Raw genomic sequence first — 60,333 nt, 5'->3', positions numbered from 1 at the left:
AGATTAGAAAATAAAGATCTTGGGAGTTTTTTTCTCCCCTCCCTGACTGGACAAACAGGGATTGCAAATCCCAATACACTTTCTTAGAAGGGCTCTATGTTGAGAACAATGATCTGCACAGTTATAATTTCAAAAATAGCTTGGAATAGGTGACTGAGGCAGCTGGGCACAGTCCTTCCCCCTTTGCTGCCAGTTTGCACTTACCAGGTGGGGCAATACTAAGCAACTCAGACTCTCTGAGACTCTCTGAAGCTCATTAACATTGGTAGCAAATAGCCTCTCCCACCACCAGCGAAATCTGGCTGGGTGCCTGCAGGCCGAACAGTAACTCCGTCAGCCCCTCCCTTCCCTCCTCTACAGGGAGCGCAAAGACCAGACTCAGAGAGACTCAAGCTGGAGCAGTCCAGCTGAGCTTCACATCATTTCAACAAAAAGGAAGTATCCAAGAAGACTGGAGTTTTCTGTCTTCTCACCAATATTGTCTTGGATATTCCCAATAACCCAAATCCGGAAAGGTTACAGCAACAGGAAGAACTGGTGATAATACCTGGAGTGAGCTGGGGAAACTATCAGATCTGCCGCCTATCTCAAAATATTCTGGAATCCAGACGGCTTCTTCGGGATCCATTTTACTCTTCAAGGTCCGTAATGCCTTCTTGAAGACTGTGATTCTGCTTCAACATCCAACCTGATAGCTTGGATTCTGCAGTGCCACTGCAGGTTTGTGCTGTTGCCTCCTATCTTAGAATGGTGCCTACCGAGAAGAAGGTTGGTGGCAGTGCCATCCTTTTCTGCAGCTGTCCTGACTATACAACTTGCCCTACCTGAGCAAGACTTGGGAGCTGGTGAACCTTGCGCAGGCAGTCGGGGTATGGCCTGGTCTGGGGATGAATGGGATGGAGCCACAGCAAAATGGATCTAGCAATCAGAGTGAGCAGGGACCCACCATCTTTCCACACTCACCTCTGGCCACAACTCTCATCCTTGTGGCAGGACTGACTGTGGCTCTTGTGACGTTTACAGGGAATGTGCTGGTTGTATTAGCTGTGTACACTAGCCGTGCCCTTCGGGCCCCACAGAATCTCTTCCTGGTGTCTATGGCTACAGCCGATATCCTGGTAGCCACCCTCATTATCCCATTTTCCTTGGCCAATGAGATCATGGGCTATTGGTGTTTTGGGGGTCTTTGGTGCAGTTTCTACTTGTCGCTGGATGTCCTGTTCTGTACCGCCTCCATAATGCATCTGTGTGCCATCAGCTTAGATCGCTACTGGGCAGTCACCCGAGCTGCCCGCTATAATCTGAAAAGGAGCCCCCAGAGGGTCAAATGTATGATTGGGGTTGTCTGGGCCATTGCTGCCATTGTATCCCTGCCACCACTGTTTAAGTCCAGACAGCAGGACCAGGTCTGCCTCCTGCATGACGACACCTGGTATGTGCTGGCCTCTTGCACTGCCTCCTTCTATGCCCCTTGTCTCATCATGGTTGCAGTCTATTGCCGGATTTATCATGTGGCCAAACACAGGAACTCCATGGTCATTGCAGCACGGCGGGTGTCCTACCCCAACTTCATCCCTGTGGCCAAGTACAATCCCTGCAGACAGAGCACCCAGCCTCCTGGGGAAACGCAGAAGGTGGGAATGGAGTCTGGCCACCTTCCTCATCCCCAGCCTAGCTTGCCACGGCTCTCTCGGCAGTGGAGAGTAGATGACGGTGGCAACAGCAGTGCTCGGCCACCAAGGACCCCAAGGCTTTCTTGGTCACTTCCCTCCAGTCCCCATCAGCGCAGAAGCAGGGACATGTCCCTCTCCACAAATCGGCTGATGCAGGCCCGGGAGCGCAGATTCACCTTTGTCCTTTCTTTTATCATTGGAGCTTTTGTCCTCTGTTGGTTCCCATTCTTCTTTACCTACAGCCTGGAATCTGTGCTTGGAGAAGGCTGCTGCATCTCCGAGCCTCTCTTCAAATTCTTCTTCTGGATTGGGTACTGCAACAGCAGCTTCAACCCCATCATCTATACGGTCTTTAACCGGGACTTCCGCAGAGCTTTCCAGCAACTCCTGTCCCCTGCCCACTCCTTCCTATGCCAAAAATGAGGACTCTGCTAGAGGGTTGTTGGAACCCAAGAGAGGCACGATGGACAGGGCACGATGGCTACAGAACATCCCTCAGGGGTCCCAGAGAAGGTAACTAGTGGAGGCTGGGGAGCTGAGTATTTCCGCAGCTGCCTTTTAATGAAGACTTCCCCACCCCAGACTTGCATGTAGCTTGAAGGGCAGAAGTGCCACAAGAAGCAAGATTTCTGTGACTTACTGGCACGCGGTTGGTTTGCGAGAGTCAGTTTCACACTCCTGCCTGTTTCTCTAGCTTGCTTGGTTGCCTGATCTGTTGTTCAGGTAATCAGGTAATTAAGCTAATTAACTGAGGTAGTGGGAGCAGAGGGGGGCTGAGGTAAAATTATTGATGTACAGTAATGACTACTATAGCAGCTTTGACTCCCGATGCAGACGTGCACCAAATTTTGGTCATTGTTATAATAAACCAGCTAATGTATGTTCTTGGTTATGCTAACCCTAATCCTTGGTTTAAGGGTGCCATTTATATTGAACCACCTCAGTGGTTGGGCTCCATCCTTAATCCTAAAATGGAAAGTCTGCTCCAAAACCAGTTCTAACTCAGAGAAGCTTTGGAAGGAACGTTCATTTATCCCAGCTGCTCTGTGGGAAGGGGAAACAGAAACAGATTCTATTAAAGAGGATTCAGCAGGCTGACTATTTTGGTCCTGGAACTAAAAATGTACAGCTGCGTATTTTTCTGTCTCACGTATATTGTCCCTTGTCCAAACGAGGGTGGGGGCATTTGGAGGAATTGGGGGCCTATTAAAAATCACAAGAAGATCCATCTAGTGGTCTGGGACTCCATCAGAAACACTGGCCAGCTAGGGGGCCTTGAAGGAAAAACTCACAAGCAGAATGCGATATAATCACAATGATATCCTCATGTTTTCTCTCATTGCATAATTGTAGCAAGAAGCATTCTGCTTCTGAACATTATTTCCTTGTTACTTTGGGTCTGAGCAGCTTGAAGTTTGGCTGATGTCCTCCACAGAAAGAACGAACAGGAAAGGAGCAAAATCATGGACGTCCTAAAATAACTTTTCCCAATCCCCAGAGCCCTCTGTATCACAGCTCCCATATGCTCAGCCATTGGTCTCACTGATTGGGGATTTTGAAGGCTGGTGGGGTATCAGGATGGGAGGAAGTTTTCCAAGGACAGTAGATGACTTGACCAAGGAACCGACTTATCCTAGGGATGCCCTGGGATTGCAGAAAGATGGATAGACCAAGAGGGAGAGGGAGAATATTTCCTGCAGAATCAGTGGATGATGGTACATTACTTGGTGGTGTGAAGCTGCCGGTTTCAGAGTCCTCTGGCTAGCCTGCCTGCGAGCTCAGAGGAAGCTGAGCTAAACAAGCGACATACTGCAAAGCTTACTCAACCATCTGGCTTGAGGAAACATTACCCTGATCCTGTTTCTGGGCAGATGCCAGGCATAAATCTTGGCAAAGAGGTTCCTGTCAATCATAGTAAAGGTGTCTTCCATATTGCCTCCAGCAATTAAATTTTTCCTGTTGTTCCAGTTTGTTGAGATTAGTTTCTCAAGCTGAGGCTGGTGCCATAGCCAAGCACCTACCATCTCTTAGGCACTTCTCCCCAACAATCAACTCTTTTTTAAATCTCTCATATGCTTAGCAGGGTAACTCATGCCATTGCCCTGAATTTATAACTGAGGCACAAGTTCAGGTTCTGGGCTCCTGCCTCATATTCCAGCCTTAATTTTAACAGGCATTCAACATAGTATTTTCTTCCTGGTACTGTAAGGAAGTGGGATGGACAGCGAAGCAAGGCAAGTTCTGTTTGCCAGGAACTTAATTAATGTCTTAGAGACTGTTTAAGGACAGAAAAAGAGGCAACAGTTGTAACCCAAGGCCAATTCACAGAGCATACTTTGCAGTCACAGGACTGCTTCTTTAATGCACTTCCCTGTATATAAAATGACTTTCCTACTCATCTGTCACCTGTGACTGGATAATAGTCTGTGGACATGGCTTTAAGCCCCCAATAAGTCTACTGCCTTGTTCTATTGTGATAAATAGTTATCAATGAGGGTGATTTCATGTGAAGTCTCTCTTCCTGTAAGCATTACTGATTATGTTGCTAAGGAGACCAATCCAATAATAAAACTACAAACAAGGCAAGCATTTCTACCAGCTAATAGAGCGACATCTGGCAGCTCATTCTTCCCAGAAAACAGAGCAAACTAAGGATGGCGTAAATTAGGCAGGTATCCACGGAGATAGGCCCGTTTAATTCCATATTACTCATTCCAGTTCCAGACACCTAGAAGGGCAGCTGGTGTCTAACTATTATCTCTCAGAGAGTTTGGGTAAGTTATATTCTCATATACAGATTGACCACTGAGATAAACTGAAAGGAAAAAGAACCTGAAAGAAAGAATGCTTGTTTCTTCTAACATCTCAATGAACCCCGACACTAAGAGTTACCTTTTCATTATAAAGCATGTTACCTGCCATGCTTCAAATGAACTCCAGCATCCAACCTGGAAGTCTACACTGCTTATTCTTTCTACCCAGAAGTGCATTAAAATGTCTCTAGCTCTCACATTTCACTTTCATCTTCCTGGGATGTCTCCTCTGTACCTTTTCCACTAATTCTGCAGGATTAACATTTTGCACTCTTCCATGATGTTTTGTTTAGTCCTAATAAAGGTTTGGTCTAATTTTGTTTTGTTTGGGTTTTTTTTCCCTGTTTTTTTTTTATGGAGCAACTTTGGCATTTGATCAACATGATGGACAGTCCTTTCAAGGCAGCCTGGACAGGTCCAGAAAGCATCTTCTACAGAGTATTGCCCTGAGCTATGCTGGGATCAAGGCAAGGAGGTACAGGACTGAACTTGGAATCATTAAAGGGTGCAGACTTCCATCCAGAACCACTATGTGGTTGGTCAGTTTAGCAAAATTGGGTTTGTTTGTTTTTTACAGAATGGCCTTTGTAACACCAAGGAGGGGGGAAACAGCAGTGCTCCAGATCATCTCCACTGATTATCTTTTGAAACTCTGTGTGTGTTATGTAGTCCTGCTACCACATCTTCTGTGAAACTATGAATTCCTGGATTGTCTATGGTCTATTTTCAATGGGATGGGGGTTGTTCATTTTTTTAATAGGCAAATTAGACCTGCCTACATTCTGTGATTTAAGTATAAATTAAGCGAAAAGGCTGCATTTCATGTGATTTCCATCTGGCCCTTGGGATTGTCCAGGATTTGGACAAATATTAAATACCTGGATCATGCAGGTATAAATAAATTTGTATCCTAGGTAGTAGGATGGAGCTTGTTTGGGTTGCATTAAAACATTTATGGCAATGGCCCTTCCCCATTCTGACATCTCTGAGTTACAGGGAGCCAGCTGGCATCGGAGAGAATAGGGCTGGAAATGAATTTTGATATCTAAAAGGGAGGGAGATGGGACCCTAGGGAGCTGTATTAAAATGATGGTGCAAGGAAGCAAAAAGAGAAGTATGTTCTCAGGATGTTTCCTGATCCAGTTGTTATTTTATATCCCTCCCTATTCTTCAATTTCCCTATGGAAGTATCACCTTGGGACAGAGAGTCCTGAGTTTCATCATTGGGCCAAGATGGTAAATGGGGAATCCAGTTTTTTGCAGTTTTGACTTTGGCTCTTAAGACTAGTCATGCAGTCGTTTTAAAGATGAAATTTGGGTGTCTGTATGTTGGGGGGGAATATTTACTCTTCCTTTTCAAGCTCATTTCCTCTCTTTTCTGTTGATGGGTTATTATCGCTGTAACCATTTTTGTTTTGTTGTTGTTGTTAGTTGCAAAGTCGTGTCCGACCCATTGCAGCCCCATGGACAATGTTCCTCTAGGCGTTCCTGTCCTCTTCCATCCCCCAGAGACCATTTAATCTCATGCCGACTGCTTCAGTGACTCCATCCAGCCACCTCATTCTCTGCTGTCCCTTTCTTCTTTTGCCCTCAATCTTTCCCAGCATTAGGTTCTTCTCCAGTCCTTCCTTCTCATTAGATGGCCAAAGTATTTGAGTTTCATCTTTAGGATCTGGCCTTCTAAAGAACAGTCAGGGTTGATCTCCTCTAGGACTGACCAGTTTGATTGCCTTGCAGTCCAAGGGACTCACAGGAGTCTTCTCCAGCACCCTAGTTCAAAGGTCTCAATTCTTTGGTGCTCAGCCTTTCTTTTTTTAAAAAAATAAATTTTATTAGTTTATCCAGATTAAAATCAACACAAGACAAAGACATTATTTATACCTAAAAACAACAACCATACATTCCCCTCCCTCCCCCACCCATTTATAGCACTAAACATACAAACACATCTATCCCGGCAGATATTGTCCCTGCCCTCATTGGTAAATAATTATGCCCACAACAAAGAGTAGGGTAAGTAATCCCTAGATATTATTTTCATACAATTATCTTTCAATCTAAATAAATATATCTCTCCTGATGATTGCCTAGGCCCTCACTTTGTCTCAATTATTTTATTCAACCACCGGTACCAACTGTCCCAACTTTGAAAAAATTTGGAATCTTCTTTTTCTTTCAACATAAACGTCATTCTGTCCGCCTCAGCGCACTCTAATACTTTATTTATAATTTGGATACTAGCTGGTATCTCTTTTCCTTTCCACTGTTGGATGAACACTATTCTAGCTGCAACTAAAATATGTAGAGCGAGATACCATTTTTTCTTATTCAGCCCCTCTGGGCAAATACCTAGTAAATATATCTCAGGTTTCCATTGGAGGTCCACATTAGTAATTTCCTTAATCCAATTCTTAATCCTTCTCCAATACTTCTTCACCATTATACAAGTCCACCATTGGTGGAAATACGTACCTCTGGTTTTCCCACATTTCCAACATAACTCTGATGCACCCGGAAACATTTTAGCAATTCTTGCTGGTGGGAGATGCCACCTATACAACATTTCATATGCATTTTCCTTAAAAGACGTTGCCGTAGTCATTTTAATATCCCCCCCCCACATTTGTTGCCATTTTTCTAAGGGAATCGAGCCTTTCTTGTGGTCCAACTTTCACAGCCATACATTGCAACTGGGAAAATCATAGCCTTGGCTATAAGCACTTTTGTTGGCAGGATGATGTCTCTGCTTTTTCGTATGCTGTCTAGATTTGCCATAGCTTTCCTCCCCAGGATCAAGCGTCTTTTAATTTCTTGGCTGCAGTCCCCATCTGCCATGATCTTGGAGCCTAGGAAAATAAAATCTGTCATTACCTCCATTTCTTCCCCAACTATTTGCCAGGAGTTTTTGTTTTAATTTCCACCAAATGGAAGATTAAGAAGTTAGATGATGATGCACTGTAGCTACTTTGTGCTGTTTCTATTGGTGCCATTGGGCCGTGTTTGGAGCAAAGTCCGATTCCAGGAAGTTGCTGGTAAGGCAGCTGCTGGAAGGGCAGAAGGTGAGAGATGGTGAGGTGGCACATGGATGGTGAGAGGCAGCCCAGAATTCCTATGAGGGAAGACCTTGCAGCTTTCTGAAAGAGTCCAATGACATGGGACTTCTCACACAACATTTCCACCAGGGCGATGTAGCTGAAGTTGACGAGGCTGTGATGTATGTGTGGAAAGACGGCGATGCAAAGGGGCATGAGAAGATTAAGTGACAGAGCAGGCAAAGTCTCCTCAAGAGGCAGGGTGGAATGCAATTTGGATCGGAAAGGACCAGACTGGCCAGCCCTCTTGGCTCAGACATGCAGAGGCAAGAGTAATTTCCCCAGCTTTGGGGCTGAAAATAGAAAAACTTGAAACACTGACCCTCAACCTATCTAAAAACAGCTGTTGGCGCCAAGGGAGCTGGATTCCACAAGCCAGAGGGCCTAACTGCAAGCTCCAGCCCACCCTTTAGTTTCCAAGCTTTGTGCGGTTGTTTGTCTGAGTCGCTGGTCTTCGGGAGGAGATTGTACTGAACAACCCTCAGAGTGCAAGTTGGGTTGAGGCTCGGCTTGGATGATGGACTCCACTCTCTTTCAGTTATTATCATAGAGAAGCTCAGTAAGCAAACCTTAGTAACATTTCTTTCACTTTAGAATATTCATACATATCCATATCCACAGGCCGCATTCATTCCACACAGTTAACTTGATAACTGAAATAACCAAATTTCCGGATTCATGTGAACCTACCCAAGGTGATCATTAACGAAGCTGAATATGTTTAGCAATGTGAAATGATTTCACCTGGGAAAGCCTATTAATGTGAAGGCAGTTGTAGTGCTTAAGGATGACTGGAAAAAAAAGCAATTGCATTCCTTTTTACCCTCCATGTGACTGAAAAGGGAATGAAAAGAAAAATAGGAATAAAGATATTGCTATAGCAGCTCCTTTTTTTTTTTTTTTTTTTTTGCAGAGTTGTTCTAGGACTCTCCCTGTCTGCCAGCAGCAGGAAGAGAAAGTTGTTAACCCTCTGTTAACCCTTTCTTTCCTATTTCTATCATATGGCTAAGATTGAACAGATTAAACAATCCCAGGGATGTTTTGGAGTAAAATACAGGTGGTCCTCAATTTATGTCCACAATTGAGCCCCAAATTTTTGTTGTTAAGTGAGATTCGTTAAGTGAGTTTTACCCCATTTTACAACTTTTCTCATCACATTTGTTAAGTGAATCACTGTAGTTCTTAAATTAGTAACACAATTGTTAAGTGAATCTGGTTTCCCCATTGACTTTGCTTGTCAGAAGGTCGCCAAAGGAATCACATGACTCCAGGACACTGCAACCATCATAACTGTGAGTCAGTTGTCAAGCTTTTGAATATAAACCACATGACCATGGGGATGCTGCAATGGTCGTAAGTGTGAAAAATGGTCAGAAGTATTTTTTTTCCAGTGCCGTTGTAACTTTGAACGGTCACTAAATGAACTGTTGTAAGTTGAGGACTACCTGTAAATTTCCTCTAAACCAGTGTTTCTCAACCTTGGCAACTTGAAGATGAATGGACTTCAACTCCCAGAATTCTGGGAGTTGAAGTCCACTCATCTTCAAGTTGCCAAGGTTGAGAAACACTGCTCTAAACCCAACACCAAGTGGATTTAACTATTTACAGAATAAACTAGCTCTTACTAGACTCAGTTAAAGTTGTTGCGCAACAGGGTCATGGTATCAGTTCCCATGAAGCATAAACTTTGCTCAGAGTGCTTTTATCAGGGTAACAGTTGGATTCATGGGTTTGTTTTACATAGGGACGATCTGAAAAATCCTTATCTGTTATGGGTTTTTGGTTTTTGATACTATTATACTGTATATACAAAAGTTTGGATCTACATTGTTGGCCCCATATGAAGCAAATATGTGAATCTGAGGCACAAATCATGTAGAAGTTTCATAATCTACATGGTGTTTATAGGTAACCATAACTAAAACAAAGATCACAGCCATCTGCATACAACAACCAAATGCAATTGTAGTTCCAAATGTTTTGGACACAACTCAGAACAAACATAAATATTCACATTATTTTACATGAGATGTCTGTTGAACCAGCAGCAAATCAAAAATTACCTCATGCACCCACACACATTGAGCTACTACAGTTGTAGGTGTGCCACTTTCTGCTACTTCTATAATGTACAATATGGAGCTAAGCTATGGATTTTCTTGATCAAGGAATGCTGACAAATTTGATTTATTATTTGCTTATCATGTCAGGAGAATTCAATGTAAACATTGAATTCATGTCAGGAGAATCCCTGTTTGCTGTCCTGAGTACAACTTTCCAATTTTTCACTTATATTCTTCCCACCAATTATTTAAAAAATGTATATCATGTAATAATAATAATGTAGGAGATGACCAGGCTGAGCCCGAGGAAATGGTCAAACTCATCATTAGTTATGAGTCCCTTCACACCCACAAGAGATTTAAGTCCAGTCCACCTTGAATTTCATTGACTCTTATCTACAATCAGTTTGCTTGGGCTGTTAGTAGTTCAGATTAATGTTGAGAGCTTAAGCTTGCAATAAATCTTTATACCCGTTTGAACTGCCTGGGTCTTATGAATTTCCTGGTGCTTGACAGTACAAATAATTCTCACTTACCACCTGCCTTATTCAGGGATTGTTGGAAGTTATGATAGTACTGAAAATATAACTTTATGACCTTTGCAGCATCCCTCAGTCAAGTGATTGTTATTACAACCAGGGTGCATTATATTGTGTCTGACCTGTTTTGTTCTTCTCCCCGCACCCACTTTACAGAGTGAAGAGATTGGAAAAGAAGGGATTATAAGAGAATAAGCAGCCACACAATGTAGAATAAACAGAGCTGTTTGCACAGTAAACTTGAGGCTCCCAGCCCAGAGCACGCTCGGGCTGACAGAGCCACTACATTGCTTTCAATATGCATTCCCCACTGTGTGCCTACTTACTCTATTGCAATCCCTTCCTCTCCAATGAATGTAAATACAAACAAAAATACTCTCCTTGATCATTATTCCAGAGCTGAGGTGAGCATCCCAAAAGGTATGCTCACCAAAAGTGAGGAAAAGGAAAGCAGTCATATGATTTCCTACTTAGCAATTTCTTCACTTAGTAATGGAAAACACCTGTAGAGATGGCTTGATCTTGAAGATAATCTAATCCAAACGTCTGATTTATACAGTAACTTTTCTAGTTATCTTGCAAGGCATTTGACTGGCAGGTAATAAGATTCTAAGCTTATTGACGGATCACACACAGTGATGATTAATGGATATCATTATACTAAATCCGTTAAGTTCTTTCTAAGACACTAGAGCATAGGATCATTGGGAGTGGAATTTGTCTGTACCCCCAGTTTCCATACTAGATCCGCTTTCTGCAGACAAATACTTGCATACTTGACCCTCTGGTCTTGCTCTAAATATCTCCAAACAAGGAGAGCCTAGTGCATTCATATCTGCCTGTTCAAAAGTCATACAGTAGGAAGTTTCTTCTAGTATTTGGCTAGATTGTTGTCTTGCCCACAGACTATGTCCCTGCACCTCTTTGAACATAGCTTTCTGAGTTTTTGACAAATGTGCTCCCAACTAATCCTTAATAGATAGGCTGCCTCCAGACCAATGGTATTTAGATTTTTTTTCCTTTAAAATAAGCATTCCAAAATTACTTATACATTTGCTAAATTCTTTGTCCAAGCCATAAGGTCTGGCTATGCTGATCCCTAATAACAGTGCTAAGTAATTTACTTACTTTATCAGATTTTTCTGCATTCTCCTATTGCATTTGGTTGGTTTAACTTTTATGACTATAATAAAATGTTCACTCTTTCCTTTTCTTGCCATTTATTTCCATTGTGTCATTTTTTCCTGCTCTCTGGATAGGGAACCAGCCATGTTGTGTGGCAGCTCTCAGTTACTTGAAAACAACTAGCTCATAAACCCTACATGGTCTTTGCCAAACATAAGACTTAGTTTTATGTCATGAGATAAGCAAAAAGCCTGCTTTTGAGGAGTTTCTCATCAGGGCCAGAGAAAATTTGCTCTCCATGCTTCTGGTTTTCCTTACAGAATTAACATGGACATGGGGTGCCCTCTGCTGTTTAGAGACTATGGAGATTAATAACCTCTGTTGAAAAAAATTTTTTTGTCTTCCCTTCCCCCACCTTCTACCCAAAGCATATTTTGCTGAACTTGGTCACTCAAAACACAAAGTAGATTCATAATTTTGATATTCCTGTGTGAAAATGTTCTTCTACTGAGAGTTCAGTGTTCAGTATTCAAGGGCTTCATTTAGCTGAACTCCAGCTTTCGTGGTTCTGTCCATGGGAGGGAAAACCTACCTTTTCAGGGTCTCCTCAAGAATGACACCAAAGAGATGCCTGTTGCTGAGATGTATTTGGCATGGAGAACAAATATGAGGCTTCGGGAGACAGTGCAGGCAGCCACCCTTCTGGCGTTTATAGCCTTCCTAGCAGAGAGGAGGGAGCAGTCGAACTCAAGCCTCCCATTTTTCAGCCTACAACATGGAGTCTGAACATTTGGTGCAGGTTGATTTATTATCCCCAAAAGTAACCCACACAACTGGTATCCTCTGATTCTGTAACGTTCAGCATCTAGCCTAGGGAACTGCACATACAATAAGAGAGAAGAAGATGTTCAAGCCCATGGGGAGAGCTGCCGCATGATCCAGGATTTCAATTTCACTGGCTTTCCACTCTCTGGCTTGCTAATGCATGTTGCTCTGAATCCAGCTGAGGTAGCGAGCGACATTGGTGTAAACCCCAGGTTTGCTTCTTTGGGCACAGCCTGTGCTCCAACTGACAATGCCACGGATGGTGGCCTTGCCTCGCTCTTCACATACCAGGGGCCCGCCAGAATCTCCCTAAAACACAGAAGGGGAGAAAGATAGATCAGCAAAGGGCAGCATCAAATGTATTGCCTCTTCAACTTTTCTTAATGAAATTGGTAGGGGTTGCAAACCCCTCTGCCTTACTCTGCTTCAGTCCCTTTACTTTCTGAGAGTAAACTACCATTTTGTGGCTCCTGGCTGTGGGGATTTTGATTGCCGTAATTTTGTTTCAAAAACAAGACTCCACACACGACTGAATAAGACTGAACCCTGTCCTCTCTCTACGAAGTTGCTGCAGTGCTTGTTCTTAAGCGGGATCTTTTCTTATGTCCCCAGAAAACCTTAAAAGGGTGCCTGATTTCACTGAAGCAAAATCCCAAAACAGCAGGTATGCAATAATTCCGTACCTCTTTATGTCTACAAGATAAATCAAATAGGTTTATTAAAAATGGGAGAAGTAATTGATAAAATGGGATAATATGAAGGAACATTGATGCATAAGCTTCAGCAAATGAAATATTAGGTCCATATTTACCATTCATACTTTTAGAGTTCACACCCATTCTTCCAAGAATATAAGACCATCCTTTCTGCTACAGAGTATTCAAAGCTCTTCATAAACACAGAAGTTACAAATGTGGAAATATAATTTAATAATAAACTTCTTTATTCTTAGCAACTTGGTTAGTAACATTAAGCCAAAAAAGTACTACTACGGGTGAACATAAGCAAAGCATATGCACCATAGGGCTTCACCAGGAACATTGGAAAACCCCCAAACATTCAGAATCATTTTGATTCTTGAAGTCTTTAGGGGCAGGCCATCCTAACTGGTCTAGAGAGGTGTAGCAATCCATCCAAACTATACCATGAAATGATACGACCACACACAGCAATGAATTATGCATATTCTTCCAACCACTGGTTTCCTATACAATCACTCAGAAGCAAAAACTCGCTGGATCGTCTGGCCTGCTCGGTCTCTTAGCTTTCTGATTTACTAAGAATCCTTATCATAGCAGACACGAAGACCTGAACCAGTGAAGTCTAACAAAAAACAACAATCCCAAAGCTGGAAATTCTTAGAGATCATTACGGAAGCCATTGGACAACATGGGTGACATATCAACAGGTTCCCCATTGTGTCTGAACCAGCACAAAATAATACTGAAACCACTGTCAAACAAATCAGTTTACTGGGGGAATTACTCACTAAAGCATTCATGACCCACAGGTCAGTTGTTTAGTGTACTGGGAGAGATACCTGGTTTTAACCAATGGTAAACTCTCAGATCTTCTCATCTGATAAGTAAAGACAATGCTTCCTACCAGCTAATGGCATTTAGAAAGGGAAATTAACACAAAGCTAGAGGGATAAGCCAATAGTTTATCCTACCCTACATTCCTGAAAGTGTGAAAAAATTAGAATGCCACTACCCAGTAAGAAGACATTCAGGATAAGATTCAGCAGTGAGGAGAGAAGATTTTATGCCTCTAGAGCACGGGTGTCAAACTCAAGGCCTGTGAGTCAGATCCGGCCCAAGGGGTGGCTAAATCTGGCCCACAGGGCCAGCTTGGAAATAATAAAAGACCGGCCCACAGTGCCTCTGGCAGCCAAACCGGGGCATGGAGGGAGGCGCATATAAGCCCCCCACACCCCATTTTTTTTTGTCTTGATGGCCTCCTGCAGCACTCTGCTGACCAAAACAGAGCCCCTGCACCCTGTTTTGTCTGGCAAAGTGCTGAAGGAGGCCATCCAGGCCAAAAATGGTTTGCGGGATGTCTACACCCAGCCCACATTGCCCCGTTTTGGCTGGCAGAGTGCTGCAGGAGGTGTCCGTCCTGTCCCGTCTCTCCCATCTCCCCAACCCCAGCCAGCCCACGGAGAACAACTACAATGCTGATCTGGCCCTTGAAGAATTCCAGTTTGTCACTCCTGCTCTAGAGTTTTCTGCCAGTTCAGAGATAGGTGAATAGCACTTCAATTGACTACGGGGAAAGACCCATTTTTCACTTCTCTGTAATATGTAAGTTTTGTCTGAAGCAGCTATTAAGAACCTGAATTGGGATAAGCATTTCTTGATATCACCACAAACTTCTAAAGTATAATTTTGTTGATATGGTGGGATTTAGCTGAGAACTTCAAAAGGAAGAATAACATTGGAGAGAAGTGCAAAGTAGCCTATTGGCCCTAGAGAGTGCTACAGAAAGACTGTCTTTGAAATGTAGGTTACAATATGGAACATTTTCTTCTTCAAATCTATTTTATTCTATTCTCTCCACCTCAAAGCGTGAGATGGGCAGCGTATAAATTTAATAAATAAGTAAAAATAATAAATACATACATTCTGGGTGCAAGCTGAGATTGAGCTGAGATACAAAGATTGAACAAGGGGCTCCAAATGTATGACTCTATGGGAAGTTCACAAAAAAAACACCCTTCCTGGCCCACTTGACAGGTTCTGCCCCAAAACAGGCATGCTATTCAGCAGGTTCTGACAGGTTCTGGAGAACTGGTACCAGAAATTTTGTAATAGTTTGGGGAATTGGCAAATATCACCTCTGGCTGGCCCCAGAGTGGGGTGGGAATGGGGATTTTGCAGTATCCTTCCCCTGGAGTGGGGTGGGAATGGAGATTTTGCAATATCCTTCCCCTGGAGTGGGGTGGGAATGGGGATTTTGCAGTATCCTTCCCCTGGAGGGGGGAGGGAATGGGGATTTTGCAGTATCTTTATTTATTTATTTGTTTGTTTGTTTGTTTGTTTGTTTGTTTGTTTGTTAAATTTTTATACCGCCCTTCTCCCAAAGGATTCAGGGCAGTGTACAGCCAAGATAAAAACCAACAATATAAAAGTTAAAAACAATTTAAAATTATTAAATAGTTTGGCCAATAATCTAAAATAAAATAACCCATTAAAATAATACTTTAGGCCAGCCCTGATTGATGGAATAATAGTGTTTTAAGAGTGCGGCGAAAGGTGCGAAGGTCGGGAATCCGACGAATCTCCGGGGGCAGCTCGTTCCAGAGGGCAGGTGCCCCCACAGAGAAGTCGACACTGTCTAACTGACGGCACCCTGAGGAGACCCTCTCTGTGGGAGCGTACTGGTCGATGGGAGGCTATTGGAGGCAGAAGGCGGTCTCGTAAGTACCCAGGTCCTATGCCATGGAGCGCTTTAAAGGTGGCGACCAACACCTTGAATCGCACCCGGAAGACCACCGGGAGCCAGTGCAGCTCGCACAGGAACGGTATTACATGGGAGCATCAAGTCGCCCCCATAATCACCGTGTGGCCGCATTCTGGACCAGCTGGAGCCTCCGGGTGCTCTTCAAGGGGAGCCCCATGTAGAGAGCATTACAGTAGTCCAGACGGGAAGTGATGAGGGTGTGAGTGACCATGCGCAAGGCGTCCTGGTCCAGAAAGGGATGCAACTGGTGGATCAGGTGAACCTGATAAAAAGCCCCCCTGGCCACAGCCATCTTTCCCCTGGAGTGCGGTGGGAATGGAGATTTTGCAGTATCCTTCCCCTGCCATGCCCACCAAGCCACGCCCATCAAGCCAGGCCCACAGAACCGGTAGTAAAAATTTTTTGAATTCCACCACTGCCCCAAAGGCTAGACTTTCAGAATTCTCCCCTGCAAGCTGGCTTTACTTCGAATCGGTTTACCTGGCATGCATCGATTCTTCCTTCCAGATACCCTGCACATAGCATGTGTTGGGTAATCTGGGACCCATGTACCTCTGGGGAACGGCACTGCTCATGGGGAATGATGGGCACATCTGCCTCCTGCAGATATACAGAGAGTTTGTCAGCTCCTAAAGAGGAAGCCAAAGAAAGAAGCTCATTGACACACACAACACCTTGCTCCAGTTTTTGTCAGGATCTCTCACACATACTGGTAGCCTTTACTCAGTTTTGGTACTGGACCCACATATTTGTGTTCCACAAAGTTGTCCCCCTTGATCAGCCCCTTTTCTTCTTGCTTGGCTGCAATGCAGCTCAAAGGGCAAATCTTCTCTTTTTCTATTTGCAGCACTGTAGGAGTTGGGCTGTTTTGCCGTTCACCAGACATCTTGCCTCACTAGCTCCCGTGGCCTCAGAGCTCTCTGGTAGGTTTCATAAGCAATATTTTAGCAAGTTCAGTCCTAATTCTCTAGTCAGGTTTTTCCTTCACACTTTCTGTAAAAATGACCCAGCCTGACATTCCTTGCTTCTTTAAACAGGATGCACTGAAGTCCTGTCTCACCGTGCCTTGCAGCTTCTGGGCTCAAATGAACGATTGTTCTTTCTGAAACACCCACGTACACATATACAGAGTCTCTTCAGTGAAACCTCTACTCATGGATGAAGCTGCTAAGGAAAACACCTGGGTGCAAATTTGCAGTATGCCATCATCACAGTTTTCAATTTAAATCTATCTAGAAGAGAAGGAAGGAGGGCCAGACTATTTTTTTCTTCACACCCATAGGTCAGGTTTGCAAATTGCTCAGACAGCATGAAAACTGAAACAGGGAGACTGGGAAGAGATAGATGCTATTCTTTTTCCCTTCTACAGAGAACACGGACAAGGGGGGAATTTTTTTACTCCAGGAACTAGAGAGAAGGTGAGGCATTGACTGAAGGATGATTTTTGCTTTTTTTCTATTGGTTAATAAGAAAAGCATTAAGAGTTGTTAACCTAATTTTGTGTAGCTTCTTCTCTGGTAATATTGAACTGCAAACTAGGGCATACAAAACTTTTGCCAGACCAATTCCTGAATACAGCTCTGTCTGGAACCTGCACTGCATATCGGACATTGATACAATTGAATGAGTCCAGAAATATTTCGCAAGAAGAGTCCTCCACTCCTCTGCTCGCAACAAAATACCTTATGCCACCAGACTTGAAATTTTGGGCTTAGACAACTTAGAACTTTGCCGTCTTCAGTCTGACCTAAGCATAGTACATAAAATCATTTGCTACAATGTCCTACTAGCCAATGAATACTTCAGCTTCAACCAAAACAATACAAGAGCACACAATAGATACAAACTCATGGTAAACAGATCCAAAGTAGACTGAAGAAAATACGACTTCAGTAACAGAGTTGTCAACACCTGGAATGCACTACCTGACTCTGTGGTTTCTTCCCCAAATCCCCAAAACTTTAACCTTAGACTGTCTACTATAGACCTCACCCCATTCCTAAGAGGTCTGTAAGAGGCGTGCATAAGCACACCAGCATGCCTACCATCCCTGTCCTAATGTTTTCTTTTATTTGTATCCTTTTCATGTATTTATAATTATGTTTATACTTGTATCTGTCATAAAATACATGCTTGACGAAATAAAAAAGAGAACTGTTTGGCTCTTGGTATTCTCAGCCTGTTCTCGGAATTCTGAAGTCTCCAGGAATGAAAGCAATCAAAACAAAACACGTGAAAACACTCAGAGAAAACTGAAAAATGAAAACGCCACTGCATGGAGGTTCTCCTAGAGAGTGTTGGGTATCAGGATCCATCACTGGGGGGAAAAATGACCCCCTTTAAGTCAGCTCGGCCCTACCAACTTCATTTACTGTACCATATGGCCATTGCAAAAATATATGACTGCTGACAGCCTCAAACCACTGCTCTTTTTTTTTCCATCAAGTTTTTATTGTTTTTTTTAATTTATACATATCATTATGTGGATGGTGTGGTGTTTGAGTATCATACATTTCAATACTCAAACCACTGCTCTTGTAAGGAAGAATTTAGTTTAGTTCTCCAGGAAATGTTTTTACTAACCAGACAGTAAATGAAATGACTGCTGCTTTTTAAAGCACCTTTCTTTGACATCGTGTTCTCTAGATGTGTCAATCTAGTATTCCTACACTTGTTAAACAGCAAAATTGGACTTGTTTTCTAGGGAGTATCAGAGTGGAAAACTGTTTTAAGGACATTGCGTGCTAGACCTGAAAGCAAATATCTCAGCAGAAGACCATCAAGTTTCAATGAGTCATTGTACTGGTATAGTTTAAGATTGGAAAAATCATTCTGTAAATTGCATTCTGTAAGCCCTATCTTGTTCTGCTTCCATAAAAGTAATGGCTACATGCCTTCTCTAATATTAAATCAAAAGCAAGTTGCATCTGGATGCCAATTACTGGAAAACTCGAGCATAAGAAGGCTATGGCCCTTGTGTTCTCCTGTGCCATTTTATCTGGCTCTGCATCTGGGAACATAATATTGGGTTACATAGGCTCATCAAGCAGGTTATAAGGGTCTGGAGACAAAATGAGAAAACATAATTTTCCCCTAACAAAGTTAATGAATGGATGAAGCTTGATATAGAATGATGGTCAGCCAATCAGGCCACCCTCAAGTCTAGCTTATCTGTTATTTGTTTAGCATTGCCTCCTTACCTTCATACATATGTCCCCATCCTGCAATTTGGCAGTGTCCATTGCTGTCAGCTGTCTCCAAGGAACCAGGCAGACATATAGGTGAAATGGAGTTTGAAAATCCAATACAATGTCCTGGGGACTTTTCCTTCAGTTGCACCAAAGCTGGGGATAACAGGCCAAAACTGAATTAGGGCTAAAATATGAAGATTTTAGGAAGCAGGCAGACTGAATGAAAGAGTAAAAAGGCTAGTCTTGCTCCTAATGGAGTATGGCTGAAGGCATGGAGACTTAGACCAAAATAAGATTCTTTCATCAAGAAGCATACGACGAGTTCTGCAAAACCCAGCATTATTTTTACTATAGCATGCTAGAGCTACAGTGCATGGATTAGAGTCCAACAATAAAACTGTGCCATTCTAGATAATGATTATCACTCTGATCATACCCAGCTACCATAGTCAAAATAATTCCATCGATTCATCATCCATCCACTAGGTTTGAATTGCTTCTGAAAGCTGCTTGCCCTTGACGGAAACTGAGATATGCAATGAACACTCTGTGGACAATCTAAGATGAACTTGTAACTTGTACTTCATCTGACAATCTAAGATGAACTTGTACTGAATCTGGGAGACACTGGAAGCTAAGACATGTTCATTTCCAAAGCTGGAGAGTGTGGATGAAATAGATATTTGTAACCCTTGAGGGCTGGATTTAAAAGAAGAGGTCCTCACCAATGTCATGCTCCTTAGTTATTTGTGAATAATTCTCATGCAGTTGATACTTCTGTACCTGGAACTTCACAGTGCCTTCAGTGCTGGTGTTGTAGAAGATCTGGCCAAGCACCACTGAAATTCTAGACACATCTGGCCTACAGCACAAAATGTATGATCAGCAGAAATTTTTGAGGTGAGAACTAGATTCTCTAAAGGAGCCTTTAACAATGTATGATGTGTTAATTAGAAACCCCATGATTCCAACATCTTGAGAGCAGCATGTTATGGAAAACTTCTCTGGAGCAGAATTAGACAGTCTTTTGAGGGAGGGGGAAATCAGCAGGGCCAAAGCTAAAAGTGGGGGCAGATATTCCCTTTAATCTTTCCACCCAATGTATCAAGAAAGGAAAAGATCGGTAATGCCAGAGATCTCAAATGAATGCTTCAAGGCCTTTTGAATTAGGCTAATGGCCTCATCTACTTAGGCCAAGGGGCAGGGACACTCAGCTACTTTTGTTTACACAACAGTAATCCAAAGCTTAGATAACTATCATATGTTAAATGCCAGGGTTGTCCTTCCAGTTGATCAGGAACTTGCAGCTGAGGTAGAATGTGATAGCTAGGTTGTAAATAGGACATCTAGCTGTGCAGAGCTGTGCAGGAGTTACACTAAAACTAAAATAAGTTCATGGCCGCCTGTTAGCTATTGAATCAGGTAGATCCTAAACAACTTAGAATTAGGACAACTTGTGGCAGTCTATCTTTGCTATTATACTGCAGGTTTGGTTAGTCACCAAGATCATAAATAAGATCCTGCTGAAATTCCAAAGTTCCTAACAGGTGAGTAATAGTCATAGCATGGAAAAGACATTGAGACTTGCCTGAATTCCAGACAATGTGCAGCAGTCAGGATCCAACAGGAATCAATGAGGCTTCCTCCACAGAATTGGTCTCCAATGTAGAGAGCAGCAAGATAGGGATGGGCACCAGGAAGTGCTACCATACCCCCTACGATACGGCTGCGTGAGGAAACAACTTTTGTATAGCGTTGTCCACAAACGGGAGCTGAGCTAGTGGCAGACTTGGGTTTGCTAATCACATGGCTCGTGGTCATCTCTTCCAGAGGTGCTCCTGTTGCTTTTGTTATCAGTTCACCTGTGTGAAAAACCACCCTGTTGTGATTCGCCAAGGCTTGATAACAAGAACGTTGACTAGGGATTGGCTAGGGGGAGTGGCTAAAAACAAGCGGGAGTTCTGACTGTTCTGATTGGGTAGTTAGCTGACATCTCGGAGTATAAAAGAGCTGTCATCTACAGACAAGCAGTTCTGTTACGTTATGGTTGCTGTTTGTTCCTGTTAATAAATAACGTTAACTCATGCCTCAGTCGCCTCGTCCTTGCCTCAGCTATACAATATAACACTGGCGACGAGATATTTGGCTGAGAAATAGGACAGAAGAATGACGCTGCCTACGTTCGCTTCTTTCGACGCACGATCAGAGTCTTGGGATGCCTACATGGAAAGGTTTGAATGCTTCTTGGAGGCAAATGATTTTACTGACCTTTCCAGCAACAAAAATAGGGCCCATTTCCTTAACTCTTGCGGCCCTGAGGTGTTCGCAACTGCTCGGGCATTGTTCGCTCCTGTCCTAGTACATACAGTCTCCTGGGACCTGTTGCGTGAGAAGCTTAAGGGCCACTACTCCCCGGCCCCTTCCTGGATAGCCCATCATTTTAAGTTGTGACAAGTTTTACAGGAGGAAGGGGAGTCAGTAAACCATTACATGGCTAGGCTGAGAACCGCTGCTCTAGACTGCGAGTACAGGGACTTAGATGATGCTTTGGTGGAGCAGCTAGTATGTGGGGTCAGAGACATTAGACTGCAGAGGCGGCTGCTAGCTAAAAAGACCCTTGGTCTGCAGACCGCTCTTGAAGAAGCCCAAGCAGCAGAGATGTCCAATAAATCCACCACGGACATTAGAAAGTTCTACCCTCCAGGGGGGTGACTACCACTGTTAATTTGCAGGACATTGCCTCTGACAGTGCTACGGATGAGGAAGGGGAGGCGGAGATCAGCCGCCTTCAGTCATCGAAACCCCGAGGAAAAGGACCATGGCTGAAGAGGCGCCCTCCAAACTGTTGCCTCAGTTGTGGGGAAGAACACTCGAGGGCGACCTGTCGTTTCAGGTTGGCAATTTGCCGTCGCTGTGGGAAACAGGGCCACATTGCTAGGATCTGCCAGTCACTGGCAAAGTCATTTGCTGCTCCGAAACTTCGCCGCCCCACGAAAGAGGACTGCTTTTCCATCTCTCGTGACTGCAGGATTACTGAGGTGACCGCTTGTCCAGTTAAACCAGAGAGAGCTAAACTTTCCATGACAGTGAAAATTGAAGGCGCCTCCTGCCCCATGGAAGTGGACACGGGGTCTGCTAAGTCCATCGTTTCCTGGGGAGTGTTGAAAAAACTTATACCAACGCTGCGAAAGAGCCAGCTGCAACCATGCCCAATCAATCTGCGGGACTATCAGGGCAATTTTATTCCAATCCTGGGGCAGGGTCGTTTTCTTGTAGAAATGGAGGGATTTGTGGGGTGCCTTCCCTTGATCGTAGTTAAGGGGTTCCTTCCTAGTCTATTAGGAATGGATTGGTTTAGCTCTTTAGGATTGAGGATATCTGGTATTCACTCTATGTCGGTGGAGGGGTTTGATGGCCTGTTGGATGAGTTTGCTGACGTTTTCGATGGCACCGTAGGGAAATAAGTGGGTTCCCCCATTTCTCTCAACCTAGATCCGAAGGTAGCCCCAATCCGGCTCAAACCCCACAGAGTCCCTTTCGCGCTCAGGCCAAGGGTGGACGTGGAGCTGGACAAGCTCATCTCCCAGGGGGTCCTAGAACCAACTGACCATTCAAAGTGGGAGACCCCTATAGTTGTTCCCATCAAGCCCGATGGCTCTGTGCGCATCTGCGCCAATTTTAAGTGTACCCTAAATAGGGCCTTACAGGCAAATCCCTACCCTGTCCCTGTAGTCCAACATCTGCTTCATTCCCTTGGGCCAGGCTCTATCTTCGCCAGATTGGATTTGGCCCAAGCATACCAGCAGCTCCCGGTGGATGATGCCTCAGCTGAGGCTCAGACCATCGTAACCCACCGGGGTGCATTTAAATGTCGGCGATTGCAGTTTGGGGTGAGCGTGGCCCCAGGCCTGTTTCAGAATCTTATGGAGAGGTTGCTCCATGGCCTGACAGGCATGGTCCCCTACTTCGACGATGTGCTCATCTCTGCATCGTGTTGGAGTGAGCTCATCGAGTGAGTTAGGGCTGTCCTTCTACGCTTCCGTGAAGCTGGCCTCAAATTAAAAAAGAGCAAATGTGAAATTGGCGTTACCCAAATTGAATTCCTTGGTTACCTCGATACTAGCGGAATCCATCCCACTCCAGCCAAGGTGGCTGCAATCAAACACGCAGCCGCACCTACCTCCCATGTGGAGTTACAATCTTTCCTGGGGCTGTTAAATTTTTATAATGTGTTCCTGCCCCATAAAGCCACTGTAGCTGAACCTCTTCATCGGCTACTATCTAAGCTAACGTCCGCCATGTTCCAATCCTTCTTAGCAGGGTTAGGGATCCGCCATGCCCAGGTTGCCCCTTACCACCCGGCAGGGAACAGATTGGCTGAATGGGCCGTTATATCGGCCAAAGAGGCGCTCGCCCGGATATCACCCGCCAACTGGCAAGAAAAGGTGGCCATTTACTTATCCTCCCAACACACGACCCCTTGCCCTACCACCCACCTAAGCCCCACTGAAGTAATAATGGGTCGGCGATTACGTACTGTCTTAGACCGTCTACACCCCACCTATGCCCCAGAGGGTTACTGTTATAATGGCGGGGGGATGGTTCGGGTACTAAAAGAGGGCAACTTAGTATACGCACGGAACTTCGGGAGTGAGCCATGATGGCTACCAGGACTAGTGACTACGGTAACCAGCCCCTGCTCTTACAGGATACTGTTGAATGATGGCAGAACGTGGCGCCGACATGTGGACCAACTGAGGGTACGCCAAACAACACGCCCGATGGTCCAGGACAGGGAAATCTTCTATGAGGAGCCTATTCCCCTGCCAGTTCCAGCTGCCGACCAGCCACCCTCCGCGCCAGAAAATCAAAAGGCATCTCGGGACTTACCGCCTGTGGCCACACCTTCCACCAACCAGGGGGAGCTATCCGCAGCATCACCTCCTGGAGCAGAACCTGCCTCTTCTCCGACCGCACCTGCACTGAGACGATCGACACGAGTGCGTAAACGCCCGGAATATCTAAAAGACTACGTATGTTCCATCCAGGGGTGAAGGAGTGTTGTGATTTGCCGAGGCTTGACAACAAGAACGCTGACTAGGGATTGGCTAGGGGGAGTGGCTAAAAACAAGCGGGAGTTCTGACTGTTCTGATTGGGTAGTTAGCTGACAGCTCGGAGTATAAAAGAGCTGTTATCTGCAGACAAGCAGTTCTGTTACGTTACGGTTGCTGTTGGTTCCTGTTAATAAATAACGTTAACTCATGCCTCAGTCGCCTCGTCCTTGCCTCAGCTATACAATATAACACACCCGACTCATTGACTTATGGGGTTCAGCCATACTCAGCTCTTTCAGAGAGAATGATGTGTCTTACCAGCACTTTGGGGGTAACAGCGGGTAATGTTACAGTACTCCCAGGTGATTCTTCTGTCTTGTAGCAAGAAACACCATGGCTGGGTGTCGTTATCTGGATTTCTGCCCGAAGAAAATGTTTAGGATTTTTCAGGTTAGACTAACATTCCTTTACAATATAGTGTTCCCTTTCTTACAATTTCATTGAAATTTTCTTTAATCTGTTCTACTGCTTAGGAGCAGTTGGACTTTCTACATCCCTGGATACTTTCCTTTTTCAACCCTTTTATCAAATTTATCAGCTGCACATCTTACCACATGGTAGCTCTGGGCAGCTTACAATATATTGTCTCTTTCTTTGATTTTCATTAAATGGATCTACTTTGCCCATTTGTACCTCTAACTACTGCATACATCATGTCCCATCAATGTCGATTTTTTTCTTGTGCTCCAATGAAGTTCCCTTCAACTAGTCTCAATTTCATTGATGAGACTGCCTTAGGTCATCCTTAGCTGACTTACTCTAGAAGTATTTCCCTCCTTATTCTGACACCTTTTAAGGATGGCCTCAGAATATGTACACTCTGTTTGGCTTGGTCACCCTTAGAGGGCAGTGAAGTGGGTGCAGTGACTTGAAACAGACCTAATAGAAGATTGGCAGTGGGGTAATATCGTCTTATGACAACTCAAGGGTAGGCGGATAATCCTTCAACTCACCAGTGGGGAAAGGTCCACCCTAAAACTTGGTCTCACCTGCAGAAGGCATGTTCCCCTAGGCCCAGGCTTACTGCATTCCTGAGTTTGATGGAATACTCCATAAGCAGGATCGGGGAGTCCCAGGGTAAGCAAGGTGCCCCTGAGGAACTACTCTGAGCCATGCCTCGGTATAGGTGCCCATTCCCACTGTAGCAGATTTCAGTGTGATCTAGGGCATGAAGAGATCAGAGATGGATTGTAAAATGTTGAAGAAAAATGTCAGGAATCTGACTCCTTACCATGATTTCAGAATGTTCTCCATCTTCTGGGTTACATACAGGGGGCATATTTTGTTACTTGAGAGAGGAGAACCCACAAGGAGGGCTCAAATAAGTCAAGATGATGGCCAAGATTGTGACCTTGATTTTCTTAATAATCCCCCCACACACACAATGCCCCTGGCTTGAAGTGATGGCCCACATACAGAGTCTGACTGGCAGTTAAATCAGTAAATAGGTACTACCTGATCAGGAATATGGAATTTAATAGATTAACAGAGTTGGAAGGGACCTTGAAGGCCCGAGGGCCCAAGCAGGAGACCCTACATCTGTCTCTACCTAGGATCAAACTCACAACCTCCTGATTGTGAGGCAAGAGCTCTACCTCTAGGCCACAGCAGTTGGGTAGAACAAATGCCTCTGTTTTCTTCCTTGTCAACATTTTATATGACCAACTGCCAGCCTTCCCCATTTGAGGCAATTATTCTGCTGCCTGCTAATAGTGCTGGCACTTGATTTTTCTGTTCTTTGAAACAGCTTTACAGAAAGTGGATGTTAATGCTGGGCCAGAGGAATAAAGTTGGCCCTCGTTTTGAATGTTTCTATTACATGGATCGTCCTAATCAGTTCTGCCCCTCTTCTTTTACATTTATTGGGCACAACACGCTTTCATAACTCAAAGCCCACAACTCAAAAGTTTCTTTGACTTTATCATACATCCAGCACTGGAAGCCCATCTGTCCATAACATCAGCCTAGGAAACTATAAAATATAATTGCATTGACTGGATATTTTATACAGAAGCCAAAACCAAGACAGAAATATAACAATTTTATTTTTTCTCAGTGGGCTCATAATTTCACCTTTGTTATTTTCTTTTCTTTTATGCTGGCATATGACATATCTGCCAATTTGTTTTTGGGTTTTTTGGCCCTTTCTCTAGCACAGCTTTAGTGCTGGGAAGATGGATATATGAAAAATAAGACTGTAAACATACCTATGTCACACAGTGGTCCAGAAAAATTTTCAGGGCAGCTGCAGACCAAGTTCTGACCCAGCTGTGTGCACTGACCTCCATTCAGACAGGGGTTGCTTCTGCAAGCTGTGGGTCCCAATAGAGAAAGATACAGAAGAAGCTGTCATGCCAGCTCAAACAATGGTAGGCCTCACATTTGGTAGCTCGTGTTGACTTAGCACCTGGATTTCCAACAAGCCTGCCTTTCTTGAGGCCTCCCAGGACCCCTACCACTCCTGATCTGATTTATTTTATTTCATTACTTTTTCTTTTATATTAAAATAATAAAAATAATAAAAATAATATTATTTTAAAAACTGGGGGAAACTAGCATTATAGAGCAAGGCAACACTTTGAACTTCCAATATGTCATTGGCCCACCTAGACATTTAGAGGCTTTCTTCCAAAATTATTTAATGGGTGGCTTTCTCTCATGTTGCCCACTTACACAGGGAAAAAAGGAGAAAATTAAACTGAAGTGGTGGAGAACCTCCAGGGGAACATACTTATGTTGAAGATATACATACATACATACATACATACATACATACATACATACATACATACATACAATGTTTTTCTATTGAGGCACCTGGTCTACCCCAACATGTGGGAGGGAGCATTATGCTTCCCTTTCGCCTTTCAGCTCCTGGCTTGGAGCTGAAAGGCGAAAGGGAGCAGAATGCCCCCTCCCATATGTTGGGATAGACCAGGTGTCTCGATAGAAAAACACTTAATCTTTCCCCTGGCTCAAACTGGTGAAGGGAGGAGAACTTGTGGCTCAGAGGTTAATACAACTGCCTAATATGCAGGCAGCCCTGACTGACCAGTTTGTTGCCCGAGCTGACATCATGCACACAGAGAGAGAGAGAGAGAGAGAGAGAGAGAGAGAGAGAGAGAGAGAGAGAGAGAGAGAGAGAGAGAAACTGGCTCAAAGTCACCTAGCTGGCTTTCATGCTGAAGGTGAGATCAGAACACCCGGTCTCCTAGTTTCTAGTCTGGAACTTTAACCACTAGACCAAACTGGCTCTCACAATTCGATATATTGTATAAACCAAGAAAATCAGTTTATTCAATAATGTTGTGCAAACATGATCTATAATTAGCATTATTGTAATACTGGGGCCTAAGTACACATTGCAAACAAATGCACAAATTACAGAAGTCTTTTAATGTGTGCCACTGCTGTAAACAGAGTGCAGATTCCATGCTTGGAATATTACAAAGGGATTCAAACCTAAGGCCGCCAGTAAAACTGTACCCTCAAGGAAATATATGGTGAGACCACCCTTGGAATGCAGTCCCCACCCCTTAAGAGTTGTATCATGGAAGTAGGAAAGGTGCAAAATTGGGCAATCAAAACAACTAGGAGGCTGGAGCAGCTCCCCTCTGAGGAAGGATTCAGCAAGGAGGGCTCTTTAGCTTCGAATGAAAGGGAACAAGGAGCGAAGTGGTACACTAAGTAAATCCATGCTTGGCAGAAATCATATTGTGAGAGGGAAGGTTATCACCCTGTCTTGTCAAAGTTATTCAGGAATGACAGAAGGAAATATTTTATATAGCACAGTTAAGCTTTCCGGAATTTACTGTCAGAATTTACTGCCAACAATCGGATTCAACAGCTTTGTGAAACATCAGCTTCTAAATGGCCATATCACTGGTGGCTGTTTACTACCTCCCAAGTTGTAGGCAGCAGGATGCCTTAAATAGGGTCCTGAGAAGTAAAAGGGGAAGGGAACTATAGTCCACCTGATCCAGGCTGGTGAGCGTCTCAAATGCATCCTAGTAGCCTGATCCAGCAGGACTCCTCTTTTATGAATTCCTCATTAATGAATTTAAAGAAAAAGACTTTTTCAAGAAGAGGATGAGAAGTGATGGTGGCTACTGAAAGGGGTAAGAACATTCTCACGTAAACATCTCTAGATCAATGAAGCCCCAAATATTTTTTTCTTAAAAAAATCCAGTACCCTCTGGGATTTTTCGAAAGATACACACACATGATAGAGCAATGACTTCTATTATAATAGTATATACCTGTACATTTCAATCTTTGCCTCTATAAGACAAGTGTCAGCCTCGGAAGCCATATTAGGCCAGAAGCTTCAATGCTGCCACCTCCTCATATGTGGGAAAGTAGGAGGGGGGATTTAGGAGAGGGGAATTAGTAGACTTAATAGCATTCTTCCTATTGGTCAAGGTCAGGGTGATCCAGCATCTGGAGGAGGAGGGTCAGGTGCTGGGTCGAGGTGGAATGGACGGTGATTGGAGCATGTGATTGATTGAGGAGAAAGGGGGTAGTTTTGGGAGCTTTGTATTACTGAAGGAAAGCCCGGGCTTTTCAGATTCGGGATTTCCCAGATGTGCAGTATATCTATTCTAATAAAAGGAACTTTGGAAAATGCCTGCTTCCACATTTTTACTGGGAGTTGGGGGTTTTCTGGAATGCTGACAATAGGTGGATTTCAACTCCTAGAATTGCTGGCTGAGTAATTCTGAGAGTTGAAGTCCACCTGTCTTAAAGTTGCCAAGGTTGAGAAACACTGATATATACAGTCCACCTTCCCTTAAGCTCTCACAGCAGACTGATACAAATGTTATATTACGTCATGTCCTCATGTATGAGGTTTTACATGGCTTCTTGCATGGATACAGAGTATATCCTATGTGGAATTTTCAGTTACATTGACCGCCAGGAAGGACCATGTAATCAGTATCACCCATTTGGGCCTCATCAAATATAGGTAGAATAATATCGGGCTACTCATGTCTGAGGAGTTCCAATAATAGACAAAATTGGCCATAGGGTGCCTTCTAGTGGTCAATGTAATGGTGCCATCTGACTTGATACATGAAAAAGATAAAACTTCTTCAAATCAAGCTTGTTTTCTGGGACTAATTTTAGTTTGAAATTTGATCTTTTTTCAACTTCCCAGTCTAGCCAATAGCCGTAGGGTTGCTTACTGGTCTTCCACTCAAATAATAACTAGGCCTAATCCTACTTACCTTTTTAAGATCAGCCAAAATCAGTTAGATGCTACCAGCTACTATTAAAACTATTAGTTTTGGTATTGCTTACTATTTGAATCTCAGTGAAAAATGTAATCCTTACTTTATTCAAGTCTTTATGTGATCCTACTTCATTAGAAAGTGAAGCTTATACTTTGAGCAACATTCAATGGAGAGATTTCTCCCCTTTATTTCAACATAATTGGTTCATAACTTGCATCTGCCTTCTGACCTTTTCCATGCACTGTCCTGCAGAGAATGTTCTTTCTGTTACAGTGGCATTCCTTCAGTCCAGTAAAAGGAAAATGTTGCAGCCATGTTTCCTTCTTGCCAACATGCAACCGTCTTTGTGATCCAAAGCAGCCTTCTGTGAAGTCAAGCCACGGGGTGAAACTGGACTCAACTCATATTAACCTTCAGCAATTCTGCCTGATCATCAGAGAGGTTTACAAAAACAGCCCATCCCTCCCTACCCTACAGTTCAGAGGAAGCCTATGGCCTCATTAGAATATGGAAGACTTTAAAGGTTGTCTGGCTTCTTAAAACCCCATTAGGTAAAGATAAAGCTTCCCCTCGCACATATGTGCTAGTCATTCCCGACTCTAGGGGGCGGTGCTCATCTCCGGCTCTCAAAGCCGAAGAGCCAGCGCTGTCCGAAGACGTCTCCGTGGTCATGTGGTCGGCATGACTAAACTTCAAAGGCGCATGGAACGCTGTTACCTTCCCACCAAAGGTGGTCCCTATTTTTCTACTTGAATTTTTTACGTGCTTTCGAACAGCTAGGTTGGCAGAAGCTGGAACAAGTAACGGGAACTCACCCCATTACGTGGCACTAGGGATTCGAACCGCTGAACTGCAGACTTTTCAATCAACAAGCTCAGCATCTTAGCCACTGTGTCCCTATCATTAACCCCATTACTACATCATAAAATTCTTTTTCTTTTCTTTTGGACCCTCTATTCTGCCAGGAAGAAAAATATGACAGTATGAAATCCAGGAATTCTTTCTAAGAGGGAGTTATGGCTATCATCAGTCAATGAATTTGAAACGCCATAGGCTCCTGTAGACTCCAGGAAGGAAAAGCATGATCTTACATTGACCTTACATTGACCCTGTGCAAAGACCTCTATACCTGACAGGAAGGGGACAGGGCAGGGGTGAAATGCTCCCGGTTTGGTCTGGATCGCCCAATCCGGTAACGATGGAGGTGGGTGGTTCGGAGAACCAGTAGCAAAAATCCCTTCCCCACCCCAATTGCCCAGCTGAGCCGCACAATCATCAGAGGCTTTTTTTTTATTTTTAAAAGCATTTTTTCTACAACCTCTTTGGCCGAAAAAATGCTTTTAAAAGTAAAAAAAAAAAGCCTCTGATGATTGCGCAGCTCAGCTGGGATCATCAGAGGCTTTTAAAAGCATTTTTTCTACAACCTCTTCGGCCAAAGAGGTTATAGAAAAAATGTTTTTAAAAGGAAAAAAAGCTTCTGCCGATCAGGCAAGTCAGCTGGGATCGTCAGAGGCTTTTAAAAGCATTTTTTTTTACAACCTCTTCAGCCAAAGAGGTTGTAGAAAAAATGGCTTTAAAAGTAAAAAAAAAAAAAAAAAAAAGCCACGCCCCACCACCAAGCCACGCCCACAGAACCGTAAGTAACAAATTTTACATTTCACCGCTGGGACAGGGCTATAGCTCCAGAATCATACCTTTCTCACAGCGTCTCCCATGGAAACCAGCTGTGCAGGTGCAGTGGAATCCAGCTTTCCTAGCTTCGCAGGCACCCCCATTCTGGCAGGGGTTAGGATCACAGTACCCTGAAAAGAGATGACTATAGTATAGTATAGACTATCATCCTTGGATAGATACAGCTAATATTTGACTGTGTAAAAACCACAGTAAAGCATGGGCGTAAAATTTGACACCGTGGATTGCAGCCACATCAGAAATACGGTTTCACGTAAGATACATTCACAGGGAATGCTGCCCCTGAAAAAAATCCTTTGTTTGGGCCATAATACACAGGCTTAAACAAGTAAATAAATACCACTGACTCACCTGTTGGCCTTTCCTCTTTCTGACAAATCTTCCATTGTTGGTCTCCGTCATAGTTTTCTGTGGTGGCGCACCTGATAGGGAAGAGTCTCGTCTCATACAAGGTGTTCAGGGAAGATGGGCCAATGCCACAATTTGCACATTGTGACTTCTTTTTTTTTGTTTGTTTAAGGCCAATCAAGCCTCAAAGTGTCCTCTTCTCTGCTCCCTGCATGTTCCTGAGTTCTCATTATTCCTGTGAGCAATCAACACTTTTCTGACTAATCAATACTTACCAGCGCTGAGATTTAAGAAAGCCACCAGGAAGACAGGAGTAGTGCATTTTGCGTTGGTAACGGAACGGGAAATGACAGGATTCCTCACTGGATGATGTCACTGCAAAGCAAAGGGAGATGGGTCTATTTCTTGTGCTAAAAGGCTGCCCTATAGCTATCCTATTTCTGCTAGTGATGTGACAGGGCTATCTAGTTTCCCTTCATATCTATGTACCTTCTGATTATATCAAGAGGACAAAGTCTTTTTATGCAATTATTACAGGTAGCCCTCGGCTTATGACTACAATTGAGCCCCAAAATTTTGTTGCTAAGTGAAATATTTGTTAAGTGAATTTTGCCTCATTTTATGACCTTTTGTGCCACAGTTGTTAAGTGAATCATTCAGGGATGGGTTCTACTTACCTTTGCTACCGGTTCGCAGTGGGGCTACACATGCATGCTCGCTTTGCTTGTGCGCGCGTGCTCTCTTCTGGGCATGCGCAGAAGCATTTTGATGACGTCGGGGTTGGTGGGCGCAGCCTCCCGCTGGCTTTACTACTGGTTCTATAGAATCGGTGTGAACCGGGGGCAACCCACCACTGGAATCATTGCAGATGTCAACTTAATAACATAATTGTTAAGTGAATCTGGCTTCCCCATTGACTTGACTTGTCAGACGGTCGCAAAAGGGGATCATATGACACTGGGGCACTGCAACCGTCATAAATAATGAATCAGTTGCCAAGCATCCGAATTTTGATCATGTGACTATGGGATATTGCAACGGTTGTAAGTGTGAAAAATGGTCATAAGTCATCTTTTTCAGCGCCATTGTAACTTTGAATGGTCACTAAATGAACTGTTGTAAGTTGAGGACAACTTGTATTTCATAGAATTCAGGTTCCATTGAACATAATTGCTGAAAGGGCATCGCATTTTCTCAACAACAGATCTCAAAAGGCATCCACAGCAAAATTGACTTAAGGGCCAGCAGCAAACATCATGGAGGAACGGATGGCTGTGACTGAGTCATCCTTCCCCCACGTATCTTCTCATACTCTCCATTACTGGCTGCCCATTCTGATGCAACCCAAGTAGTACAATCCATACATATAATAGAAGCATGGCAAATGGTGGGGCGGAGACCTCAATTTAGTAGAAATTACCCCAAAATTATAGGATAAAAATTAGTAAAGAGCAAATCCAAGCAGCCAATGAGAAATGAGTTTGTTGGATGAGAATGACTTTTGAGAATGACTGCCAGAAAGAGCAGAAAACATGAAATTGTAGACTGCAGAAGCGAACATGATTTGGAGTCTAGAACCCTCACTTTAATAACTGCATCATTCATTTGCTCTTTTTAAAAATATTTTGATCATTTATTATCTCCCCTCCCCATCCCATCTCCTGCCAATTATTTCACAAGTTCAGATAGGTGGATGGATGGATGATGGATGGATGAATGAATAATACAAATGACAGAGAGACATAGAGAAAATACCAGCAGGTTATTCTTTTCCCAGCACCAACCTTTTACCTTTTTATAACACCCCCCCATCCCTCCTTTACCTATAAATAGTGATCCTTCTTCTCCCATTTTCAAAAATGCCCCCACTTGGTCTCTGCTTGCAGGAAGTCATAAACAGTCAGCTCTTTCAAAAACACAGGCAACAATCCTGTAATGAGGCTTCCACTCCCTTACATCTTTCCCTGGTGAAAGATTGTTGCATTTCTTAAGTGCTAATGTGGTGGTGATGGTGGGGAGATAGTAGAAGCAACCCAGCCTTATTCCTGATACTTTGGGCTGCTACCGGTATATCAGCACATTGGCCTGCTTCCTGCCCCACCCCCTTTGCCCCCTTCTTCTATTCCTATTAAATGTGGCCTAGCCACAACTCTTGCTTTAGCTGTCCTGATTTCCAAGCAACTCTAATGGGGAGATGATGGAGGCAAGATCCAATTTCTTGGTGTTGCTCATGGTGTTGTAGTGATCCAACAGTGAAAGATGTGGTGCAGCCCTCAAGAAAACGTTTTTGGGGAAACTCCCACTTTTATGCTGAGCTGAAGGGAGTCAGAAGCTCCAAGCTTGAACTTGGTAGGATTGTTCTCTTTCTTTGACTGACACAAATCTCTCTCCCTCCCTCTCTCACTCCCCCCCTCCCTCCCTCCCTTCCGCTCCCCCTCCCCTCCCTCTTCCGTCATGTCCAACTTTCAGACATGTTATAGACTAGGATAGCCATACTCACATTCATGTTTCGCCTTCTGGGGCTTACCAATTACACCCTGCCAAAAAAGCAAATGGCCGTGTCACAGCAACCTTACAAAACTTGATTTACATTCTGTGCAAAGCAACTTTCCATTCTTTCCAGGATAACAAAACACCTTGAAAGATGCTAAGAGCCTTACACTGAACTAGGAAAGGAACAAAGAGATCATCCGTGGTTTCAGTAAGATCTATCTTGAAAAGCTGTCCACTTTATTTGTAAGAAAAGCAGTGTAAAGTATTTACACATTTTCTCTCCTGTCCCTTTCTACAAGCTATCAGTTTTTTATTAAACATCCCACATTATTTGACGTTTTTGTTTAGTATTTCTTCTAACTTGCAGGTAATCCTCAGTTCAGTAACTGTTGAAAATTATGACAGCACTGAAAAGTATGCTTACAATTGGTCCTTGAATTTACAATTACTGCAGTGTCCCCATGGTTACATAATCACAGGGAGGGTGTTTTACAACCAGCACATATTTATGACAGTCATAACATCCCAAAGTCATGATTTGTGACCATCCCAATAGGAAAACCAGCAATTTATGTTGGAAATGTGGACGACATAAGGGGTCATTTTATCATGCTTGATGGACTTGTAAAAAAACATACAAATTTTGAGTTCAGATGATATACAGTGATATAAAGAATTCCAAAGAATAAGATTTAACTGGAAGCAGAACATTTTTGTTGGGATTAATGGTCAGCCAACTTGAAAAAAGCCAAGGAAGATTATTTTTATATATGACCATTGCTATGAGACCACTGTATGTGCAAAAATGGAAAGATTCTTCCTTAAATGGAGGAATGGTTGGTGAAGATGATAGAATTAGTGGAGATGGCAAAATTAACTCATTTGCTTAGAGAAAGATCAACTACTGCATTTATTAGTGACTGGAAATCCCTAATGGACTTTTTGTTGAAAAAATTTAAAAAATGAACTGATGATTTATGGATGTGTTGATTAGAAAGGTAGAATATGGAAAAAAGAAAACTTTGATGTAACCATAGAGAGAATAAAATATAAATGTACTTATCAATGTAATACGTTGAATATGATCATGGGAGGTTTCATTTAATACCCGTGTCATTTAGCAATGGAGCTGCAGGTCCCAATTGCAGTCGGTAAGTGAGAACTACCTGTATTTTACAATTCATTTGTAGCATCCTTTTATTTTAAGACAAGCAAGCAACCACTTAGAAACTGCAACTGGTTCAGAATGCAGCAGCGCACACACAATGGAGACTGCTAGTTTTATATATGTAATATCTACGTTGTTTGGACTGCACTGACTTAGTGGATGCAATTCAAGGTGCTGGTCATCACCTTTAAAGTCCAGGTTAGTCCAGCCAGGTTATCTGTGGGATCACCTTTCCCTAAGGACAACTATCTTTCCTAACTGGTCAGATAGAGTGGGCATATTGCTAGCTAGTCCCTTCCATTAAATATCTGATGGAAGCTAGGAAGCCTTTTCCATGGCAGCCCCTGTCCTATGGAATACCCTTCTCCCAGAAGTTCGGCTAACATCCACCTTCCATAAAACTTTGAAGATCTGGCTTTTCCCCGAAGCGCTGGCATAAGAGACGATATCACTTGGCGCCAGGTTTTCAGTGTTTTTAACATGCTTAGTTTTATAGTTGTTTATAGTTTTATTATGATTTTTATGTTGTTGGGAGCCACCCAGAGTTGATTATAAAATGAGCGGCTATATAAAATTTTAAAATAAATAAATATTGTCCACTTACAAAGTCTTACAGCTGTCTGTAAATTTTAATGTAGTAAGTGAATATATGTAACAGCTGTCTCTGTAAGCTGTTTTTACAGCTGCCTTCCGTAATATAGACATGTACAATTTCCATCCCTGTCAGTTAGAGAAAGCTGCTGTGTAGCAGGGAAGTGGAATCCAGCAGATAATGTCACTGCCAGAAACTACACATTTCCCATTCTTGCTAGATAAAACCTCTTTTTCTTTCTCCAGCTGAAGAGAGCCGGAAAGAAGCAAACAGGATGACAGCAAAATAACTTATGGCTTAATATAATGGTATGAAGGAATGATCTTGGGAGTTGCAGGATCTCATTCCTTCTGCTGAGTCTGCAAAAAGAATGGGAACGTGCAAAAGTCTCAGAAGAGACGCTCCCTAATTTCTTGGAGTATAAAGGCAAAAGGGGAAGAGATATACTTTCAGCAAGATTCTATTAACATAACCTTACCATAAAGACAGAACTAGTACTCCTGGGTATGCTTGTTGTCTGGACTACCTCACAAGACCGACACTTACGGAGAGAAGAAACAGAACCACCACCCGCCATTCATACATATATGCATAAACACGTGCACGGACATTGAACTGAGCAGTCTGCTTATCTAATTCCATCCCATATAGAACACATGTGAAGCTTAATGGCCTTTTTGCCGCAGGAGCCCTTTTTCTGCTACTTTTCAAATTGCATAGCGAGATCACTTCTGCTGAAGGCAAAACACACATACCTATTATGCCTCTTAAAACACGCATACCTATTATGGCTCTTAAAAAGCTCACAAAAGAGTAAAGCATTGTGCAGGAGGAAATAGCCTTGTGAAAGTTTTCCAATTCTTATTTGGAATTTAGTATCTGTGTGGGTGGTTTTATTTTGGAGGAGAAGTTACCATTTTAAAAGTCAACATGAAAGCTCCCATGGGAACAATTATGAGCAGTGCTACTTGACTTCTGGAGTCCAAAATATAAATGCAAATGTTTAAAAATCTTCCATCTCTCAAGAAAATGGTGTTTCCATGAGGAGGGGAATAGGAATGTGCTGTTAGCTGTCCCTGGTGATATGGCAACAAATCCACACAGCTTCCACACATTTTTAAACAGGATCCCTAACATTAATAAACATATATAAGGATGGTCCACAAACACCATTGAGGACAATAGATTACTTGAGTGCTGAGGAAATCAATTGTTTTCAATAATGGATATTTTTCTCCCACAAGACAAACGAATAACAATGAAGCATATCTCATGTTACAAAACAATACACAGAAAAAAGCCTCCTGAGACTCACAAATCCCAATCTTGTGCTTGAGTCAATAGACTTGAGAGCACATCGCAAGTCTCAGTAATAGATCTGAAATATTCCGGGGTAGGAAACAGGGGTAGGAAACAGCTCTGCATCACATTCTTCAGGATTCTAGACCATGCCCCACACATTTTCCATTTTGTCTCCATTATATCTCCTCATATAGACAAATACCTTATTTGTGAAGACTGGGTGTAAATACTAATAGAATGAAAGAAATATGAAATTTGATGTTCTGGAATCTCACCAAGAATAGCTCCCCTGGATTCAAAATCACAAATAGCAGGAGAAGCAGCAATTGAGCTGTCATGGTGGTGTCCGGGGACGGATGAAATAGAGAGCTTTTGTTGACTGCTTTAGACAGAACAAACAGTTCCTGGTCGATATATCTGAAAGCAAAGGTCTTTGTGTTAGGTTTACTCAGCAGGATGGAGATTGCACCATGGGGATAAACACCGAATCGTAACAGGAGCCAAATAAAAAAGATTTAGTATAAGTCCCCAATGGGACCGTGCATATTATATATGTGTCCCAGGCACTCTTCTATCAGCAGAAAATTGGCAAGATCCCAACTACACCTGTATAAAAGATGCACGGACGCTTTGAAGGTGTATGTTTTCAGCGGTGGAAGCTTTCTTCTAGCACTAGCACTGATGATGTTACCTTATTTGGGTAATGAAATGTCTGCAAGAAAATAACCAAGCTCAGAAAGCACCAAGGACCCCTCATTTCAACCCTGAGCTACAAATATTCTACTTCATTAGGAACTTTTTTCTGACATTTCAGTTATTGAAAAGGCCTGCTAGTCCAAGTTCTGATGATGAAAGATGTTGCTTACATCTCCCTGCCATGTTACTGCATCTCCCCATAAACCACCTGTAGGTTCCTTCTTTGTGGCTATTAAAAGCTCAATAGAAGGAAATGTGGAGTCCACATGGGAGGGAAGTCTTTTTGTCAAAGCCCAGATCCAAATCACACTCTCTTCTGCTCCCTCCCTCCCAGAATATGCTCATGATTAAAGAAGCTGAGAGTTTGGTTTGCAGATCAATACAACGTGTTGTTTAGCTCTTATTTTCCAAAGGTTATGTCTTCTTCCCTCAAAAAAACCAGCCCCAGTTTCCCCTCAGGTTAAATTGCCAGGAGTGCCTTAACAAAGCATTCTGAGGACAAGAACAGACATTCTCAGTACTTTCAACAGTTACCAAATTGGTATTGGATTTTCAGCTACCAGTCAAATTTCACATACCTCTTTTGTACAAAAATAAGCAGCAGCCATGTGGGATCTGACAGATTTACTCATGTTCTGCTTGTTTCGGATACAAATGATGGTGCTGCAGTCAGAGAATAAAGATTCTAGCTCATAAGGGTTTTCTATCAAACAACATAAGTGTGTTTCTTACAATAAGAGCTTCCTCATGAGGGCCTTGGTCTCCATTACTGTTGGGATAATCAGCCTCACCTAATATACCATAAGTATTTATAGCCAGGAACATGTGGGAAAGTTCTTGTGTTTGTCCTGAGCATAATGAGAAATTTTCTGATCATTATTTTGACTTCTTGGAGGCCTTCTTTTCTGATTGAAAGACAATCTGGATAGAATAGTATTGTATGTGAGTTTCAAAATTAGTCAATCCAGTAAGTTTATCTTGTGGCTCATTAGGTTTGTAAATGTTCTTTGTATGTTTCCTAGGGAATTTTATAAAAAATCATTCATGATTCTAATCTTATGCTTCAATTTTGCACATCTTTTGTTGGAAGTAAGTTCCACCAAATTGACAGGAGTTTTCATTCTGCGTAGCCATGTATTGGAACATACCTATATACAAATGTACTGTATCTATTGTATAACTGACATAATTCATGTTGCATGCAAGAGAGCAGTATCCTGCCTTGAGCAAACAGATCGGAAACTCCATGGAGGAACAGCTGGAGCATCTGCTTCACTGAATGTGCCTCATGGACTGCTTTCCACAAACAGAATATGGGCCAGTGTGCATTTAATTTAGTTGTGCTTTTCCATGGCCAAAGCATATGCTGTGAAGGTATTATTCTTGCTGTGTTTTTTAGTTTATTGAACTGATTGACCATGTTTGGATGGGGCATTTCTCCTGGAACCACTGAAATTTGGGCCATTGGTGACCTTTGGGCAAATTGCAGACAGCCAATTTTGTTGAATGATTAAAACATCAGGCTAGAAACCAGGAGACCATGAGTTCAAGTCCTGCCATATAAAAGCCAGCAAGGTGATTTTGGGCCAGTCACTTTCCTTTAGCCCAACTCGCCTCACAATTTGTTGTGCCACCTCTTATTGTTGTGGGGAAAATAGGAAGAGGAAGGTGTGCACTCAAATGCTTGAAGAGCTTTCAGAAGTTATAGCTGGATGCAAAGTGTGGCAGTGCAGGCAGTTCTTAGGGCCACTAGAATGGTCCATGTTACATCACTGCTTTGTGAGATGCAGTGATCGCTGGTCTGTTTCCGGGTACAGTTCAAAGTGTTGGCCATCACCTTTAAAGCCCTGCATGACATGGATCAGACTACTTGAGGAACCATCTCACCCTGATGGGACTGGCTGGTCCCACCTGTGCTGGCTGAAGGGGCAAACTGTGGATCACATCAGCCAAGGAATTTTGGCTAGCAGGAAGAGCTTTCTCTGCCATGGCTCCTGTCCTCTGGAACACCTTACCCCCCTGGGCTGAGATTGGCTCCCACCCTCCTGATGTATCACAGAACGTTAAGACCTGGCTCTGCCAGATGGCTTGGGGACCCAATGGGGAAGCTTCATACTGGAAGTGGTTGACTAATTAAAATTCAACCCTATTTCTCTCCCCCCCCAAATGTGTCTGGCTCCCTTCTTTGCCCTCTTGTGTCCATGATTTTAACTCTTTAATATTTTTTGTCTGCGGTGTTTTTATAATGGACGATTTTAATGTTTTTCAATGTTTTTATGTTGTAAGCTGCCCAGAGTCGTCAGACGCGAGATGGATGGAAAAATAAACAAGCAAACAAATAAATAAATAGGGTGTGTTGCATATGTTCATTGCCTTGAGTCATTTGTAAGGCTAATAAAAGCAGAATATAAGTTAATAAATAAAATAAATAGAAATAAGTAAGAAACTGGTTCTGTAGACATGGCATAAAGCATGGCAGTGTCGGCTGAATTTTTTAAAAAAAGTTACCTCAGGCATCGAAGTTGATTTTGGACTTTCGAACCTCACTAATTTCAGTGAAATCATTAGCTTTATTTATGGAGGGATCTTACACATTCATTCATTCATCATTTTAAGGGTCGCAGTGTCACAAAACTCGAGGAGTAGTGCCTGGGGCATCCTCAGAAGAGTCAGAGTCTGCAAGATGTTTTTATGTTTTGGCACAAGGAAATGGGGCTGCCTGCAGAACCCATGCAACTATTTAGTGAAGGAACATGCAATTTTGTTAGAGACAGAGATGTTATCTAGCCACTTTAGTCCAGAGCAGGAATAAAAACTTGGACCACAATCAGACTAAATCAGGTTTTGTATATGCAGAACCACGTACCAGACTATTTGTTTGTTTGTTTGTTTATCAAAGTTGTGTGACACCACAACTTGGGTTGTGGTGTTTCCAACAACTCTGGGTGACTCACAACAACCCAAAACAAGAGAGTTACAGTAAAAGCAATTCAAAGGAAGAAAGAGGAAAAAAATGACAAAAACAGACTGGATGGAAATGAAGGAAGGGGTCTTTTCTTGACAGAAAAATGTCAAGAAAATGTGAGAAAAATGTGGCTTTTTTGGTTTAGTGTTAATTGTATTGAAAATAGTGGGATGTAAAGCACCCAATGAACCATTTAACTTCTATTGATTCATTTTTGATAGACCTTGATATATATTTTATTATAGAGGATTTTTTTTCCAGTTTTTTAATAGTACGTATACTCTACCTACTTAATTCAGTAAAGCATTGGACACAAAAGCACTAATTAAACCGGCATATTGCTGTAAATTTAGGATTGCAGTTAATGCCTTTGAACTAGCAACACATCTACTGCATTAGCAATATTTTAAATAGAAAGGAAAATAAAAGGGAAAAAACATTCTTGGTAAAGACCAATCACACTCAGGAAAAATATCAAGTTGTTTCTTCTTATGTCTTCAGTTTTCTGAATAAAGCAACTGGAGCTAAAATTTCTATCCTTTCATTATTAAGAAATGACATTCAGCTGAAAGAAAAATCTTTATGTGGAATATTGTTTTTCTGTTTTACTTTCAAAGATAACTGCATTTCTCAAGGACTTCAATTTAAAGCAATTCTGAATTTGTGATAACAAAAAATAAAAAATGTCAATCCTTTACAAAATGTTAGGGGCTTGTGATACTCAGAAGAATTATTCTCTTATGGTTGCTATGGTTTACCTTGCCGTGTTGAAATAATCCAGTTTCTTTAAAAATCCTAAATACTTTTGTATTTCTCATTTTAAAGGGTTAACATGATGAATCATTATCAGAACCCATTATTTGGGTAACCCATTACCCATTATGGCCTAATTTAGTAACTACCTCCGATTTGGGTTTTTGTGTAGGAAGCTGGGGGCTACACTCCCCAAAAGTTGGGAGAGGACATAAAAATCATTTCATTTCATTTGAATTTAAATTAATAAGCTACAACTAATAACAATTATTAAATATATGAGATTAAGATTCCTTTTCTGCCCCATTACAAAGAACTACAGTTTGATAATAACTTTTAGATTGGCTCTGAGAACTACATCCAAGAATTTAAAAAATTACCCTGAAGTTCTGTATTTTAGTGTCCTTAATAGTTGTGTCACGTTTGTAGTATCCAGAGGGTACTGTTGAAGAAGTAGGACTATTTGTATATCATCACACTTTATCCATATAAATCTCACATTATAAGAAGTCTGCCTTAAAGTCCATTTAAATACCAATGGACAATGCTGTTTATGTGTAACCTTCTTAACAGTTGCAAATGGAAAGCTTTATATTTTCTCCAGATCTTCTTCCCTAGATGGATATTGATCAAGATTCTGTAAAAGACCAGGTTCAGACATATGTCCAGATTTGGCAGTGGTAAGAACTGAAGAAACCATGCTATGCCAGTGTAACTAGGACCCCCTTAATAGGGCCTTTTAATCAAGTAGTTGAGAGGAATGTCTTTTATAGCTTCTGTGCTGTTGTAACTCTTGATGTTTCAACTGTTAGGCTGGGAAATGTATTGGGAGATGATAACAGGTAATAAATTAATCCATATCCTGCAAGGTATTTCCAAAGCTGATTTGTACAGATTATTACTTATTTATCTCCCAATATGCTGGACCTTGAGCCAAAATCGTGCACAATTATATAAATAGAAAGTAACAATCCCAACAATTACAGTGCTTCCAGTCTTGATTAACATGATAAACTTTCCTTGCCTCATATTATTCCTGAACTCTGAGTCTTGTCTGCCAAAGTTTCTCCATGCCAAGCTTTTGTTAGCCATAATCTGTTAAATAAATCATAATGGCTGAATTCACATGCTACACAAAGCTGTAAAATCATAGTTTAGAAAGCACAATGCTAACTTGAACAGTACAGCAGGCCCAAACCAAATTATGTTATGGTTCAGCCCAATACATGAAACCCAATTAGAGTCACAACAGTTTTGTGTTGCTTCCCAAACCATTATTTTCTGCTGTCATCTGTATTAGGATGAAAGAACTAGGCCGCAGCCACATTCTTTCATTAGATGGGAGCAAAATGGGGCAGTTCTAACCCAGATTATTGCAACACAAATCTGATAGTTCTAGTCTGGATTCCTGGTTTATTTTTATTTTCTGTCCTCGTCTCTAAATAGTTTTTGCTCCCACTGCTACAGACTGATTGTTCTTGGGCTACAGTTCTTATCTGATCTTGAAAGAACATTCTAATCTAGTCTTCAACCTGAGTGATGACCAACCAGCATTATCCATTGGAGCGCTGTTTGGGACAGTGGAAACTATAGAACAAACACTCTGGTGAAGAAAAAGATTGGGTGATACAGTTTCATCCATTCCCCTATATCTTAACTTAGACAAGGCCATGATATAGGCTGGGCTAATGATGCATTATGCCAGTCAAGGCAAGCATTAAACCAATAACTCATGGATAAAATTTCTCTCTCCCTTTTTCTCTCAGTCTGTCTCTCTGCCAAAGAGGAGCATATACTGTAACTTAGGTTACAATAATATCCTGATTCCGCTTTCACCTAGATGTCAGAAAGAAGCCATAGACAAAGTTCAGTCTCTAAGAATTATGCTCCTTCTAGGGCGCTCCCCTGTGCTATCAGCAATCTCACCTGGCTCCATAAGATTTTGACTGACTGAGCCACAGCATGGTAGCTTCCAAACTGCAGGCTTCATGTTAAAATAGTATACCAAGGGGTCAAGAGCACTGTTGATACTAGCAAGGGCCATAGCTGCACGCTGGGCTGAGCAAGTGAAATGCAGCAATCCTGGAGCCGAAAGAATGCCAATACGGCCCAGGGTATGTAGTACATGGATGATATGAAAAGGGAGGAAACAGAAGGTGAGCAGGCTCGTCACCATCAAGAGGGTTTGAAGGGAATGCCTACGCAATGAAGACGCCTGCATTGTCCCATGGCCCAGATTCATAATTCGGTGGGCAATCACAATGGAACAGGTAATGATAGTAAGGAAGGGCAGGAAGAAGCCCAGGGCTGAGGAAGATAGGACCATGGCTGCCAGACTTCCACTCCAAACTTGGGCTGGGAAGTTTTCCATGCAGGCAGTGTTTCCATTGGAGAAGCGATGAGTCACGGTGCTCCTGGAGAAGAAGATCAGCAATCCAATCCCTACCAAAGACCAGATAGCCATGGAGAGCAGCACACGATACAGAGGCCATTTGAGGCGCAGGTAGAAGACAGGATGGAGGACAGCCACATAACGCTCCAGGCAGATGCAGGCCAGGAAAAGGGTGCAGCTGAACATGTTGGCCAGGAAGAGGGCATTGGTGACCTTGCACAGGCCTTCTCCAAAGGGCCAGTCATTGTGCCTGGCATGATACACTGCCTGTGATGGCAGCAACAGGGCAAAGAGCAGGTCAATGATAATCAGGTTGTAGATGAAGATCATGATGGGTGGGGCCTGGGCTCGGTAGACCCAAGAGCTCCATAAGGCCACGCCATTTGAAGCCAGGCTCAGGATGCAAACCAGGCTGTAAATGATGGGTAACAGTAAGTGCTGGAATGCTGCTTCAGCCACACACTGCAAATGTGCTGAGTTGTTAGGGAGAGAGCCTGGTGTTTCCCTCAAAGGGAAGGATGCATCTGTGCCATTCTTCCACATCTGCAAAACAAAAATAAGACTTGCATGTTAGCTTAACCCAGAGTGGACAATCTCTGGCATCTTAAGGAACACCAATCATAGCAGGCCTAATGTGAAGTGGAAACTCTGAGCATGGAGTATTTCCATTGCTTTGCTGGCTGCATGGAGCTGTAAGGGCAGAAATATGGGTAGAGAAAGATTGGACTGTCTACATTCTTTAAGGTTTCTTTCTTAAGGGCCTATCTGCTTGGCCTGGTCTGCAAAGATGCCTACTGATTGTTTCTGAAGAACACGAATGCACAGCATTTTTCTCAGACTTGTTTCCTTGTTCTGTTTTTTTCTCTCCACTTCAAAAGGGGTGTTTTTCAACTTCCACCAATGCAAGTCATGCCGAGGGTCAGTCTAAAGCCAATTATTCTGTGATAAGTTTAGACTTAGGGTCTGTCCTGGTCCTATGTCCCCTCTGAGGCTACTGTGGACGTGGCATCCCTTCTGGCTGCTGGCCACTCATTTTCAGCAGCAGGAGAGTCAGGGCTGTCCCATTGGGCCAAAAAGCCACCTTGCTGACTTCTTTTCCCAGCCCAGAGGTAGCAGATGAAGCAGGGGAAGAAAGAGAGGGGGCATTTCTGCCAGCAATCAAAAGACTCATTTCCACCTGTGGAGTAGCTAGAGGGATGCTTCTCTTGTTTCCACTCCCAAGCAAGTCAGTACCACAATCCTTCCATAATGCCATGGCAACTTTCCCACGGGGTGCCAGCAAAAAGCTGCAGCTGGAAGCCTCTCACTGGACCTGTGGGTAGCTCTACTATGGGGGTTGCAGATGCACAGTCACTTCAGATCTACTGGGAAAGCAGCTCTTTAGGTGCCAGTTCATGGAGAGGTGGGGCTCTGTGTGGTGCCAGGGACAGAGGAAAAAAACCACCAAAAACCCCTCCTTCCCTCCCTTTGCTTTACCTGCCCCTCTGACTGGCAGGAGAAGTAGAGCAGAAGGGCTCTTTCACTGCCAGTTCCCCAGTCCTACAGCGATTGCCCTATGGCAATGTTTCTCAACTTCAGGCATTTTAAGCACGCTGGCTGGGAATTATTTAGGCTGGGAAACACTGCCCTGTGAGATTGAAGACCTTAAAGCAGAATTCCTGTAGATCTTCTGCTGCCAGAAATCAGCATCAAAGGAGGTGTTTCCCACTCACTTCTCTTCTCCCCCTCCCACCTGTGCTGCAGACAGACCCTCTCCTCTGCTGCATTGCTAAGGCAAAATAGGCATCCGGAATGCAATCAGCACTTCTTCAAACCAGTATGGTTTTCTGCTGGCTCTTGCCTTGAATAATAACACTTTGGTGTGGTGGAACATTTAATGTTTTCTTTCCCTCATCAAGTGAAGGAAGCAATTCATATCAACCATTCAGCTATTCATCCTTTCTGCTCCCAGGTAGGGGCACGGCCAATAATCGGTTTCAGTTCTGGCACAGAACTTACTAAACTTGGCAACATCCAAAATGGATGTCAAATCTAGAATTCTGAGGAAGAGCTATTCCTGATGGCGGGATTCTGGGAATTGAACTTTTCCTATCTGGAAGATGCTCAGGTTGCCGTGGCAAAAATCCTCATGCTTTCCAGTCCATCCCCCTCCTTTACAATCTCCTGTCAATAGGCACAAAATTTCACTTTAAGTCCAGGAGGGCAGGATATGCAGACTACCAGAAAAGGACATATTTTCCCTATATGATGCATATTCTCCTTGATTGACATGATTCTAAGAAAACAGCATATCTCAAGGATTCATAACAGTTGAGAGAAATATTTCATTTAGCTGGTTGTGTTAGAGACCAAAGCAAACTTCAGAACTGGGTGGTGGGGGAAGCATCTGTTTCATTTGGTGCTGCTGCCAGCTTCCCTCCCCCCAAGTACCTTTGACAGCTCATTTCCTCTCTGCTTTCCACACTTCCCGCTGAAGCTTCCCATGCCCCTAACTTCTGTCATGAAAGGAAGCGCTCACTATACCCCAGAGAAATTAGTTGGCTGAGAGAGATTGCAACATTTTTTATTCAAAGATGAGTATCAGTCTAGCATCTTTTATTTTTTTTCTTACATATGCTGAATTTTTTATTAATTCGAACCATGCTAAAATGTCATTTGCAAATGAAAGGCAGAGGATTCTGTAATTAATATGGGAATGGCTCAGAAAGCGGGAGCGGGTTGCCATATTCCTTCCCACATTAATTAGCATATAATTCTCTTTTTTATCTGCCTTTCCAATATCTCTAAGGATTTGTTAAAGAAAATATACAGTTGTATTAAGAATGGTATCAATTTTAGACATTGCCTTGCTTGGATTATCTAAAATATATAATTTTTTTTCCAAGAAGATTTAATTTTCTGATGGCTATTTTACTTATCTCAAGGAGGCAATTACAAATTGCATTCTACAGAGTAAAAAGTCCACAAACAATGAGAACCTTGAATTTTTCCTATTATTTTTTTTCAATTCAATAGAGGACTCTTTGAAATTTGTATACATCTCTACCTTGCTATTTTTTTATTATTCCGGTAAAAAATGTATCTAGCAGATTGGGAGAACTTGACGATGGAATTAAAGGAAATGCCATTGTCATTAAAACTTTATCATCCCAGTTCCAGACCAAGAGCAATTTAGGAATAATCATCAGTTGTAAATATGTTCCATTTTTAGGAGAACAAAACAGATCTTATCCAAATTTATTTTAGGACGTAAGCGATGTTCACATTTCACCCGCAAAGCAGAATAGTATGAGGCTGTTAAATGCATTAAATTGAATGGCATTAAAATAATGTGAAAGGCAGATACAAAGAAAAGTATATTCCCACTATGGCATTCTTGCTGCTATCTGCAGTATCCATACCTTGGGTGTCTTGGTGATCTAGAAGATGCCTGCTCCTTTGCTGGCTCAAAGAACTTGGACAAGATGAAAATGGGTGGGAATTATTCTGAAACAACATTATAGGCACCCTATCACCCTGTCCTGGTTTCCTGTTTCAAGGCTAGGCTGGCATAGGTTTTAAAGAACATTTGTGGCATTTACCACTGCTGAGACCTCAGTGTTACAAGATTCATTGTAGTCAGTGGAAATAAAAGACATCCTTACATCTAATTTCCAGTCTGACCATTATAATTGTAGAGTGGTTGGTGTTGCTATCTTCTATAAAAAGTCCCTAGGTCTGAAAAAGATAAATGTTACACAGGAGCTTGCTCTTCCTGAGACCATTGTCTGTGAACTATCCCTAAATACCACAGTTCATTTTTTGCTATGTTATAGAGCCACTGATTACAACCTTGGTCATATGAACAAACTAACTGCACTACTAACGTGGGCAGCTTCCTGCCCCCACCCCCTTTTCTTTCTTGGTGACATCAATTTGCCTCTTATTAATTGGACCCTAAACGAATGTACAACTGAACCTATACATGCAACCCTGTACAATGCTGTTATGACTCTGGGGCTTGAGCAATTGGTAACGAACAATACTAAGCTCAACAATTGCTTAAATCTCATCTTCTGCAATAGCTTAAACTCAATTTATTGCCTACAAGTTAAAGAACCTTTTTCCAACAGTGATCACAGCATGATTGATTTTTTTCTCAATTTGTGTCCTTACAAAGAGGGTCATAATAATAAAACTGGCTACATAGCCAACTTTAAAAACCACTACAAAGCCTTATGCCGCCAGATAAAGGCTGAATGTACCAATCACCATTGCAAACAGGAGGAAGAACAGTTAAACTCCAACTCCTCCCGAACCTTCTATAATTTCGTAAATGCCAAACTTAAAGACTCGAAAACTATCCCACCCCTAAAAGGGCCTAATGGGGAAGACTGTAATGATGAAGCTGTTAAGGCCAACTCTTCAATACGTTCTTCAGTTCAGTCTTTGTTGACAGCAATGACTGCTACCCCCCATTTCCTAGTCGTACCATAACAACTTGTAACAATTTACTATGTATTGATTTTACAGTAGATAACATTGAAATGGCACTACGTAACCTAAAGCCATCTCTATTTATTGGTCCTGATGGATTATGTGCCTACTTTTTGGAAAAGCTTGCCACTGCCCTAGCTGAACCTCTATGCACAATCTATGAGGTATCCTTCAGAACCAGCTCCTTGCCCAACCTATGTTCATTAGCCACAGTTATACCTATCTTTAAAAAGGGAGACCGGTTTAGTCTAGTAGAAAATTACAGACCAATCTCACTGTGTTGCGTCATCTGTAAAGTTATGGAATCAATTATAAACCAATCCACCAGCCTCAAACAACCTGCTATCTAACAAGCAGCTTGCTTTTAGAAATTTTTTTTCCTGTAATCTGTAACTCCTACGCTGTAGAAACATTTGGACCACACATCTTGACCAGAGTAAAGCAATAGACACAATTTACATAGACTTCTGTAAAGCCTTTGATTCAGTGGTGCACGACAAACTACTGTTGAAACTAAGTTCCTACGGCATCTCTGGATCCCAGCACAAGTGGATAGCCACGTTCCTATCCAACAGGCAATAAATAGTCAAAATAGGGAGGGCCCAATCAAATACAGCACCAGTTAACAGCTGTGTCCCCCAAAGCAGCCTTTTTAGGACCCACACTCTTTCTGCTTTACATCAATGACCCATGCGATTATATTAAAAGCATTTGTGTCCTCTTCACTGATGATGTAAAATTATTTAACACCACTGACAATGCTGCTGCCCTACAAAGCGACCTTGACTATGTGTCTGAATGGTCACGCATTTGGTAATTCCAAATCTCAACTAATAAATGCTCTATCCTGCACACTGGCAAAAAAATAAATAAATCAGAACAACAAATACAAGTTGGGCAGAAAAGATCTCGTAGATGACCCTCACTTTGTCAAGGACCTAGGAGTACTCATCTCAAATGATCTAAGCCCTAGAGCTCACTATAACAGCATTGCCAAAAAGGCATTAAGAGTTGTTAACCAAATCTTGCGAAGCTTCTTCTCCGGTAACATTGTATTGATAACTAGGGCATACAAAACCTTTGCCAGACCAGTTCTTGAATACAGCTGATCCACTTGGAATCCACACTGTATATTGGACATTAACATGATTGAGCAGGTCCAGAGCAGGGGTGGGTTCTACTTACCTTCGCTACCGGTTCACAATGGGGGTGTGCGCTCTATGCTATAACTTTTCTGCCTGTTGTGAATTTGCTTTCTGCAGTTTGTTTTGGGATGTTCTCAGATAATTTGGGTATCACAGATTTAATTCTTTCCCAGCTGCCACCACACAATATTTACTTTGGGATTTACACACACACACACACGTGCACACACACACACACACGGGGGGGAGGGAGAGAGAATTTGTACATTCTCTGTGGAGCTGATGGACTGTATCCAACACAGTTGAAATGAATACTGTAGGTTTAAATATGCCCCTTAGTAGAATTAAGCTTTATGAAATGCTTTAATTACTGTGAGCTGCTTTTTTCCCAACATATCATTTTGCTTCTATTATCTAGATCTGGGGGCTGGAGTAGCAATGGGGAAAAGTACGCAAACAAGATGCAGAAGGTTTCAGGTGATGGGGAGGGGTGAAATTCCCCTACTAGGAAGTCATAGCAAAGGAACTCACCAGCCTTCCCTAAGCTGTCATTTTTGCAAAGCAATTGTATCTTTCTCGTGGCTGAAATTTTGGGGCATTTTAGTCCCAACAAAGTGACAATTTGAGAAGACTGGTATGCACAGTTGTGCTATTTTGTAAGTTCAGCTGTTTTCATGATTAACAATGTCAGTGTGGTGCGATTGTTAAGCATGGACCACGAAGGTCCAGAGTCAGATGCTCATTTAGTGAGAAGCTCCTGGGTTACTTTGAACCAGCCTCTTGAGCTTAATCTACCTCACAGGATTGTCATGATGACAGAAGTTAATGGTAAAATCATACATGCTGTGGAAAAAAAATGCATGGGTTTCTGCAAGGTGGTGGGAGGAGGGATAAAGATAACACATGCATGATGCTATAACCAAGCATATGCTACTACTTACACATATGTATGAGATTAGGTATGTGATTATGCCATCATCATGCCTATCACTATTTGGGGGTCCGTGTCAATGCTACAGAAAAGGTGGACTTTAAGTATAATAAACAAATACTGACTCAGAAACAGAGTACAGGTAGTCCTTGACTCACCATTGAGCCCCAAATTTCTGATGCTAAGTGAGACTGTTGTTATGTGAGTTTTGTCCCATTTTACGACCTTTCTCCCCACAGTTGTTAAGTGAATCACTGCAGTTAGTAACATGATTAAGTGAATCTGGCTTCCCCATTGACTTTGCTTCTCAGAAGGTCACAAAAGGTGATTATATGATGCTAGGATGCTGTGATCATCATAAAAATGAGTCAGTTGGCAAATGCCTGAATTTTGATCAAGTGATCATGGGGATGCGCAAGTCCATGTGTGAAAAACTGTCATAAGTCACTTTTTCAGTGGTGTTGAAATATCAAATGGTCACTAAATGAATGGTTGTAAGTTGAGAATTACCTGTACCATGTTTCCCCGAAAATAAGATCCGGTCCTATATTTATGGGGGGCTCCACAATAAGCACTAGGGCTTATTTTCAGGGAAATACGATTTCAGGGTGATCAGCCCAGCTGGGTGCTTTGCCTCCCCCGGCACATGCACAAGAGGCATGTCACGAGTGTTTCCAGGATTGCTGTGGCTATCTGCCTACTCACAAACAGTATGGTTTTAATCAAGCCATCTGCTGTTGGCAATTACCTGCAAGCCTTCCCCGCCCTAGTTAATTGCAGGTTAACTCCCTATATAAGCAAGGACCTTTTGCTTGCTACTTGGGCCTAGTCTGATCTAGGCCTAAATGCACAGCTCCTGCAGGAAGCTTGTTGCAACGCCGCAGATGGGAGAAGAATGCAGATAAGGACTCCAGACGCCGCTACAGAGAGACTCCCACGGATGCTTGCCTTTTGCTGTTTTGTAGCACGCAAGCTATCATCGGGACTGCTGTTGCTGGACCTTCTTCCTCCCACAAGCTTCAAGCAATGTTTGCTTTTTGAACTGTTTTTACTTCAGGTGATTTTCAGCTGTGAAGCTCGTGCTGCTCCCATTATGATTGCCTTGATGATGTATCGACGCCGAAGCTGCTTACCTTCATGCTAGCTTTATTCTTTCGTGAACTGTTTTGGTATTGTGGAGAGGGATCTAGGGAGATAGCCTTGTTTCACATACCCAGATAAGACTTTGTTTTTAATGTGTTTTCTTAAAGACATAGTGCTTTTTAAATGTTTTAAAGTAAATTATATTTTTACACAAGACGCCTCTGTCAGAATCATTTCAGTCTCAGTGTGTTTACTCATGAGCTGGTTCACGGTCCGGGGTACCCCTCAACCCCATTTCGTTACAAGGCAGCAAGTATGTGGGTGCCGACAATATCTGGCAGCACCTGCAGCCAGCCGGTCAGGACATTCTGGGGCTGCACAGCCCTTGCAGCACAGGTGAGTTGATTCCCAGTCCAAGCCACTGCGGGGGGGGGGGGAGGCAGGTATTACACCGGCCCCAGGAAAGCCAAGAGTCGGTGGGCTGGAGTGGACAGCTGGCCGCAGGAGGCTCATCTTCATGCGGTGGCAAGGGCAGCAGATGGAGGCAGAGGCGCAGGCTGGAAGGTAGGCGATCCTAATGTGCTGTGCAGGCCACAGGCAAGCCAAGAGACATTAAGATGAGCCTCCTGCACTGCTCACCCACTGCAGCCCATCAACTCTCAGCTGTCACCCAGCCCATGCAGCGTGTCCAGATCGCATGCCTCCTCCCTGCCTCTGCCTCCACTTGCTGCATAGACAGGGAATCAACTCACCTTTGCTGCACCAGCTACGACCAGACACCAGACACCCATGTGCACTTGCCACCTCCTGTGCTGGCCACCTCCACGCCCCGTTCACTTGGGCTTATTTCTGGGGTAGGGCTTATATTAGGTCCACACTTAAAAATCAGGCTATGGCTTAATTTCGGGGTAGGTCCTATTTTTGGGAAAACACGTTACATCAAAGGGGCCTCCTCTCAGTTAAAGGAGAATTGTATAATATTCCCAGCCTTAAGCTACAACTGGGAGCAAGCTAATGGGGTTTCACCAGATGCTTTGATCTTAATGCGTTCATTCAGAGTCAAATATCTCTTTCCCAAATGTGTGTGTGTTTCCATTTTACAATCCAGTTCCCAGCCATTTATCCTCTCCTTCACATTTGCTTGCACTTCTGGGAAACTGTTATCTCCAGAGAAGAACATCCTACTTGTGCCACTTTGGCCCTTCTGGGAGGCTTCTGATAAAACATAAAGAATAACGTTAAGCTCATGGATGCAAAAAGAAAAAAAAAGCAGAAGTGGCTAACAGATGCTTGCACAGGAACTAAACTTCAGAGAAGACAGCAAGCAGCGGAATTTCATCTCTCCCATTCTGCTGAAGCTGCCTCCTCCTCCCACCCCCTCCCCGTGTCTTCCTTTCCTCGAGTGCCACCTGCTGCTCTAGGTCTGTCACAGCAGGAGACAAATCCATTGGGTTGTTGAACACCCCTGGAAAGTTAAGAATATGTCACAACATGAGTCTGTGGGGAAGACTGTCTTCTGTTTATAGGAGGATCGTCATGCCCAACACCGAGGATGCTCTCTACAGCCTCCTCTTCTTCGAACCCAAGACAGTCTTTACTAACCTAGTTGACTAGCATTCCATCTTTTTTAAAGATGATTTTTTTAAAAACACAGCCTTCTGAGAAGGAGCCAAGGTAAAGCATATAGATACAACTCTCTGTCATCTCAGACTCTGACCGCAACTGAGCATTTTGGGTTAAACCAGCCCCAATTTATAAATCATGGTAATCTAAACCAAAGGTTGACACAAAGCATGAGCAAGTGTATCTAAAGCCCTCTCCATCCAGTTAACTCACATATCAGCCAAAACTGTAAACAGTGTGGGGAGCTACAGCCTGGATTCACTCCAGGGGTGGGTTCTACTTACCTTTACTACCGGTTCGCATTGTGCTCGCGCGCACGCTCTTCTGCGCGTGCGTGGATTGCCTATGATGACATCCGGGTCAGTGGGCGGAGTCTTCCGCCGGTTTTACTTGCGAACCGGTACGAACCGGGGGCAACCCACCACTGATTCACTCACTTGAACAAAGCCACGGTTGGACTTATGATTTTAGCTTACTGGGTTGTGTGAACTCAACCTTTGTGGTTTATCCACTGTGTTTTATTGGAGGTATGCAAACTTACTTTGGCTTGAGGGACACACTAGAATTTGCAAAGCATGCTGAAGGTCTTGTTCAAAAATGGGCTAGGCCAAGGCCTATTTGAAGGTTTTATTTCATTTGGTGTGCCTTTAAGTCAGTTTTTGACTTCCGGTAACTGCCAGGCCAAGTCTATGCAATTTACTTAGCAAGATTTTTAGAAGTGGTTTGCCATTGCCCTCTTCCTAGGACTGAGAGTGAGTGTCTGGTCCTAAGGCAGGACTACAACTCACAGCCTGCCAGTTTTTAATCTGATGCTTTAACTGCTATAACGACCACTTCTCTTGTTTGAAGGCAGATTTTAAAAACTGAGGACTGCAGTGCCTGCCTTTAAGAATCTGCAATGCTGAAGATCTACTTGATAATCCTTCACCCCACAAATCCAGCCACGCTGCCAAAAAAAAAGTCTGACCCGTTTAGCTCTATTCATTCAGGGATTGCTTTGCGAGCTACAAACGGTTGGGGTATACGTTTGTATTTTGGGTTTATGACATGGCATGTTGTGTCTGTAAGAAATATTTACTCAATAAATTGTGATTAAACTAAATATAATTTAAGATGAGGTATGGGCCCAGCTACAACCCCACAACTCCAGCCATTTAAGCTTCTAATGAAGGTGTTTCACCAGTAAGCAGCAGCTGACTCTGGAGCTTCCTTGATTTATCGGGAGATGACCTAAAGCAGGGGTGTCAAACTCACGTCGTTATGGCGGCATCATGTGACAAATTGGGACTTTTTCCCCTTCGCTAAACTGGGCATGGGTATGGCCAGCACATCACACATCTGGCCCGCAGGCCGGGAGTTTGACAGCCCTGTCCTAGAGATACACAGCAAGGTCACTGGCTCTTCTTCATTAGATGAATTCAAGCCAAGATTATAGAACACAGAATAACAGAATTGGAAGGGACTTCTAGAGGTCTTCTAGTCCAACTCCCTGAACAAGCAGGAGAGTCTATATCATTTCAGACAAATTGCTATCTAGTCTCTTCTTGAAAACCTCCAGAGATGGGACATCCACAACTTCTGAAGGCAAGGCATCCCACTAGTTAATTGTTCTGTGTTAGGAAATTTCTTCTTGATTCTTCTCTCATTGATTAGTTTCCATCTGTTGCTTCTTGTCCTGCCTTCAGGTATCTTGGAGAATAAGGTTACTTCTCTCTTTGATTTGTTTCCATCAATTGGTTCTTGTCTTGCTTGTAGTGCTTTGGTAAATAGTTTGCCCCCCTCAACTTTGTGACAGGCCCTCAAATACAGGAACATTGTTATATCTTCCTTACTCCTTCTTTTCACTAGACTAGCTACACCCAATTCCTGCTACCGTTCTTCATGTCTTAATCTCCAGCCCCCTACTCATCTTTATTGCTCTTTTCTGCACTATTTTAGAGTCTCAACATCTCTTTATTATTGTGGTGACCCAAACTGGATGCAGTATTCCAAGTGTGTACATACTAAGGCTTTGTAAAGTGGTACTAATACTTCATATGATCTTGATTCTATTCCTCTATTAATGCAGTTTAGGATTGCATTGGCTTTTTCAGCTGCTGCCACACACTGTTGGCTCATATTTAAGTGATTGTCCACTTGGACTCCAAGATCCCTCTCACAGTTGCTGGTATTGAGGCAAGCTTGACCTAGTTTGCACCTGTACAGTTGGTTTTTCTTGCCTACGTGTAAAACCTTACTTTTATCTACATTGAATTTCATTTTGTTAGACAGGGCCCAAGTGTTCAACTTATAACTCTATGATATTCAGCAATAGTTATGGGGAGCTAAATCCTACTTCTTCTATCTCAATAAACAAAAAGGAACCAGCTAGATAGATATTTCAATCCCCATAAGGAAATTGGGTTGCCTAGTCAGTTTTCCATTCTCCATTGTTTACAAGCCACTGTGTTTAGAGGAGACCTGATAGATTACGTACCAGAATTCTGAAGGAGCTGGCAGATGTTATCTCAGAACCATTGTACCAGTGGTGGGTTGCCCCTGGTTCACACCGGTTCTATAGAACTGGTAGTAAAACCGGCAGGAGGCTCTGCCCACTGGCCCCCATGTCATCAAAATGCTTCTGCGCATGCGCAGAAGAGAGCATGCGAGTGAGCAAAGTGAGTGCGTGCACACGGCCCCACTACGAATTGGTAATAAAGGTAAGTAGAACCCACCCCTGCATTGTACCATATCTTTTAAAAATGCTGGAGCACCGGGGAACTACCAGAGGATTGTAAAAGAGCTGATATGGTTCCCATCTTCAAAAAAGGGGGAAAAAACAGGCCCAGGAAACTGCAGACCAATCAGCCTAACATCAATACCTGGGAAGATACTGGAAAAAATAATTAAAAAACGATCTGTGAACATCTAGAAACAAATAAGGTTATAACTAGTAGCCAGCAATAGTTTGTTAAAAACAGATCATGTGAAAACAATCTTTTTTTCATTTTTTGACAGAATGACTAAATTAGTAGACCAGCAAAATGCTGTGGATATACAGTAGTATACTTAGACTTCACCAAGGCATTCGACAAAGTAAATCACAAACCTACTTCTTTGTAAACTAGCAAAATGTGGGATAGATAGCATCACCATCAGATGGATTTGTAATTGGTTGACAAACCATATTTAATAGTACTACATCTACATGGAAGGAGGGAAGGAAGCAATGGGATACCATAAGGCCCAGTACTCTTCAATATCTTCATAGATGATTTGGATGAGGGAATAGAAGGGAAACTCATCTAATTTGCAGATGACACTAAGCTGACAGGAATAGGCAACACCCCAAAAGACAAGCTCAGGATCCAAAAAGTTCTTAACAGACTTGAACAACGAGCGCTATATCCAACATGAAATTTAATGTGGAGAAAAGCAAGGCTTTACACCTAGGCAGGAAAAATCAAAGGTAAAAGTTTATGTGTACGGTTTATGTGAAACCTGCTCAAAAATAGTAACCGTGAGAGGGACCTTCGCATCCTAGTGAATGATCACTTAAACATGAGCTAGCAGTGTGCAGCAGCAGCCAAAAAGTTAATACAATCCTTGGTTGTTTAAACAGATGCATAGAATCAAAATCCTATGAAGTATTAGTACCGTTTTATAAAGCCTTAGTAAGACCATACCTGGAATAGGGTATCCAGTTTTGGTCACCACATTACAAAAAAGATGTTGAGTCTTTGGAAAAAGTGCAAAGAAGAATAAGATTATTAAGGGCCTGGAGACAAAAACATATGAAGAACAGTTGCAGGAATTTGGTATGGCCAGTCTAGAGGAAAAAAGGACTAGAGGGGACATGATAGCAGTATTCCAGTATTTGAGAGGCTACCACAAAGAAGAGGGGGTCAATTTATTTTCCAAAGCACCAGTGGGCAGGACAAGAAACAATGGATGGAAACTAATCAAGGAGAGAAGCAACCTGGAATTAAGGAGAAACTTCCTAATAGGTGAGGACAATTGATCAGAAGACCAGAAGAGCTTTTCTTTAGAAGTTGTGGGTGCTTCATCACTGGAGGTTTTTAAGAAAAGAATAGACAGCCATCTACTGAAATGGTATAGGGTCTCCTGCTTGAGCAGATAGCTGGACTAGAAGACCTCCAAGGTCCCTTCCAGCTGTATTCTGATGGATTGAGTGACAGATGCAATGATTATTCCAACATTGTGTACACAGAAATTTTCAGAGGCAGATACCACCCATTTTAATTTTTGTTGTCCAGAAACCCATATAACTTTTTGATCCTTATCCTTTTTTAAAAAATAACTTCTAGCTGGGGGATTGGGTTGGGGGGTGAGAGGACTGTCTCAAAAGACCCTCTTTACCCCTATGATCTAAATATTTAAAGCCCGTACTTCAGTTTGCCCATTATCACACAATGTGGCTAGGCAGGTTCTGGATAGGCATTTCTGGATGATCTGAATTCATTTTGATTAACGTTTTTAGGACTCAAACTGTTTTTACCAAAGCATTTCATTCCGGAAGACAGAGTTTCTTGGGTTTTTCAGAAACCTTTGTGACAATTTTGCAAAAGTTGTATAGATTAGAGACTCGGCAGATCTTCTCTTGCACAAATAATGATGCTGCAAAATGATTGCTTATCACTACAGAATAGCAGGTCCCCACTGTGTGTCCTTGATTGGAACTACAAAGTTGATTTGAAAGATGGGCAGTCACATAAATATTTTAAATAAATAAATAAACTCCAGAATCTTAAGCTATTTTGACAGGGTATTTTGGGATTCCCAAAATGTCAGAGATGGAATTATCCTATTGTTCAGTCATATTTTACCTGTTGCCAAAGTCTATGTTAGGGCTGTAGAACCTGTGGTCTGGGGCCGATAGGAGTGTCACAGGTTCCTACCCTTGCCCTATATAGAACTCATGAGTAGTAGTGTGGTTTTGTTAGAATATTCCTTTTAGGCATGCAGCAGAAATCACTAATCATAGTTCAAAGACAAGTCTGGATAGATGAAAACTAATAAATAATAGGGCAGGTTTTTCCACCAGGTGTCCTTCAGGTGAAAGGAAATGTCATTCCTGTGTACTTTGTAAAGCAACCATTTGGGAAATACTTTCTTAGTCCAATTTACTTTTTAAAAAAGCAAATCATCTGTAGCCAAATAATAATTGGCTTAACATATACAAACATACGTCGATAACGCTTGCACTGTAGGACATTTTCCCTAAGAGTTCGAAGAACTGTAGAAGTTCTTGCACCGTTGATTAAGTACAGAGGAAAAGAGAAGAAACTGGGGAGAACTACCATGTCCTTCTGTCCTTCTCTTTCTGTTCTGTATCACGGGGCCTTTCACAATGACAGACAACTGGAGCTGATCTATACCTCCTATATACCTATACTATTTTAAAGAAAGTTCTGAATACATGGGCAGGCTCTGAGGCAGAGCAATCTGTGAATCCAAATTGGTTGTGTTATATTTTAATCACATTTCTAACTTCCCTGATGTGTGCCATTTGTTATTGGCATTGATTTCTTTTTATTTGTTTATTTAGTTTTATGATGTGATTTCAGATTTTTATATGTTGCTTTAGCCTACTTTTCAAGTGTGTGTGTATGTGCGCGCACGCACCTTAGAGTCAATGTTGAGTCAATCTCTGCAGTTTCCTTGGCAAGCTATTTTGGAAATTATGTGCTCTTACTTCTTTCCTAGGGCTGAGAGTGGGTGACTGGCCCAAGGTTATCCAGCTGGTTTATTAAAACTGGAGAATCTCAGGATAGTCACGATGGAACAGAAAGAATTCTGGATCACACCGAGAATGATTCTAAGTAATTCTCTGCATACAGTATCCCATCTGCTGTAGGGAGATACCAGTAATAATAGCCCACTGCAAAATTATGTTATAACTCTAATATGGATACCAATCCACCTCTTTACATGCCCACTTTATAGGGTGTATTTAAAGCAGGAAACTTTATAGGCAGTATTTAAAGCAGGAAACTATGAGTTCTAGTCCCATATGAAATCAGTTGGATGACCCTGGGCCAACACTGACTCAAAGGCAAACAAAAGAAAATATTACTCCTGTGCTAGCCCCTAGAGCAGGGATCCCCAACCCCCAGTCTGTGGACTGACACCGGTCCACAGCATGCAAACAACAGGGCCACACAATCAAGCAAAGCCCTATCCGCGGGATGCAGGCAGCATGCAAAACCATGTTCACTCCGGTCTGCGGAAAAACCTGTCCACAGAACCATTCCCTGATGCCAAAAATGTTGGGGGCCACTGCCCTTTAGCATAGCATGCTGCAAAAGCTGTTAGAGGTCAATGTGTGAGGTTTAATCAATTAAAAATATTAAGAATGTTGTCTGACAGTTTTTTAAAAATTGGTTTGCTTCTTTACTATTAACTGAACAGTTCATCTCTTTTCTCTATCCAAAAGTCCATAAGAGCCTGTAGTACAGTGGACTAAAGCACTGTTATTAACAGATTAACATCTGCTGCTTGCAATTACTGCAAGTTCAAATCTCACCAGGCTCAAGGTTGACTCAGCCTTCCATCCTTTCAAAGGTAGGTGAAATGAGGACCCAGATTGTGGGGGCAATAAGCTGACTTTGTATAAATATACAAAAGTATGAAGGCTATTGCTTAACGCATTGTAAGCTGCCCTGAGTCTCTGGAGAAGGGCGGCATATAAATTAAAGCAAAAAAAAAAAAAAAAGTGCACACATGAAGGTTAGATTCAGATTTTTTGATAATAGCCAGTACCTGGGCTTCACTTTTTAAAAAAATCTTCCATTTCCATAATACACCCTGTCACGGGGCACAGGAATTGCTCAAGCCACGACTTTAGAAACAAGGATATTGTTCCCTAATTGCCATATACATTGACAGTTGTGCCAATTGCCAGTACAGCAACTGCCTTGTTGAGCAATTAACCTAAGCAGTAGTACAAATTGTTCAGCCACATCATCTAATATGTTGTTCAAACGGCAATCAGAATTCTCTTTTCAGGGCCAAGAGAAATTTCTTGGCTAGAAATATATTTATTTATTTTGCTCTTAAGTACAACCACATAGCGAGTGCTATGTTCTAAAATTTTGCAGCCACACAGAGTAAAAAATTAACAATATTAAATTCACTCGAATTTACTGCCCCAAAATGATTAGGGTTTAAGTCTCAGTTTGGATAATATGAGAATTTTGAGATGTAGGATAAAACTGACCCATGAATTGGCAAGCCTTTCACAGGCAGTATTACACATGTCATTTTTAGCTTACAAGAGCTTCTAGGGCTGGCATTGCTCCTAGATACAGGGACATGTTGCGGTTATTGAATATACCTATTTTTCTTAGATTTGAAACCATTTGAGCTGAGGGAGCGCAGTGGTTAGAGTGCAGCACTGCAGGCTACTTCAGCTGACTACTAGCTGCAGTTCAGCAGTTCAAATCTCACCAGGCTCAAGGTTGATTCAGCCTTCCATCCTTCCAAGTAAAATGAGGACCCAGTTTGTTGGGGGCAATATGTTGACTCTGTAAACCGCTTAGA

The 60,333-nt window shown here is 42.6% G+C and overlaps 3 protein-coding genes across 5 annotated transcripts; 1 reads left to right on the top strand and 2 right to left on the bottom strand.

The window, feature by feature from the left end:
* Nucleotides 1–371: 371 nt before the first annotated feature.
* Nucleotides 372–11,403, top strand: LOC117679814 (alpha-2Da adrenergic receptor-like). Of its 2 annotated transcripts, XM_087887602.1 has the most exons (3): nucleotides 372–2,186; nucleotides 4,847–9,011; nucleotides 9,135–11,403. In XM_087887602.1, the coding sequence occupies exon 1, from the start codon at nucleotides 888–890 to the stop codon at nucleotides 2,094–2,096; it is 1,209 nt and encodes a 402-aa protein (XP_087743728.1). In that variant the 5' UTR covers nucleotides 372–887; the 3' UTR covers nucleotides 2,097–2,186; nucleotides 4,847–9,011; nucleotides 9,135–11,403. The 2 variants fall into 2 exon arrangements, with proteins under 2 accessions (XP_087743728.1, XP_087743727.1); XM_087887601.1 differs by having other exon boundaries at nucleotides 4,847–11,403.
* Nucleotides 11,404–12,094: 691 nt separating this feature from the next.
* F12 (coagulation factor XII) lies at nucleotides 12,095–37,135 on the bottom strand. Of its 2 annotated transcripts, XM_034442026.3 has the most exons (15): nucleotides 37,003–37,133; nucleotides 33,673–33,709; nucleotides 31,448–31,547; nucleotides 31,176–31,246; nucleotides 30,827–30,934; nucleotides 29,362–29,496; nucleotides 26,106–26,210; nucleotides 24,888–25,059; nucleotides 24,157–24,257; nucleotides 23,674–23,760; nucleotides 20,372–20,645; nucleotides 19,509–19,645; nucleotides 18,793–18,936; nucleotides 16,073–16,221; nucleotides 12,095–12,439 (listed from the first exon to the last, which is right to left on the bottom strand). In XM_034442026.3, the coding sequence occupies exons 1-15, from the start codon at nucleotides 37,063–37,065 to the stop codon at nucleotides 12,284–12,286; spliced, it is 1,839 nt and encodes a 612-aa protein (XP_034297917.2). In that variant the 5' UTR covers nucleotides 37,066–37,133; the 3' UTR covers nucleotides 12,095–12,283. The 2 variants fall into 2 exon arrangements, with proteins under 2 accessions (XP_034297917.2, XP_034297933.2); XM_034442042.3 differs by lacking the exon at nucleotides 12,095–12,439 and having other exon boundaries at nucleotides 16,079–16,192; nucleotides 37,003–37,135.
* A 3,470-nt stretch (nucleotides 37,136–40,605) lies between these two features.
* On the bottom strand, nucleotides 40,606–44,076 carry LOC117679830 (uracil nucleotide/cysteinyl leukotriene receptor-like). The gene has a single exon (XM_034442088.2). The coding sequence runs from the start codon at nucleotides 44,074–44,076 to the stop codon at nucleotides 43,009–43,011; it is 1,068 nt and encodes a 355-aa protein (XP_034297979.2). The 3' UTR covers nucleotides 40,606–43,008.
* Between the last annotated feature and the right edge of the window lie 16,257 nt (nucleotides 44,077–60,333).

The sequence above is a fragment of the Pantherophis guttatus genome, chromosome 2 (assembly GCF_059756535.1).
Source record: "Pantherophis guttatus breed Tessera chromosome 2, ASM5975653v1, whole genome shotgun sequence".
NCBI lineage: Eukaryota > Metazoa > Chordata > Lepidosauria > Squamata > Colubridae > Pantherophis > Pantherophis guttatus.
This window is presented reverse-complemented; position numbering and strand designations above follow the sequence as displayed.

Bases quoted from the DNA above. Each gene is read 5' to 3' on its own strand.
- LOC117679814 (XM_087887602.1), top strand. From the start codon at position 888: ATGAATGGGATGGAGCCACAGCAAAATGGATCTAGCAATCAGAGTGAG.
- F12 (XM_034442026.3), bottom strand. From the start codon at position 37,065: ATGACAGCTCAATTGCTGCTTCTCCTGCTATTTGTGATTTTGAATCCA. The intron at 31,548-33,672 runs GTGAGTATGGCT...TTTGCTTTGCAG, and splicing joins CCAGAAGGCGAAACATGAAT to TGACATCATCCAGTGAGGAA. The intron at 26,211-29,361 runs GTCAGAAGGCAG...TGGGACCCACAG, and splicing joins CAGGACAGTGCATGGAAAAG to CTTGCAGAAGCAACCCCTGT.
- LOC117679830 (XM_034442088.2), bottom strand. From the start codon at position 44,076: ATGTGGAAGAATGGCACAGATGCATCCTTCCCTTTGAGGGAAACACCA.